Raw genomic sequence first — 67,047 nt, 5'->3', positions numbered from 1 at the left:
AAAGATAAGTTTGAAGCTATTTTTAGGTATAGAAATGAACGAAGTGAGCCCATACCAAATCCTAAACTTTAATTCGTATAATCTTAATACATGTTTTTATTTTGGTAAAGCTTTTAAATAATAAATAATCTTGAAACAATTTCAATTATTACGCTATAGCTACAAGCGTCACAGATAAAGTATGGATTGCCATTTAAAACGAGCAGCATTTCAGTATTCGGACATTACAGACCATAGGATCGATATTACGTACCTACACATTTATCATAATTCTTTTAAACAATGGCCACGATAAGACTGTGAGTCAAATAAAACTTGCCATATCATAGTCGCAAGTACGTAAAAATACATAAACAAAGATAAACCTAATAAACACTTTAATTTCCTAAGCAGAGGTGAGGACAGTCCAGTAAATTAAAAAAAGAGTAAACAAAAAGGACACTAATCATATTAACTTCAAATATACGCTTGTTGCATTTGGGGCTATCACCAACGTTGGGTCTATTTATAGAACAGAGATAAAAAATGTGAATGGCTGGTACTATTATTATTCTGGTGGTGAGAGTTCATTATTATATAGTCAACAGTTTATTTCCTTACCCTGAAGTCCTCTTCGGTGAGCTTCGTGATTTTGTTCCTGCAAAGGTCGAGGGTCTTGACGTGCGGCAGGTGCTGGAGTACATGCCTCGGCATTTCTGTTAACGAGTTGTCAGCCAGACTGAAGTAGTCCACCAAGTCCAACTTCGTGAAAACACTCTCTTTCAACTCACTGGAATTGAGAAACATAACTAATCATAATTTGTTTATCTTTTGCTTTTATGAAAAATACTTTTTTATTGTTTGAAATGTCTTAAAAATATGCAAAAATGTTGGGAAATGTAAAATGTATTATTATATAGGATGTTTCTGTAGCTTGTGTATATGCGTTACTGCGTATAACCTGACACGGTAACTGCACATGATACCAACGCCTCGACTACAATACTTTTATTATTGGTGAGTTGACTTGATAAGTTACCATATTCATTTGAAACAGTGTCAAGCTTTACGCGTAACATAGTATTCAATAAAAAAACACTGCTTACGTCACACATTATGGCCTTATTTTTCTTTCTATAAGTTATAACGCAATAGATATGAATGTAAGAATTTATAGACAGTTCTTATGAACCGATAGCATCTTGAGTGTCACTTGCGTTCAGTGTCATTCACCAGTAATTTCATCAGTCCTAGAAGCCAATCATTCGGAGGTGAAATTGTATTTATTTTACTAATATTATATATCATTTTAATATCGTCATTATTTAATATGTAATAACATATTAAAGCTAACCCTCAAGTTATTATATCGCCTCACCCACGAGCGCAGTCAACCGTAGGGTAAAAATAATTCTCGCGACAAATATAACTGTTTATCTGGCTCGATGAGCAGAGAATTTATTTATCAAATATTGTTTACAAATAAAATAGGTCTACATTTTGTTATACGGATATAATCCAATACGTTATTTGTTATTTTTTGCCTGTTGTGGATCCGATTTCGTAATGTAATAGTTATTAAAATTAGGGTGTAGAAATTGACCCTATTTTCCCACAAAAGTATATGTGTACCAATTCTGAGCGGATTGAATAACTATGTAATATACCTAATCATTATTAAAATAAGTGTATGGCGCATCCATCAGTTCTGCCTACTCAAAATTCCGATGTCGGGTACCCTATCACCTCTCGCGGGAATATCGGATATACCATTATTAGTGATAATGCCACCTACGCCGTTGTTGTCTATCACACAATGGAATGAAAAAGCTTACAGTATTTTGCTTTTCTAGCTAGATTGACATATTTTTCTTAGTTATTAGGTAGCCACTTAGGTGTGGGAGGCCTTTTCCAGAACCTTTGTGAAGAACCTTTTGTAAAACTTAAATGAACAAAGAGGAATGGCGCCGTGTTGTTTAGAGTTTTATGTCCACATGATAGGGTAATGTCAAATATAAAAAGAAATGTATAACTCATTTCTTCTATAATCCTATGAAGATTCCAATTTAGCGTATAGGTATAATATATAAATTATATAAAAATGAGGTGATCAATTGTTATTAGGTATTAATCATATTATTTAGACACCACTGACAAACGGTGAAGGAAAACATCGAGAGGAAACCTGGGAATATAATTTCAAATTATTATAAGTTTAAAATCGCCAGCCCGCATTGAGCAAGCGTGGTAATTGATGTTCAAACCTTCTAACCTTCTTCGTGTGAGACGAGGTATTTGGTCAGCAGTGGCCACTTATAGGCTGATGATGTGAGGTGATCAATTCAGTTGGTGAAAATTAGGTGATCAATAAGTCGAAGAAGGTCACGGTTTGCCTAGGCTTTTAAAATGATGTGTCATCTATCTATGCCTACATATAAAAAAGGAAAGGTGTTGTCTGTACAAAAAATGAATAGCATGGACTGTTATAATATCGATGCTGAACTCAAAAACGTAATTAACTTTTTTGTGTCTTTTGTGTTTTTGCACACTAATATCAGAATCCGCATATTAGATTTAGACTCGGTTTTTACGGATTATAAGGAAATAAATATAGATTTCCCTTATTTTTCCTTTAAATTGTTTACTAACTACAAATATTTGTAATTGGTACCTATACAGTCCAATAATTATTTATTTACAAAATACTGTTTGATAAAGTCTAGGAAAACGGGATTTTTTTAATATCACCATGTTAGTGATAGGTACTTCAGTTTTATTAAAAGTTTTAAATTAAAATTACAATAATTACAAACTTGATATAGAGATTGGATGTCTATATTGTTAAGAGATAGATGTGGTTTGTAATAGATTCTTCTTTCTTATTAAATCTTTATCAAAACTGCGCCAAGTTTGTTCCTAATTATGCTTAATAAACCAATATTGAGCAGATACACACACAAGGCATATGATAATAAATTATTAAATAAGTAACCGAAAGATAACGATAACCAAAAAAGTATTATCATTAATTGAATTTACGACCCTGCTTTAAGCAACTACGATAATATTATACAAAAAATATGGTATCTTTAAGATTCAAAATCGAGTGCATCTGACAACTAAAGACATGAGGGCGCTGAGGTTGCATAGTGGGCTTAGTGCATGCGAGTAACGCGAGTTTAGTAAACACTAATGTGAGGAGGTCAACGTTCCGGGGTTATCAATGCAGGGGCGGCGCGCGAGGCGGTCTGCCTAGTGCCTACATTGCTGTGGTATCTACGAACCCTCTGTGATTTCCCACTAAGAGTGACGTAACAAAGTTAGATTATATTCAGAGGTCCCTCTGTTGTTTGACCTATCGTTTTCCTAACACACTTAAGTAAAACTATCTCGAATGTTTGTTTCAAGAATGCTTACTAAACTGTCTATCATATTGTTATTGTATCTACATGTTCCTCTTCGCTATCGTCTGGGACTAATTGAATAAACTAAACAGTGTAACACGATTTGTATTATCACAAGTTTATAGGTCTTCGACTTTGTTACACCACTGATGGACGTTCCCTTATATTTGAAATGTAGGCCATCGTAAAGCGTCTATCACTTCTTAGTACTCAAGATGCCCATTTTTTTTGCAATAGTTAAATCTTTCTAACGAGACAGCAAAATTTTAAGTTTTGAAGAAGAAGGGTTCATAAAAAACTATATATTTCAGAATAAGAGTGATTAAAGAGGTTTCTGTCCATCCAAGGACAAGAAGATACTAAAAGGATAAATAACAAAAAAAAATTGTTGCTTTGATTTCACAAAGTGCGCGTACCTCCTAAATTGCTGCCCAGATTTTCATATAAGTGCCTTTTCGATGGCCAATTTTTTAAAGACGCTTTTAAATGTCATATTGTACACAGAGTCCGCAGACAGTTCTATATAATTTATTGCATAGGAGTTAAAAATAAATGTTTGTATAAAAAGAATAAAACAATCACAAAACAGTGTTAAACTTCCCCTTCAACCTTTGGCAACAACAGCAATACAAAGAAATAAATGCTACGAACAAAATACAATCGATGGCAAAACTCAACTATTTATCTATTCCCATAGTTAATCTATAGCCCTGCATATGCATACATACATATACATGTATTTAATACAATTATTTCAAAAGATTCACAAGTAATTCTACATTATAATAGCACCTCCATACCAAGATACAATAAAAATACATATTAATATTGATAGTGTATTTCTCAATCAAAATAAATATTAGACAACCTGCGTTAGTACAAAAGAGGATCAATACTCAATAAATACGAGAACACTGCCTGACAACTGTTTGTAGGTAAACATTATCCACTAAAAGGTTCTAATTTTCCGTAAACATCATTAAGACCAGCTTAAGTTGCCTTAAGCCGTAAATCTTTGAAGGATTTAATCAATTAAGGGAATAAGGAAGGAATAAACAAAATCGGAATGAGCTTCGAAAAATAACGTTTGTAAATAAGATTGTAATGAAACGTGCTTGCCTCTATTAGTATCTATTCCACTCGATCAATTGACTCTTATTCAATGTCACACTATTGATCCTGATGAAACACGTGCGATTTATTATTTGCCATGATTCAATGTGGAGTAAAGAATTGTACAAAGGATGTAAGTCAAATTCAAAACAATGATTCCATTTCATAACAAAAGGCAATTTTGAGAAGTCAAAATAGAATAATCCTTTCCATTTTATACCAACAAGTAATTTTGAAAAATCCAAATAGAATTATTAGACAGTCTGTCCATTAATGAACCAACGACTTGGTTCCAAAATGTAGATTCGTACGGTAAAGAACGATCAAGAAACTCCATCATTATTCTAGACAAAGCTTTAGATAAAATAGTTAATTTTTAAAAGAAAAGGTAACAGCATAAAATAATTGACATTTGCAAACTGACATCAGTCCCTGTATAAAAGCAATTAAGGTAAGGACAAACGACACGCCACTAAAGAAAATTAAAACGCACCCTATTCCTCATCACAGAAAAAGTGGAGAATAGTCAAGAATATCATTTTCAAAGGAAACTAGCCTGAAGCGAGTTTAGCTGTTGATATCAAAACATTCACGGAAAATGAAAGCAAACGTTCAAATTAAAGAAAATTCCTCAGACAGGTAAGCTTTGAGCTTTGTTCTGCGTTTGCACAAAGACAGTTTTATTAAAAAATAGTTTCGAGCTGAAGTCGAGATGAGATACCTAACTAACTAAGGAAATTAAAAGAAAAGCTTGAGCTTTGTGTAAATACTTTTTTTAAAGTAATATGATAGTTTAAAATTTTCTACGTTAATCGATATGGTCGTCATCGCACCGGTGAGCGACGTTAGCGCAGAATTTGTTTTCAACGGTTTTGTACTACATACATACATTCTACATACGACGAAAAAACAGCATCCGCGTAAAATTACAGCATCAATCTCTATTCTTCCTAATTAAATAGCATGGTGAAACTTTCTGTCAAAATCATCTAGAATCAAAAAACAGAATTTAGTAGAAAACAATCATTTTCCCAAATTCCAATCAAACCGAAAATTGACAAAGGCATTCAAAATCACAATTAGTATAATCACAACAAAACAATTACGTTCATGACCTTCGTGCTTTGAAAGTACATCATTTAAAAAGATAAAGGATTAAGTACTCGATGGACGGGACGCGTCCACGGGTTCGCTACTCGTTGAGTCGAACGATACATAATTGACGTTCTCGCTTAGGCCAAAGGGTAATTAAATTACAAAACGGGACCAGCACATATACAATTAAACGAAGCGCTAGGCTCGGCTGACGAACAAAGCGTGATTGCACATATCGGACTTATGTCCAGATATTGTTTCATTGATACTCTTCCTTATATTTTTGTGTGAATTTTGACTAACGCCTATATTACATAAGTAGCTTAATAATATTCAATGTATGTATAACGTTCCACACGCAAACACGAATAATCGTTGATTTATGGCGTTTTTTCAATGTTTTAGGCACACACCTGCTGACACCTTTTACGATTTTATCATTCTGTATCCTCAAAAAAAAACAATAAACACATCAGACTATTTTTCTTTTAGATGCATAATTTTGCTAGACAATGTCTTCGATATTTCACGTTCAATGTGTATTCGATCCCTGTTAAAACATAGTGGTTCTGGCTACTTTTTGACCTTACCTAATATTTAAACTTTCTACACTCACTCCTGCATTTTACCCTGAAGTTTAATTTCATCAAGCGACCCAAATTCAAGACACTCCACGAAATCATGAGTCATTTGGGCCCAAGACCATACCTTAGGTAGATGACTCATGGATTCTTAAAATATATCCATGCAATAAATGACAATTGAAATCATAAGTAGGTACTCGTACTTATATATCTAGTTGTGTACACTACCTGTGCTTCCTCCCTCCTCTTTAAAGTTAAAGAAACACAGGTAATATGAAATATCAAACGTAAAGCTTCTATATTTTTTTCTTTTTCTACAAAAATGACAAACAAGAATGCCAATAAAAATTTAAAACGTTTGTGAAATCATCACAATTTCGTTATTGCCCAATTTTGAATAGAGTTTGAATCTTTTATAAAATATCATACTCGACGATGAACAACACAATTATTGAGAATAGATAAAATCGACATAGATATTGCGCATCTTCGTGAACCTCTCAATGATCGCTACGATGGCCCGTCACGAGGTAGGAAACATCACACCATGCCAGTAGGAAGACTAAGAAAATTTTCCATGTGAAAACTTCATGCGATTTCGACATCTAGCTTTAACACAACAAGGTTTACCTTGTTTTGTAATGTATTTTTTGTTATTGTTACCTAAGTAGGGGTAGGTCCACGTGATATTGAATTGCAAATAAAGTCTCAGAAACTTAAAGTAAACACTGAAGGGCTTGCTTTGAAAAACTCTAAAGTTTCAAAGAAGTCGGACTAAGAAAAAACACCGCAACAACCAACGCTAAGTACAATAATTAAGAAAAACGTGATTTTCGTTTTTTTCCTAAGTGTTTCATAAGGAATGGAAAGGTCAATCCTTGTTTGTTTACGTGACTATCATTTTGCAACATAATTATTATTAAAATGATGGGTATATTGTACATCGATCATATCACAACAAAAGGTTTAACGTTCCATTATCTAATCCTTCAACCTGACCTTTTCTCAACTTAATGTGCTCGGCAGTTAGTCTAAATAGTGGATCCTTGAAGGTCTTTTGGAATTCACTCTAACTTATCAGATTTAACAGTTAGATACAAAAAATACATAACTATAACATATAATCACGCAGTTAAACGTCTAAAAAATAACGGTAAAAAACGGAAACGTCATTACACTAATTTGCCGATTTCAACGTGAATTAAAGGAATGGAAATGTTTTTGATGGGTTTGCACGTCTATCATCCAAACCGTTGTCTACTCCCACCATGAAAATTGGCAGACCGAAATTATATTAAGTAGTTATTGGGCATCCGAAACTGCGGATAACGTAACAGGTTACCGGGGCTCCGGCTCAAAGCAGGAGAAGGAACGGGATGGTTTTTAATCAGTAAGAGTCGAAGACTCCCTCTTGCCTCACCCAAGGTGAGAAGTCACTGGATGATTTTCCCAGGTTAAAAAAATATAAAAAATTTAGTTGTTGGGCATTCCAACTAAACAAATATCTAACACGCTCGACCACTATAACAAAAGTAACGATTACTGTTGTCCACATCACGTCATTGGACGACTGCATGTAACCTACAAATGTATGTATAATAGAAAATGACAATAAATTGCCACTTCGTGAATATTTTCCATTATCTTTAGCGCGATGCAAGCATTAGTAATTGGCCGACTGTTGTCATTGGTAGGTTGCATGCATTCGTCAAATGACCGCAGAGGACAGTAGGCCTAACTGTTGAGTCCTCCTTTCTGAACCGATAACAGGGATTATTTATTTTTATTTATTATTCGTCATATCACCAAATATTCAATAGATCTTTAAGCCCATGTGCATATAGCAAGACAACTACATGCATTTTAATCAGCCTGAAGGCTAGGCCGGCTTGAATAAAATGTATGTAACATGTATGTCTCGTCTAGTCTTGCCATCTGAACATGGGCTAAGACAATCGAGTAAAACCTAATTTAACGTAATGGATTTCTCTACTACAACCAAAACTGGCTTGAAGTTAGTATTTTACATGAAGGTACTAACTGCGATCAGCTCCTCATTACTGGTTAAAGATGATACATTATTATAAGGATTGATCCTTGTTATGCTGCACCTCCAATCCTATAGACCTATGTATAATTCTATACATAAATAAACATAGATCCAATGGATATTATAGTTTACGGTGTACATATACAATTGAATTGAGAACGAACTTTATCGATCAGTATCAATTTTAAGGAAATAAGTTTATTGTTTTCGGTAATTTTGCAATTGTTTAAGGGAAAATTCGTTAATAGGACTCCTGTACTGATCCACTTATTACTAAGTTTATATCGTCTCGTCTAGTCTTACCTCTATCTATTTTAGGGTCGATCGATCATGAAGTATTTTTCCATACCGTGTAAATAAGATATTGAGAGATATGTTTTTCATTTGCTACGTCCCTATTCTGTTTTTTTAAGTATTAACATTCATTCTGGACGTTATCGTACTGTTGGTTCAGATTCGTTTAATATAGTTTTACCCTCAAATTATACAACAAAATAATGTAATCTTCTTTTAATCGCGTTAATATAAGATACCCTGTTAATTATAAGGATCAAACTACATTCAGTATTACATTAATTCATCGCCATAATATATTGTAGAAACGACCAAAAAACTCCTAAATGATTTGGTATAACTCAAAGTATTTCTTTTCAAAAATATTGACATGATGTAAACGAACGAATGTGATTAACTGATAATAATTATAAATCTGACATTTCTGGGCAGTTGAGTACAGTTTTGTAAATAACATTTGTAATCAATGACATGAACCCTCGGACCGAATAATTAGCCAAATGCTCTAAACCACGTGAAAGCGTCTGCCACACAGATACGACATCGTGACTACAATAAACGTAGCCATTGATATTACGGGTGTCACTTTTGTTATGAATGATTTAATCGAATACCTACAACAGAAACAAAACGTGAAAATTGAGATTACTTCATTTGATGATTCGATTCGTTCCATTTCACTCTAGTACAGAAATGGCTATGAAAGCAAATGGAACATCGATGAAAATACGTAACCAACACAACAAGACATCGATTTTAATAACCAATGCAGCATTCTTACACACATTATTTGAAGTATCCGTGTAGAAATACATAAACAACGACTACAGTAATTTGTTAGTTCATCATTAATGAGTAAATACAGTGAATACGACACGACCAATATGATATCATTCAATTTTACTGCTTTAGAAGCGACCTTAGATAACCCCGGGCAACGTCTCCTAGATGCCATCCCCACACATCTGGAGTTCACTAACGAAAGGTTACTAATGGAATTAATGAATAATAATCCATTAGATAAAACTACTTTCCAATTATTAATAATAACGACTACGCATATCCAGGCCAAAATAACAAAACACTTGATAGAATCCATTCAGCGAGTGGAGATTTCAATAAAAGACAAGAAAAAATAAATAATTAGGATGACCCGAAAAATCTGTGAAGATCAATTGAGTGGTCAATAAGAGCCGAGCTCATGGGTCATGGGCGACTTAATTGTTGTTTTGTAAGGAATAAACCGCAGAACATATCACATTCTACCAAAACATACATAAAAAGCCCAAAGTAAACCAACTTATGGGAAAAATGAATGCATTGTTCCTCCAAGATTGTGACAAAAAAGTATAAAACGTGAGTTTTTATTTTGTCTGTCATTTTTTTGTCCATTGATTTTAACAAAGCAAGTATTAGGTGATATAACTGTCAAACTTTGCAGTGGGAAGATGTGATAACTTCAAAAACCATAGCTTGTTTCTGTCATGGATGAATTGAGGGATCTTCAGTGGTATTTTCCCTCTAAAAAGCTGAAACTTATGAAGGGTATAAGTTATTGGATAAATGACTCCCCCAGAGATGCAAAAAGATATAGTTGTCGTTACTTAATCTAGTAATACATACTATGATCGTCTTTTTCAATATAAAACGCTGATATTTAGAAGGAGATAGTACTAACCGATTTATATCGACAATCAAACAACCATTCGTGTTCTCCGATACATACTAAACCATTTGACGATCATGTCTCAGCTTTCCTAAAAGCAGGAGGATTCGCCAAAAGATAGGTGGATAAGCCTTGACTATGCAAAAAATATTGTTCAAGCGCACTTCGTGCTTCTCACACGCTAGTTACTCGCAGAATGCCCGTTACCTAACTCATGCCACACTTCTCATGTTTGCGTTTATATTAGTTGTAGTAATATGAAGCTGATAAGAAACATTACAATAATAAACCCACTTTGAGGGGAAATTTACCGAGTGGCGGTTAGATCCTATTTTCTCCAGGGCATAAGTAAACGATAAATAGAATATATGTTAGTTTTGATTCTTTTCACATTCGATGCGTACGCGTCGCATGATGTAGCAGCCGAGCGCTGCCAGCCCTGGCAAGGGTGCCGCCCACTCTCTCGATAACAGCCGATCCTCATCGGTGTGCGCTCTTCTTATCATAGACCTGTTGTTCTCTCATTCAACTTACACATTGTTTGTATCGTGATACACACAATTTTAATGCTATTTTACACAACAAAGAGCTTACACACAATATGTCGACATTACGTATATTCACAACCGCACACATTAGGAAAACTGCACAAGAAACCGAACTTAGATCCAATGATGGTGATAGAATACTTCGTAATCGACTTGCCTTAAATTGTCGAAGTTTAGTTTAAGTCTTGTGATAGAAAGTCCGAGTTCTTTGATGCTGTGTTCAGAAAAATCCGGAAGCTGGGAGTAGGAGATATCCAATCCGATTTTTGTTTCTGGGCTGAACTTGTTTGTTAAAGCCCGAGCAATTTCTTCGTAAGCACTGATACGTTGGCAAACAACAAGAATGGCACCGGTGCCGGCGTCTTCGCGGCGGCAGGTGCAGGGCGAGATCTCTCTCCGCATGGCACAGTGCAGGCTGGCTCCGGCTCCGAGCTGCCCGGCCAGTGCGCACAGCAGGGCGGCGGCGAGCGCGTGCTTGTGCGCGATCATCGTGTGTGCCGTTCGGGGCGGTTCGCGCTACTGGCACGACTCACCACAGGCGCTCGGAATCTGTGCGCCGACGCTGGCGCCCGGCCCACCCCGCGCAAACGCATCACCGTCTGCACTCTGCACCTTCCATTACATTTCCCACTCAGTACATCGTTGATATACCCGGCCTGCATATCATTTACTTTTATAAATTACTCAGACTTCAATAAATGAGATAAAAATATATTTAATTGGTATTCTTGAACGCATTGTTTTCGCACTCACCGTTTCAACATAATAATATAATATATTGTAGGTTAAGTTCCGTTTAAGTAAGTAGAAAAAAACATTGTTTTCGGATACATTCATTAGGTAATAATTTAAGATGATTTGAGCAGCAGCAATTACTTTTTATTTACTTAGTGATAACTACCATTAATGTTGTGTTACTTGTAATTTTTGATAACACATTTAATTATGACACTCATAATTCGGTCAATATGTTCCTCAGACAGGATCTAAGATCCCTGTGTACAAGAACTACTTGTACCTTATCAATAGGCCAAGTTTACAGAGATAAGATGAACTTACACGTACTTATCTCTGATATTTCAAATAACCAATAAGGTACAATACTTTCATCTTTTATTTACACTACAGTTTCTTATGAATAAAACCCGTACATTTATATACCCGAATACTTTATGACATTTCCTGTTAAATGTATGCTTAATGTTTTAATTTGCATTTATCTAAGAGTGATCATATGTTTGCTTACTTTATTTATGGCAGAAGTCTGATGCAAGACCGCAATTAGATACCTAAGCACACAGCTAGATCAGCCAACGCCAAGCTAGTTGAAACTGACTCTCTTAGATAAGAAGTAAGCACTGGGATGGCAAGTATTATCCCACTACCAACAACACAAACATTTATATAGAAGGACGACGGGCACAGAGTTAAGGATGAAAACTAAACTCGCAAGTTACAATCCAAATTATTTAGAGGTTGGCTCAGTATCGTCATCAAGCAGGAAAAATTACAATAATAATCATGGGTATAATTTTAGTAAAGTAAGTATTCCATACTATCAAGTCATCTCCTTAAAACTTGACCGCTTTTTCAAATTTTCCCTGGACGATTCGGAGAACTAAGTCTTCTTTCAACGGAGCAGTCATGCGTAGACGGAGTGCGTGAGAGAACGATCCTACAGACGGGGGAGAAAACGATCGTGATATTCTGGGTGTCGGTAACATCTCCGGCCGCCATAAGCGCGGGTTGGTGGACCCTGAACAATGGTGGCAATCAGAACCAGATACACCGCGTCGCGTTTTTGTTCTTTGCCACCAGATTACCACAGATACCAATTAGACCGGGGTTGCGGAGAACCGCAAAGGTTATGGCGGCTCCGGCTCTAAGTACAAGTTAAAAGAGGGTGGTTTCTAGTCAGTAAAGGTTCGACTCTCCCTCCTCTGTGGACGATTCTGAGTCTCTCTAATGGGCCAGAAGTTAGGAACAACGTCTTGGTACCGTACCTACGTCATCAGTGGCAACACTCACTGATTGTACATCCTGGTCTTCAGACAGTGCGGAATTTTTGATGACTTCACGTAACTTTCCGAACGCCGAGTGGAGTTCTTCGGTCATCTTTATAGAATTTGGACTTACGTGTCTGGATCATCTGCCTTAGGTATGTGTAGTTCTACAACTTCGAGGATATCATTCCCAACGATAACCTGAACAGATATAACATGGACATTTGGCATGATTTACATCTTGTCATTTTAAGACTGTTGAGAAACGATATTGAGGTGGCTGTGAATGGTATTCAGGTCTTCAAACAAATCAGCCATTATGTCATCGGCGAAACAGCCCCCTCCTCTCATAAAACTCTCTAATCTTCCAATCCTCAACCATCAAATCCTTTAAGATCCGCAACGCACTTGATCTGGTGATCCGGTGGCTAAGGTCATGGTGGCCCGAAGGTTTAAGACACCTCACATCAGACACTCATGCGTGAGAGTGCGGGTTCGAAACTTAAAAACAGCAGGTAACAATGTAGCTTTTTCCGAATTATACTTACATAGTTTCTAAGATTATGTCCACACCACTGACAAACGGTGAAGGAGAATATCGTGAAACCTGGGCTTATATTTCTAATTGTGAAGTCACTTACTAGCATTGAGCAAGCGTGGTGATTAATGCTGGTGATTTATGTTAAAACTTTATTCGTGCGGGAGGAAGCTGTGGCCACTTATATATAGGCTCTTAATGTAATGTGATGTGATCTGTGTTGATGTGATCCGTAAACATAGAAAAACGTGTGTGCTGTTTGCAGACGGCTCGGGAGTCCCGAGTGGCGCATTTGCCAAACTCAGTGGCCAGTAGGGGCACTATATAGGCGCCAGCTACAGCTCTAATACCACATTAAGAAATAAGATACCAAGGAGCAGGGAGGAGGATTTATTGGACGCCTAGGTAAAGAGAGAAAGAAAAGATGGAACTGAGGGGGACCTGCAGCTCTGTATAAGTGATATTAGGAGTGATTAATGACCGTAAGTGAGAGGATTATTATTGTATACCACAAGAAACTGAGAAACAATGATTTATCAGCGACCTACTACAGATGTTATTCCATAGTAGGTGAATGTAGACGCCTAATAATTTAAAAATAAAAAATTCAAGCCATTCAAAGGTTATCGTACCAAAAATCTCGGATCAAGTTCAAATTTTTTTAAACAAATATTAAGATTGCAGAAAATATTATGCAAAGTTTTTTTCTGTTTTTGGGTAGGGGTACGATTCTACGTCTAAGTTTGAATATAGACCATCTACTACTGTACTATTATGTCTATATTTTATTATGGGGAGGACCAGGGAGTTACTAGAGTTTCCAGGGGGTGCCAACAGAATTTACGTAACTTATAGACAAACTGCATTTCATACGAGGTGGCTGTTGTTCGATTCCTAGAGTAAAACTTTCAAGTGTGTTATTCTAATGTGGGAAAAAAAATAATAAACATGGTATATATCCCGTTTTAATTATAGTACAAGTGACCATGTCAGTTTAAAAACTTATGTATTTTTCTATAGTTAGTACAGCTCGGTACCCATTTTAATAACGATTGCTTTGTCATCATGTACCTACATTCTAGACTGCGTATCTAGTGGCTGACAGTGTTATTTTATATTGTTTAATTCCCGAAATTTTTAATCCCGAACCAAGTTTAGTTTTTTTAACTTTCGCCTCTCCAGTCTAGAATGAATGAGACAACCGCGATGACTGCCAGCCTTATTATTAAATTTCGATACTGCATAATATTTTTCCTATTGACAAACAGCAGGTCACATACAAATAATTTAATTTCATGTCATAAATCACACATTCAACTAAATAATAATAAAAGGGATAGAATAGGAGATACTATCGATGGACTAAGGTACTAGGATCCTTCCTGCCAATGGGAAACTTACTTAGATGAGATAACTGGCATCTGCTATACTTATGTCCGAATACTCAAACGCTACTCAAATTTAAGACACTCTCAAAACTAGTTCTGTCCCTATCAATTCTTTATAATATGACAGAGATAACACGATATTTATGTACAACTTAAAATTGAGTATCATTTCAGTATTCGGGCGTTAGACTAGAAAATAGTAGTGATAGTCATAGCGTTATCCTTGGAATACCTCAAGGCTACGTAATGGGACCAACGCAAACGAGCCTTCACAATTTTGGGAAGTTTAAACAGAAAAATATATTTTAAATTGAGTAAAAAGCAGTTCCTCGTTCTACGCGGAGGACTAAGAGGGGGGGGCGGGGGGGCTTTGTTCAACAGTGGACGTCTCTCGGCTGATGATGATGATGATGAACGAGCAGTTCCTAGATTTTTCTCGAGCTTAATCAGAACATTAAAGGTGGTTTTAAAACAGTAGACCTTGAAAAATATAATAGCTGCTAGTGAAGCGTCGGGTAGCAACCAGGGCCGTCCAATTAGCCTTCGTAATATAGTTTTATTAGTACTTGGATCGATACAGCGACGCCGCTTCGAGCGGCCCGGACTCACACCCTAGATTCTAGATATATCTATAAATCAAACACATGTCCCGACACCAACAAATTGCGACAGTAAAGGTGTGGGTAAAATGTGGATTCAGGGACGTAGGTTCGCACTTGGATCGGCTGTAAGAGTGAGACAAGTTTATAGATTTATAGTACACTGAAAAGAGAGAAATAGCAGCAATGTGTGCGTTAAGGGAGACTTTCCATGGACTCTCCATGCGTCGATAACCATTTCTTAATTAATATTGGTTTTGATGTGATCTATAGAGGGAGATAGCATGATTTAATAGCTAGACAAGGATCATAAATTGCAACATGGTTGCGTATCGTACTACAACATGGACTATAGAGGTTAGGAGTGCAATCTTTAATGGAAAACAAACCGCTGGAAAAATGTACATCGAACTGCAGTAATTAGATAAAACTATAGTACAAAGTACTACTATTCAGTTTTAACTCATTTCATTATAAGTACTTAATTTATGTATTCGCAAAACGAGAGCAAAATTTGTTCAAATTGAAAAATAGTCATTGCACTTTTTCACCGTATTTCTACAGTGCGCCACGTTTTTTCACAGATGAAATTGGTGCCTGTATACTCCATGGAAAATACTACATAATAACTAACTATTGACGGATTGCACTGTGCAAAACATATATTGCTACGTACAAATATATGTAGGGTAGGACGGTAGGGCTGACACCCCTCTCGGGACTCCACGGCCTTTGCATCCCGGTATCGATTTCCTAATTAACGTACTACGGACCAGTTAAATAAACAAAGCTTCCATTACCGTACCGATATATACAATTTAATTATATTAAAGTTTCATCTATGAAGATACAGGTAATCTACTTTTTGGAGGTTTTGTGGCCTCAAATTGTAGAAAGAAAGAAAAATATTTATTTTGCACTTTGTAAGACATTAAGTTAATTACATATGTTCTTTAGCAATGAAGAAGCAATTTGGAGTTGGATTCTCGACGTGCTCCACGTGGGGCGGCTTTGGTCGCGTACTACTACAATAACTACTCATGTCCAAGGACTCCTAGCGTAGCTCGACACCAGTCAAGTTACGTTGTCAGCAAGCTACGTGTTGTTAGTCAGTGTAATGTACAAAATCATCTGAATTCTTGCTACCGATGCAGCACCCTCCAACCGTGGTAACGTCATCAGCCAAGATGCAACTCATCTCCTTAAATTTCCAAACGTAGGTCGCACTTCTTTTATTAACCTTACCTAAAAATAATACATAGCTACGAGTATAATAAAATGTAATAAGTTTGCTATATACATATGTATTATATAATAAGTTGGCTATTATAATGTGTTCAGTAGCAATTCACATTAACATAATTCTGAATAAGTATTAAGCAAGCAAAGCGACAACAACAAGCTATAAATAAGTATGTTTTTTAGAATACTATAGATATTTTGCAATAATATTGTGAGATATATTTTATAAATAAACATATTCCACTCAACAACATCGAGTATTTTTATTGTTTTTTTATCAATTACAGTTTTTCAGTAAGACCTATGGATCTGGACTTATTTTCATAATGTAAACAAAAAAAAACAGTGAAATAACAACTTTCCAAGAAAACGGTTACTATGTGTAAGTACAATCAACAAATCCTTAAACATTACCAATTGAATGTGGATATTCAAAGACGACGGTAACTGCCTTTGGATTCAATGCAATATTAGGTAATTGTTTAAACTTTGTTACCTTCAGCACCAAATACATAATATAATAATAAAAAGCGACATTTTAGAAATAGTTTTTAAATAAATATGATAGATATAATGAAATAATTCACTGCAATATTAAACAAATGTAATAAATATGTACATGCCAACATACATCTAATGTTTACGAAGAGATAAATGCACCCGTTGCACAGCTTCATCAATGGGTGACTGGATCAGTTCTATCTACGGACTATTCTATATATAAACTGATACGTGACATTAGCCCAGACATAATAATATCTAATAACACGATTATTATAGACAAGCTATTCTAATCTACATCTGTACGACGTACGTGACACGCGTGACATCACACTGTATAAGATGTACTCACCATACGCTTCACAGGTCCCTTCAACTCGGACATGTGTTCTCATCTTGTGTCTTGTCTTGTGTGAATGTCTCGTCTCCAAATATCTGCTTGGAACTAGTATTCTGGAGTCCACGTTGGAAGCCACGCAGACGACTAACGGCCAAGCATTCTACTCATCGCGGATATCAAACCCGTTTTTAGGAAATACCAAGAATGTCCATCTTTTGCATAAATTATTAGCGAAACGTTCGTGATAACTATGGAAATGATAATATATTATGATAAGTGTGTTCATTATATATTTGTTTGTTACGCTAGCCAGGATCAATTAGTATAACAAAGGAGATATAGGTACGTAAGGGTACCTACATATTATCTAACAATATTGTATGTAATTAGATGTTTTCCTAAAAGTAATTTTCTCACACTCATCATAAAGTTGTAAATATAACAATAAAATGCAAATATTTATTGGCAAACCTAGACTGGTAATTGGTATTACCCTCATTCGAATTGATGACATACTGTGAACACCTGTGGCAAAATATTTGTTATAGATCGATAGATAAATACATACCCTTATTACCTTTGCTAAACGAATACAAGCTTGAACTTACTCTTGTTTACAGTACCCATAGTATGAATTTGCTTTACGTTTAAAGTAATCGAAGTAAAGTAATCTAATTGGCCGGCTCGAATAACCCACCCAATCAGAGCTCAGAACGCGCTGCCGTTTCGATTTACTTTAAACATAAGACAAACTCGTACTAAGGGTTATTGGATGTGTCTGTATTGCTAATTAAAAACCCAAAATTTTTATTACTTTACCTGTCGACTTTATGAAACAGTATACTAAGCATTACTTAATAAAATCAAAATGGAATGTCGGAATAAATAAAGATTTTAAAACTACTAATATTTTAAACTGAACGTGAACCCTGGTATATAGAAAAGTAATAAACTTGTAGCCGGCAACGATCCGGTTCAAGAGACGGATCAGTTTAAATTCGAAGTTTCAACGGATCTCTAAAGTTATGTTCTATTATTTATTGCTTTTACGTAATATTAAAAATTATATATTTTAAATTTTAAACAGATTTAGATATATGTAGTAAGTTATATACAGTAAGTAAGGCGTAGTTGTAATTGGGATGATAACTTTAATTTCTTTTACATATTATAAGTTTTTAAATTGATATGGTCACTAGTAATATCATTAGAACTTGGAACGGGATATTTAGCATGTTTAGTCGTTTTTATGCGTACAATAATTATTCCAACTTTTTCCAGTTATTGTTTTGTCAGAATCAGAAGCTTTGGTCGATATTTTGATTTTATATATTTTATACCCAACGATAGCGTAGACGGTTACTTTAGTTCATTTGATCTAGATGTACCTACATATAGGCAGATAGACACTCAAAGAAAACCTCAATATTTTATTTTCCCGTTGTTACTAAGCACCAAAATTACCATTTGGAATGCGGAAATACATAAATAGATTAAAAATGTTAACTACAGGTATGCGTGCGTGCGCTTAGGAAAAAAATATAAATAATGTGTTGTAGTCATAATAACGGAATACTTGAGGAAAATACCTTTCGGCTTACAATATTCGTATAGATTTTTGTAAATAAATTTAGATTTAACAAACTAGTATACAATCTTATTTGATTGCCTATTTATAAGTTCGGTGAGTTGTGTCCGATTAAAAAACTGGACACCAATTAATCATTGTAAGCATGCCTGCTGACATATTGTGAGTGATTGGAATGCCTATAACTTAATTTGTAGTATTTAATATTCATGTATGATATAACTTTGCATGGCTATAAATAGTAAGGTGTTGGGAAAAATAAACCTTAAGTATATCTATATACAGGTACAAATGATTTGCATGTGTGAATGATTTGAAGAAGAAGCCCAACCCTTAGGGATATTATCTTAGGATAAGGATAGAAATTAACAGAAAACAAACCTATTAACTTACCTACATATATTGTATAGTATAAAAATAAGTCGGGTTTTCCTTCCTGACCCTATAACTCCAGAACGCATGAACTGATTTCCACGATTTTAAATTCTTTGGGAAGGTTTCGGGCTCCGTGAGGTGTATAGCAAAGAAAATTCAGGAAAATTTCAAGAGATAAACAGGGAAAATCATTTTTCACATACAACGCCATCTCTGATCCAAAAATAAGCGAAGCTATCTGGTGGCGAAACGGAGTTCGCCGGGTTTGCTAGTTGTTTTTAAAATAATCATAAATTGAATCCGTATATAGTCAACCGTCAAGTGGTCGCCAACGTGACCACTGTGCAAATGTTACAAACTCGTAAAGTGTCTAGTATTACAGAGTTCTATTTAAGAATTCTGGGAAAATCACGTAGATTTATAAATCCACTGAGAAATAAAATACAATTTCTCCTATAGTTTAGAACCTTGAGGCTAAGATTAAGGATCTCCATGCTCCCTCTGTGATTGACAAAATTATTAACTGAGTACATTGAAATTTGGGTGCACTGGGATCCTCTCATCCACGCTCTGCATACTATTTGCAATGTTTTACCGCCTGACGACACGTCGTCTGCAAGATATGCGCTTTATCAATATTAAATTATTAAATATTTAACGATTACTCTTAGGTCATCTTTATTGTGTTTTGACATAAATAAACCACTGGTAGGTTAAAGTGCTTATATCTTTAGAATCGAAGCTGATTAAGAAACAATATCGACCCCAAACTTAGTAGGGAAACACCACCCCATCAGCTCTCTATTTGTTAGACAATGCAAATACTTAACATTAAGTAAAACCTGCATACAATTGGCAATGCATATAAATTAACAATTTTAATTATTTAATAGATTCATCAATAAAAATCTCAACAAATCGGATGCTATTTTGATCTCTAATTATGATGTATTTACGTAGAAATGTTTATTTAAATAAACTAAATGATAAGGTCATTGCTTTGACCTTTCACATTAGAAATAATATTGGCGTCACGAATAAAGGAAATAGCATCATACATGATTCTAAATATATTTTCTAGAAAAACTAGTATTTAAAAATAGTTTCCTATTTCCCATTACCTGTTTTATACAATGGTGATAGGATATCTAGATTATTTTCATATAATACTTACTTCATTAGTTTGCAACGCCTATGATATGTAAACATAGTCTGGCCAATTAAGTTTTAATAACCATGTAGTTATAAAATGATTGAGGTGAAGTATCAGCATTACGAGTTTAATTCTAAGATGTAATAATGTGATAGCGCCTGATTCAAAGTGAAGTGAGAAGCACATAATGAAGTTTAAACTTATGATGGATTTTGACAATTATGCAAAATATGATTGACTAAACACAAAACCTCCTGGGGGTCGGTTCAGGCCATGAAACTAAACAATTTTTATTATAGAACTTTTGGAAATGATAAAAAATTTGGTTTCATAGGTATTTAAGTTTTAAGGTTTTCACAGTCTGTCATTACATTAAAGAGGGTTTTTTTTAGCGGTGAAAATCGTCCAATGACTTCTCCCGCCTGGGGCGAGGCGGGAGAGTGTTAGACTCTTACTGACTAAAAACCGCCTCGTTCCTACTCCTGCTTTTCGAGCCGGAGCTCCGGTAAACCCGCTTGGTAGTCCGTAGCTCCGGACCAGGACATTAAAGAGGGTAATGAACAAATGTTATTAAGTGTACAAAAAACAAGGCACTCTGGATGAGCGTTCTATGCGTTTAGTAACTGCTTCATCATCATCATCATCATCAGCCGAGAGACGTTCACTGCTAAACTAAGGCCTACCCCTTACTATAGTACCTGCTTACAGCGTAAGTATAAAGTATTCAATGAATACGTTATATTGTATAAAGTTTTATTATAAAAGCCTAAAAAAACCAATCTGATCTAAGCAGGGATCGAAGAATCTGTAATTTAGAAATCAAATGTTGTTCGTTAGTCTCGCTAAAACTCGAGAATGACTGTACCGATTTGGAAATTTTTTGTCTTGAATTATTTGTAGTAGTCCAGGGAAGGTTTAAAATGTGAGAAAACGGTGTTTGAGGCGATACGAAGTTTGCCGGGTCAGCTAGTCGAAAATATTTGTTATTCAATGTAACTTATCAAAATACTCGACCGGCCATTAAGGACAGGGACTTATTTTTGTCCATTTCGTAAACAGATCATATCATCAAAACACGGCAGTCTTTCGTTATCTTACTTTCCTTATTATTGAAAGAATAATGAAACCTTTATTCCTTATCTACACTTTCCATCGTCCGAAGTGCGTACATTATGTACGGACATATATTTATGCTACATACAAATATTTAACTATAATGCTGTTATTCTCGGCTGCTGAGATCGCAAGGAGTAACCGGATCTTCAGCTCGAAGCAGGAGATGGAACGGGTTGATTTTCATAAGTAATAGTCTCACATTTCCTCTTGCCTCAACCAGGAACAGAAGAGTCGTTCAATAATTTTGCTTCACAAAAAAATACTGTTATTCTTCTTTATAGAAAAACAACTAGTGTGAAAAAAATGAAAATACCAGCAATTGTATAATGAAACAAATTAAACAGAGTTATTGTTAGACCAATTAAATACGTCATCTATTTGTAGCTGAAGAACTTGTAGCCACACACCGGTCGTTCCATAGATAATTAATAAAGTTTACAATAAGTCTCGTAGTTACCTATGATTTAGAAACTGAATGAAGAATGTATTATCCGAAATTGACTTGAATAGGTATGTATATCTCTCATGAGGGATACATTATCACGGAGGCAAAGACTATGGAACGGCTTTTGCTACAAATCTTACATACCTCTTTCGCTTCATCAACATTCATCAGCCGTTTCATGCATCCTCGTCGGTTAAGGGTACTTTTAATTTGACCCTCCTTTAGTTCCTCCCTGTGGTTCCTCCGTCTAGGGCGCCCTCTACGGACGGTCTCATTCATATCCACATCCCATTTATATATCGCAAAGTTACATAACATAAATAAGTAAATTATTATACATATATCCAACTTAGTTTGTTGAAAGTTACTTAACAGATCGCAGCAAAGCAGAAGTCGCAAGTAAAATCAATAGTAATAATCAACAGCGTGAAACCAAATAATAAAAATATTATAGAAATTAAACAAAATACCGTTAAAGGTCACTGGTATCAAACAAAAATATACAAAAAGGTAAATTCGCTAAATGAAAACAATTAAGCATTGTTCGAAAAACGTAGACACAAACATTCGGATCTTAGTACAATTTTCAAGGGTAGGGCGTAGTACAGCGTAGACGTGATGTATACTAGGTACAATTGCAAACCCCACATCACGTTCATAGGGTAACTTATTATTTAACCTCTTGTGTGCTGGTATATAAGACACAATAGAAAATACATTGTGTCTCGCGTGGATCCACGTTTCGGCACACGACGGGTTAATAAGGAACCAAAAGCTTCTACGTTGAAAAATCTCAGTATTTATAGCGATTACTTAAATTTTATAACTTTATTTAACTAAATGCCACTAGTATTACTACTGCGCTGAGCACTGCGTTGGTCGATGTCTCCGCAAACATTCCCAGACAAAAACAATGAACAGAATGCCAAAGGGCAGACTTTTTATTTCCGTTAATCGGAAGTGAGTCAACAGTTTCCTTGAGCTTAAAAGATTGATGATTGGCTCCCTCGCTCGTCATACATCATATCTCACCTTCAGCACAGATGACCATAATAATTAATATGCATTAATATCATTTGAAGATCAAAATATTTTACCCGATTTCCATATTGTTTTTTAAATACATATATAAAATATACGAAACGCAAATGCCTACTTTATATTCAAACAAAAACTGAGAATAAGGTCGAATACACACAAGAGTATTTACTTGTAACTCGACATCGAGAGCCTGTTGTTGTAACTCTGGATCTCTTTCGATTATTCTGTCTCGATTACGTCGAACGTCGAGTATTCAGAGGAATGTTAATGTTACGTTACTTATATTGCAATGTATCTGATCCGAATACTATCATACAAATACAATATTCCATGTCCAAGTCGAAGAATAATGACTGTTATCAAGGATCATTGAACGCACCTACTTGTTAATTGCGGAAGGCGTAGGCTGAGACGTGTAGTTAGTAACTTTTCGACCTTTAACCGCGATTTAATGTCAAAATCATAAATCGAAAAAAGTGCCACGTAATTGGGAAATTCCATAAACCCGACCCAAATCCTATTGCCTATCCGGGATATGATCTAGTGTCATCATTGTGGACAGTAGTGGATTTAATATTTACATTTACAATATGGACATTGTACATCCAAAAGAATCAACGTACAATGTCATTATGCAAATCCGAGTAATGGCCGTGAATTGGCGGATTTGTGTTACCTTATGAAATGGATTCTAAACAGTGATGAGAAAACTAGTTTTTAATCATATCGTATGAATGCGGATACTTTTAGAGATCAAGACCCGACGGCAGCGGGACAGACAGAATTATCAAATTATTTGTCTGACATTCGCATTTTGTTACAGGAAACGTAGCAAGAAGAATTTAAAAACAATAAAGCATATAATCATCTAAATATGTACATAAAACATCTTTTAAGTCAATCCAATGTCAAGGTGAATGTAGCGTACCATGATGCGAATCTTCTTCCACTTGTACGAAACACATAAAGTTATTTACGACAAATGACTAAAGTGGTGTATCTTTATCCACGTAGAGTTGTAGTGGTCTAACATTAATGATACTTATTAAGTTATACCAATAAACGAATATTACGCCTGAATTAAAACACACACACACACACACAACTTCACGCCTTTTTATCCCCGAAGGGGTAGGCAGAGGTGCACATTACGACACGTAATGCCGCTATACAATGTACACCCACTTTTCACCATTTTTGTTTTAAGTCCCATGTAATAGGGGGTGAGCCTATTGCCATATCCTGGACACAATTCCAGACTCCGTGCTACTACTGAGAAATTTTCGAAAATCCGAAAAAAGCCCAGCAGTACTTTGCCCGACCCGGGAATCGAACCCGAGACCCCTTGTTCGGCAGTCGCACTTGCAACCAATCGACCAACGAGGCAGTCACATGTTTCTGGGGGCACGGCAGTGCCCCCGCCAAGTCGAGCAAAAAAAAAGCGGCACGGCCGTACCATCCTTTTCTCGAAGCAATTCGGGCCTTTTTCGACCCCCTATAATTCGGTTGTGGATAAAGCAAGAAACCTGAATCTTCAGTAACTAATCCGGCATTGTATAAACACGGAATATTTAAAATTTCAGTCAATTTGAACCAGTAGTTTAAGAATGACAACTTGTTAAAGTTTCTAAATTTTGTCACTCACTGACTCACCGATCATCAAAAGTCCAAGGTACTTCTAGCAGACTTAGAAGCTTCATATTTGGAATACATATAGAGTTTAGTGTCTTAATCATGGGAAAACTTAAATATTTTGTAATTTCGGTCCAGTTTTCCAAATACACCAACTGCATCAATAACTTTGTAATCCCATATAAATCTATGGGATTACAAAGTTATTTATGCAGTTTATAAAAATAAGAAAATATCATAAGACCTTTAACAAAATTCGTTAGAAGTAGATGGTATCAAAAAGAAAGGCTCTACAAAAAGAAGTGAGATCCCATCAAAAACATCCTGTAAAAAACCCAAGTCTCGCAGCTCAGTCTTTCTACCGTCAAAAGTTGTGAGATCCATGTAATACCAAGTCGGTTAATCTATTTAGTGTCTACTTGAAGGACCTTCTGTCTTAAGTTATTACATAAGTTATTATCATGCCAATATTAAAAATATTTAACGTTTTAAACAAATAGATCGACTTGGACATCGCATGAAAACAAAATGAATATTACAATATTATATTAGATTCTTTAGTCTCTCGCGCCTCACGCGATTGAAACTCTCGTTCCTGTTGGTCGCTGGCCCGTCGTGCTGTGTAGTGTGATACATACTAATAATCAAATTAAGCGATGTCCAAGTCGATCTATTTGTTTAAAACGTTAAATATTTTTAATATTGGCATGATAATAACTTATGTAATAACTTAAGACAGAAGGTCCTTCAAGTAGACACTAAATAGATTAACCGACTTGGTATTACATGGATCTCACAACTTTTGACGGTAGAAAGACTGAGCTGCGAGACTTGGGTTTTTTACAGGATGTTTTTGATGGGATTATATATTCGAAAACTGTCTTATTTTCTAGCAGATACTCGTATGCAATTAGGTCGACATTGTCGTAAACTCGTAAACAACATGTTTTCCATAGTAACATGTTTGTTATCTGTCAGATAATAGGGATGATGACTGGGTCAAAAATAAATTATTAAAACTTTTCAATACAATAAAATATTCAAAAATAATCACACTCTCATTCATAAATTTAATGAACTACTTAATTTTCGATTTTTCTAGCAAAATTTCTAGAAATAAATCTGCTATTTGACGCCAAAAACTTATGACGTCATAATAGAGTATTTCATACAAAAGTTCATAGAAAATATCGTTTTTGACATTTCGAAAAAAGTATTGATTTTGACTAGTAGGAAACAAAACGGGTCATAATTCAAACTTGTCGACAGTACGTACGTAAGTAATTAAACTCGAAGCTTTTGATACGTCAGGTCCGGTTCAGCAATTTGAGCATACCATGCTCTCAATCAGGGCTACTAAATTTGAAATTTGAAGAAATTTTAGTTTGATATTTGTGCAGTAAATAAGTTCCAAGAAGGATAATGCGGATTTTCGAGTTTAACAATGACGTAATAATTATATCATTCGGCTGCAAAGTCGATTCTGGTATTAAATAAAAAACTTACTACAGATAAGTAATAAAAAAAATACTAGAACCTCTTTAGTAATTTAAAAATGAGATTAGATAGACATCATTTCTTTTCTAATATTCAGAGAACACAAAAATTATATAAACTAATTTATAAACGTCGAAAGAATTAGTTGACCACATCACAAGCTATGTAAATAACATTTCGCTTGACGAACCTACCTATCCAGTGAACCTTACCAATATAATAAGTCAACGACCTCGTATTTATAAATCTGTAGGCAGTAGGCTCTACCAGTAGGTACCATCTGCACGAAATCTGTTAAAGATCCACATATAAAACATAAACTATAATAATTATTATTAACCGACTTCTTGTTTTTATATATTTCTATTTTACGGTAAGAAATATACATCAATTTATTTCTATGTATGTGTACGGGTATCAATAAAACAATTCTGGAGGTAAATAAAATAGGATTACCTACATGGCGGTTGACATTTAACTCAATCTGCTTGAAACTCAGTATCGGCCCTAACCTAGTTAGAAATAGGTCACGGCGAAAGGACTGACTGCCCCTACTCCCTTTAATATGTCCTAGATTAGAGGCTACATAATAATATTAACTTTCCAATCACAGGTTCATGCTTATAAAATATATCAACCTCGGGCCTTCTCTAACATGAAAAAAAAACATTTTCGCATTAGTAAGGATAATTATGAAAAGTGGAATCCTTTACTATTTTATCAACGAAATTTAGTAAATACATACATAATTATCTTGTAAGATAGAGATTCAATAAATAGTATTTGATATTTGGGCCTTTCATTTTGTGATACATTTCTTTTACCATTATTAGGTATAAATAGTAGAATGTACAAAATTCTGGATAAACTTCAGTGATTACGACTATTTGTATATCGTGGAAAATTCTTTAAAAAAACTTAATAACTTAAATCGGTTTTCTTAAGTTTTTATTATGGAACACGAGAACAAACGAGTAGACATATCACCTGATGGTAAGCAATCGCCGCCGCCCATGGACACTTGAAACACCAGAGGTGTTAAGAGTGCGTTGCCGGCCTTTTGGGGGTTAGGAATTTACGGGTTGTTGGGGAATCGGGGAATATTGGGAAGGGAACTGGACCCCCATCCGTCCTCCGAAATGTCGGCAAAGCGCATGTAATGTCCCAATTCTTGCAAGCGTTCACAAGCCACGGTAACTACTTACCATCAGGTGGGAAGTGTGCTTCCTTGCCACCGTCGTGGTAAAAAAAAACTTACAGAAAAAAGTAAGTTTAAATCGATTGATCAATATAACAAAGCAGTCGGATATATACGTTAATTAAAATGTAGCATCCCATTAAGATCGCAGAGCTCAAAAATTTAATTTAATTGTGAACTGAAAATAGATCCTACTGTGGAACTGGTTTGACAAACTTGTGCTATAAATGCGAAAGTTTCGGATTTAAATATTTCTGGATGTTTGTTACCTAATCGAGTCATAAATATAAATACTTGATATATGTAATAGGCCTGGTTCTGGCTAAATAGAATGACGTACGAATAACGAAACTTTAGTTTAAGTTTTTCTTATGGTGGAAAAATAAATAAGTAATTATTATTATTTTAAAAGTCAAAGTTACTTAAGAACGAGAACTATTATAGTCAATACTAGCTTTTGCCCGCGACTTCGTTCGCGTGGAATAGTGACTTCCGGCAATTTTTTGGTTTTAACCACATAGTTCCCATAGCTATAGGCTGATGATGATGATGATGAGTTCCCGATCTCGCGGGATCTTTTCAAAAATGAGATGTGGAAGATATTCCAGGGAACTCTTCAAAAATCAACATAATGAGCTCTGCGTTTGATTTTAATAGATGTATACTCACTTAGGGCATTGAAAAAATAGTAAAAACGGACTTTAACTAAAGAAATATTATAATCTTTCCGAACTTAAGATGAAAACTAACTTAAAACTAAAGAAAGCTACGAATTACGAATTTATAACAATTAAAAAAGAAATTATATTAGAACCTATCCTTTATGCTATAATAACCAAGCTTAAACTAAATAATTTAAAAGAAACGACTTAAATCTAATCTAATTAATTTATAAATTAGACTTACAATTTTATTAAAAAAACTAACTACAGTAACTACTAATAATCGATATCAAACTAAACCTACGTTAAAAAGTTTAACCAGAAAACCAGGATAACCCAACAAATAAACTTATTAATTGACAAATACAACGAAACCAATTTAGAATATACGAAACAGCAGGACCACTACAGACAAATAATCATACGACTGATAATACACATTTTCTACAATAGTACCGAAGCGTTCGGCCGATACCCAACCAAATAATTGTAACAAAACCATAGCGCAATCTATTTCGATCCCAACGCCATCTATCGAGGATAAAGACAACTTGGATTATTTATTTATACTCCGTTCGGGCATTTTCTTTGTACTAAAAGTTTAATTATATTGATATTATTTTTTTCATACCTTTTTACTATTTGTTAACTTTTTTCGATGAATTAAAACAATAACATGAACCGAAGTCGTGTAACGATCGACATAGAATTATCTATACTCCGTTAGAGCATTTTCTTTGTACTAAATGTTTTATTATATTGATATTATTTTTTTCATACCTTTTTACTATTTATTTACTTCTTTTCGATAAATTAAAACAATAAAATGAACCGAAGTCGTGTAACGATCGACATAGAATTATTTATAAATAATTTATTTCTTATTTTTATTTTTTGATTTTTGAAATAAAAATATATCTATGTCCTTTCTAAGGTTCTAAACTATATCTGTACCAAATTTCAACCAAATCCGTCAAATAGTTGCGGAGATTAATGGTATAAGCATAGAATGTTCGACGTGATTCTTTAATTTGACATAACTTTTTTATTTATGAACCGATTGACATGAAACAAACACTAAATGTAAATTTAAGCATCCCACAATATATTCGTGAAAACCGCATCCAACTCGGATCAGCCGTTTCTGAGATTAGCGCGCACAGACGAACAGACAAACAGACAAACAGACAAACAGACAAACAGACAAACAGACAAACAGACAAACAGACAAACAGACAAAAAAAAAGTTAATTACATTTTTGGGTTCGACATCGACATAACAATAACCCCTGCTATTTTTTTTATTTTTATTTTCAATGTACAGACAGCACTTTTCTACGATTTTATTATATGTATAGATATACAGTATCTATGCTGTGTGATGAAGGTATCCCAAGGTAGGCCCAATCTTTCAACCCTACAAAAGACCGGCAACGCACTAGTAACCACTTGTAATACTTTATAGCTCATCATTATCATCAGCCTATTCTCGTCCGCTGGTGGACATAGGCCTTTCAAATGGCATGCCACTAAGCTCGATCTTCAGTTCCACGCATCCAACCACTACCAGCCACCTTGCAAAACTGTATACCAACTTTATAGCTCAAATGCTGTGAATTACATTAAATAAATACACTGGTAGCATTCAAAGGCAACGTATTTATTGATGACATCGTATAAGCTGTCGTTATATTAAAATTCTGCCAAGCAGAGTGCTACTTATACTTTATACTCCATATTCAAAGAAAATATCGGCGTATTTTTTCCATATTAAATAACTATTACAAATTATATTAATGAGCATTTTGAAATTCTTCGCATCACTGACGTGTTAAGGCACAAATAATTCAACACGTTAAACTTACTGGTAAAACCAAAGAACCTTGGATCACGTGAATCAATCGCCGACCTATTCATCTTGGGTCAACATTTCAACTTCTCCATAAAGTGCCCTGACGATATTATGCGACATTTTTAAAGTGGATATTAAAAATATTTGTACGAACACACAAACCGGTTCCACTTCGTGTGATTAGACATTTTATTGGAGCTATGGTAATCTCACCAATGGTAACGATTAATACATTATTTATCATCGCCTACGTAATCAATATCATATGCCATCCTCTCTTATAAATAACTTGATGAACACTTAATCTATTAAGTACATGGTAATGTCTAGGTGATTTTGGAGAATTAATACGATTTATGCCTCTATATTAACACAAGAAGATAGATACATTTTTTTTTGTTAGACAATGGTTATCAACTGAAATAATCTATTCAATATTTAATTCACATTTATACCTGACCTTTATTTCGATATAGTTACATTCTTATGTCCCAAATTCTCTTAAATTAAGATAATTTCACCAAAATTGTAAATAATACAGTTGATTAAACATGGCAATAGGCAAGAAAGTAAAGTTTCCATAAAAGACGGAATAGTCGTGCAGTAAATAATGATGTACTAGAAGTCCTTACCTCATCCCTCGTCCTAATCTTATAATAAAGAGAGATATAGCTAAATAAAACCGTTTAAAAACCACAAAGCTATTAAAATACATGCAATCAATAAAAAAAACAAATGCGTCTGAATAACCCATAACAAACGATGCTTAACAAAAATGCCACTATGGCATCTACGAGTATTCAAAGTATAGATCAATATGGCATCTATTTAAAGTATCAATCAATATACGAATGACATAATGTTATGCAAGATTATGCGTTCAGATGTACCGATGTAGCATTCGACCACGACCTCCTTCTTCCTGCATCGTCCACATCTCAAACATTTATTTTCTCAAGTTGTTTAGTCCATGTTTCATTTTACAGATTATATTATCTGATTATCGATCCAAACGGATCGTTTTTAGAGATAAAGGGCGTCTTTAGAACCATGATTTTAATAGCATTTTTAATTTATGTAATTTTATTATTTTTATTTTATTTTTTGTGTATCCATGTGTGTATTATCAATTATATAATTAGTATTTATACCTTATAGTAATAAGGGATATTGTATTATACGTATCTAAATGTTCTAAATACAACAAGAAAACGGCAACGGTACTAACATTATAACTAATTTTTTAAAATCAAGGTGATATATAAATCGAAATTTCTCATAAACAAAATCCCAGGAATAAATAAATTATAAATCATTAATTTATGTTTATAGCTTCACAAGGCTGCATCATCCACATATATTCCAATAGCGAGGTGAACTAGATACTGCTCATCTTGCACATTTGTTTAAGTTTTAAATAAATATTGGCAGGGACACACCTACGTTGCAACAACTATTATACAGATATATATGTATTTCCTTAAGTTTTTAAATGAAAATGGCCGCAGTATATGGTTTATTTTGTCTAATCTAAACAAACTCACGACTTTGTCCTGGTCCAGTTTAAGATTACTTACTTAGCTTAAGGTGATATGAGCACCTGGCCTAAACCTCCGTTATGATATCCCATAAAAATATAATGCTTATGATTGTCTGTGGATTTGAAGTTGGTGCTACGGTAACCATCATCAACAACCTACAACTTTACTTACATAAGAGGGGTTTACCTTAATCCCCATACTTGGCGGACGGGTTGTAGATCGTACGGATACGATTCGTAGCTTAGCCGGATTATATAGTAGGGTAAATATATTACCTCTTTAGCGTCACCACACGACAATGCTCTTCTGAAAAATAAGGGCATAGCGCTTTTTATTTCACACACGCCTTTTATGCCCAAAAGGGTAGACGGAGGTACACATTATGTAATGCCATTGTACAATGTACTCCCAATTTATGTACGCGTATATCAATGTACGCCTATTGCCATAAACCGGGCATATTTTTAGACTCCGTGCTACTACTGATGTATTGACTGTCAAAAAGTCGAAATAAGCTCAGCAATGCCCGACACGGCAATCGAATCCGAAAGCCTTGTCACTCGCAATTGCGACCACTGGACAAACGACGCAGTCTAGAACAAGCTTTAAATCATATAACATAAATGATTATATAATTGATCACACCTTCATAACAAATATTTGTGTTGTGCGACAACTGATCTGCGCTACGTGCTCCGTGATGCACAGACCGTTTTACATAGCCATCGATTCAGAAAACAAGCTCGTCAAATGCAGCTTAACGATAACACGGAGTAGATCCTCGCTCCTGCAAAATAGGCACGAGTTCATCTGGCCTACTTTCAACAACTACAACTTGATACATGGAAATATATTTAAAAGTTTTAATTAAGTAATGTAACAAAGTACAAAATATTTGCCTAGTTACTTTGTGTTTGTGTTTATCCAAAACCAAATCTACCTTTAGACAGTCAGTAAATTAAAAACACTCCTAATATCTATACTTTACAGTCTTGGCTTTATAAGAAAAGGTGTTCCTAATTCGTTCTGGAGAATTCAATTATCAAGATTAATTTTTCTTATAAAAAATGTAGGCCCATGGTACGCTGGCTTTTCTCCTGCGTGGGCACCCACGCCACCCACACAGGCCCCAAGCAATGTTTTTTATGAAAAAGAAAATATATTTTTTCTCAAAGGACTCTTAACTATTTCTGGAAATATTACCTATACATAAGGTTTCATCAAGGTTACCTTCGCAGAAAGGTGTATTATAAATCTTTCAATATAATTAATTAATAAAAGTTACTTAAGCGTCTTTAGTTGTTCTATAAATACGTTTAATTAGATCCTTTTGAATGCTTTTATCGACTAATACAAAGTTAATTTACGAGAGTCCTTATAAATGCTTTGAATAAGGTTTCTCATAAAATGAAAGCAATTAATTAATTACAGATTATGTCAATTATTTTTTAAACGATATTTTTATACATTGGCACAAACAAACTACGTAGAGGTGAAAATATTAAAGTGTATCAGAAAATTCCAGGATTGGTCTGGAATATTCTACTCAATTCCCGTATATTTTTAACTTAGTATTCGTGAAAATATAATATATTTTTCCAAACTTCAGGAGTATCTACATGGACACGGCTAAAGCAATATCATTAGAACTTAAAACGGGATATTTACCATGTTTATTAGTTTTTATGAGTTTCCGATATTTCGGCACTGTTGCAAGCGCCATGATCACGGATGAACTCAACAACGAAATATCGGAAACTCATAAAACATGGTAAATATCCCGTTTTAAATTGTAATGATATTACTAGTAACCATGTCAGTTTAAAAAACTTATACGGGTAAAGCACGCCAATAAATATAATGCCATTATGTATGACTTGACGACAATCGCATCGATTCGTCGTCAAAGATTTAACACGTGAACGGACAATTATGAAACCATTATATCTTAGGTAATACAAATACCCATTAACACCGAACTGCGGATATTATTTCGTAAACTACGCAATCGTAAATAAATCAATGACTATAATTTTTGGCGTTTTATACTACGGAAGAAACAACTCGTAAAGTTCAAAAATTGAAGGATGATTTATTATATTTTTTTCTTGTATTTAAGATAAATATCTGTATAAAAACTACTACAGCCGTTTTGCGTATCGCAAATACGTTAATACAATAGTACCGAACAGGGTAATCAGTGTAAGTACATACTTACACGGTTTACTTATTTATTGCAGACGTATCAACCACACAGATACTAATGTAACAATAAATTCTTCAATTATTTTAAAATCACAGATGTTTTCATCTACACATATAAATTAGTACTTATGCCCACATTTCTGTTACAAAGTTTTTATGTTGTTAATTTAAAAATAAGTACTAATAATAAACCTACGCTTCATAATAAGGTCTAGATATTAAATGAGTTGACAGTCGTAGAATCAGAGACTTAAAAAAGTCACTATAACTTCCAAATTATTCTATTACATAAAGTACCAACCCACTGCTGAGAAAAAACCTCTTTTTACAAGAGGAATGAGTATAACGTAGATATAATTAGAAATTATAAGTCCAGATTTCCTCACGAGGATCACATCACACTTTAATACAATTTCATACTTCGTGTTGTTTTTTCAGATAAACAAAATAACCAACATGCATTTGATGCATTACTCGAACCGTAGACCTAAAGTTTTTACCTCAACAGTCAACACCCGTTCTAGTGACCACTAGGTTGGTAGTTGGCCTGCCGACATCAGTACATCGTACATACCTTAACATTGTTATTGTTACATTAAGTATGTACATTTTTTGTGACAGCAAAAACGATGTTTCTGGTTATCCATCGCAAAGGCGAAGGTTCCATACTACAATTGTCTGTCGGTCAGTCGAGCCAATGTAAATAATACTCGTATACAAAACATCAGTGTTATTATAAACGCATGTGCGACGCACTTGACCTCTGACTTGCTTGAATTTTAAGACAAAAGTATATCTTACTCATAGTTTTATTGTGAAGTAGTTTTTTAATATTGATTGGATTTTTATGATAAAGATTACAATCAGTTGGTTTAGATGTCGGGAGTTTGGTGGTGTTTTACCCTTTTAAGTCTCTCGGGATAGATATTGAGGGACCCAAAAGTGCATCTATGCCTAGACACGCGTGTAAGCAATTACCTCCTGCATAGCAAGCTAGTCTAGTTAGGTAGTCTAGCCGTTCGTCGTGATTGTAATGGGATAGGTGGGCAAATGAGCACACGGATCACCAAACAAGCAATAAGAGCAGTCAATTGACTGGACACCTACAATGCCAAAGGAGTTACAAGTGCGCAGCTGGCTTCTCCACTAACCTCACTCTTCCGACAAAACATAACGCAGATGCAATTAATAATGTAGGTATCTATAAATAAATCAAATCTTAGCTTGAATCTCGAAGCTAGTTTAGGATTTAGTCATATGTCATACATAATTACTAATACTGCATCCTGAGGCCTTCCGATAAGGTCATTATTAACACCTCAATGTCAACTTCAATTTGACAATTTTTGAACTTTTTTTCCAAACACCAGACCAAGCCTTATATGTAGTTCCTGAAGGCGAAACAGGAAACTGCTTCGTATATAGCTACGTATAATAGTTATGTTATATAATATAATATACCCTATAGTATATCTAGGGAATTGGTTGAACTTATAATATGAAAGCACCTACAACATTATTTCCGGAGCTGCAGACTACCTAGCGGGCTTACCGGACTCGACAAACAGGAGTAGGAACGGGGTGGTTTTTAATCAGTAAGAGTCTGACACTCCCTCTCGCCTACCCCAGGGTGAGAGAAGCCCCACTTAAAAAAGAACCTACGACATTACTGTCAAAAACTTACGTTGATTGTATTCCTTTGCCAATGGTTTCCAGAAATAAGAGGCGTAGCGAGTCTATGACTGTGACCTTTAATCTTTATGCTAAACCTCGAAAATAACAGCAGACTTACCGGACATTTGCATTTAGGGAATATGACCTAATGCCTCGTCTGAACAATTAAAAGTACACAAAATAACTTAAAGCATAGACAGACAGACACATGAGGTACATTTGGCATAGGGAAATCCGCATTCATGTTTTTTTTAGAATTGAGTTGGTACTGTACAAATATACTGAGCTGTCCATCACAGATATCCAATGCAAATATGACTGCACGGTTGGTGCGGTGGTTGGGCAACTGACTGCCGCGCAACGGGTAGCGGGTTCGATTCCCGCACGGAGCAACTCTTTGTGTGATCCACAAATTGTTGTTTCGGGTCTGGGTGTCATTTGCATTTGCATGTGAACTTGTATGTTTGTAAACGCACCCACGACACTGGAGAAAATCCTAGTGTGGGGCAACGATTCTTAAAAAAAAAAAAAATACAATGATTAAATTGTGTAGAACTTCGAACTCCGTACTGTAATACCACCCAAAGCCAGTCCGAGAACAAATGCCTACCATTATACAACACTAAAACCCACGTAAGTATATACCCACTGTGTGGATAAAGCTAGCTTAATATTTATCTTATGTCTTTACTTACTTTCGGTATATGTATAAAGTAACGAAAAAGCACCTCGATACATACATTAGGTACGTACGGATTGTACGTCCTAATGAGTTTGTTATCGATAAGGATTATTGAAGCCCTTTTACACCGCACACAATGAACCAGACAAGATGTGGGCGTAATGTGCTCTTCAGCCAACCCGTTCAAGATCGCGTCTGACGTGTTAATGGAGAAAATGTTCACATTATTTTCAGTTTTATTGACAACTTACGCAAAAGCTTTCTTAATGACGTTATTATCTAGTCGTTAGGATCAAATTCGAATGCCTATGGTGGCTAATATGTCTATTGTCCATACAACAATACTTGTACACTAGATTTAAGTGTAATACAATATTTTGTCTACAAAAGCTTTTGGCGAAAATGTCTGATCGGAAAACATGTCATAGTTCATTGTTTTGCATGAACTCGCTGATATAACCTTGTAGGTTCAACATAGGCGGCTTGGACGGAGCAGGCTATTCGGGCAGGTATTTAAGACTCGGCCCACTGAATGAAGCGACACTTACCGCATCACCTGTTGTGGAAGAGCCGGTGAGACAAGCGATCGCACGATCAACATGAAGGCTACATGGGTACGTACCGAAATATGTTCTATTTTTTATTATACCATTTAATTCGAATTCATTTATGAATTACATCATATTCTATTAGTAAAATTGGCTACTATTATAGTGTTATACTTTTATAACAAGTAATTGAAACTTTTTTTATTATTTCTTAGTTCGAAAACTTAAACTTTTGATTTTGAATCTGATATGTTTTAATTATAGTGAATAATTATTATAGTGATCAATATTATAATTATCTTTTTATAAAATTCCGCGACTGATACTTTATAAGCTTGGCGAAGTGTGAACTCTACAACTAATCATTTACAACTTAATACTGTGTTATTTGACGTTATTTGACAGAGATATTAATTACTCTCATTTGTTTTGAAAGTGAAGTCGATAAGGGATTTATAAAAAATAAAACGAACCATAAAAAAATATTAATCCGCATTTAAAAAAGTGTAAAAAAGTTTTCAATTACAAGTAAAACATTGATTCTTATTTATAGACAGAAATTAATAAACGTATAAATTTACTTAAAAAATCTTAAGTTTCGTGGATTACGCACACATTGTTTCCACGATAGTGTGAATAACACTAACCTTGTAACGGCGAAAAATTTAAATTTGAAGTCTAGTATCACAAATCAATAAGGCAATATAATACGAAATAACAACCACATGTCAAGGTGTATGTCGTTGCAAATTATACAAAACATTAGTCAAAATAATCGAAAAGGCTTAAATCAGTTCCCCGTAGATAATCCTTAAATAGCAAAAATTACATAACACGCACTATGGTTAACTCTCTGTAGGTATATAGTATTTACATTTCTAACTTTCAACTCTTAGATAACTTCTTCAATGACAAAAGATTCAATTAAAAAAAACAGTGATTGCTAACATTATTTTTTCTGTGTGTGTTTGCGAGTAAAATCTCGGTGTTAACAAGAAATCTAGGGTCGCTTGACGCCTAGGCTTTATGTGACCAAATCACAAAACTGTACTAAAAGTGATGTGAGCAATTAGGTTTATGTAGCATCATATCGTTTGTTTTTCTTTAAGTTAATGGATTATTAAAATTCAATTGCTTAATTGTAGATAATTTAGTAGGAATTTCAATGCCTGTTTTCGGAGAAAGACTTTCTAACTTCACAAAAAATGTGTATCCTTAAATTAAAACTCCTTACTTGCTTTGATTTTTACTCGCACAGAATCTGAATGATCATAACTTTCCTGAATAAAACCAGTTTTAAATAAACAAATGGGTATAGAAACCTCGCGTAACAAAATGTTTAAAAAATATTTCCTAACTTGGAAGTATTAATTTCTAAGCCGCTTACTAACAGTAAATCTTTATACATAACACCATCAATCAGTTCCAATAACCTCCATAACAATATTAAAATTAATTTATAAACTCATAACTCCATTAGTTAGACCCTGAAAGTGTAAATGATCACAATTTGAGAAACAATCTGTTACATCAAACATGTTAATTATGGAAATATTATGGAATGATACTATGATGGGTGTCGTCGGCCCATAATATCGATCGAATTATAAATGCATAATATCGCTTGCCTGTCGCGCTGTCCACTCATGTACGAGCTGTGCGTCAATATAGGGTCAATGTAGAAGTAATCAATAATATAAATTGGTAAGTTGTAAATGAGCCATAGGTACCTCGGCAGTGCTCCGGGGTTGGTCTACTAAGAGGGCCCGGTGCCTCCTTTAGGTGCAGATGGTGGCCACCGGGGAGGTTTTAGTGCGGTAAAAATCCCACACTCCCTAGTTTTTTCCCCAAAAAGCTAGGCGCCTTTTGAAGGTTTCCCCCCGTCAACAAAAAAAAAAAAAAAGGTACCTCGGCAGTGAGTCTGCGGATGGCACGTCAAACCAGATAATTCCGACAGGTTCAATCGGAATGTTCTCTTTCTTCCACTGCACCAGACGAGCCATAAAACAAAGTTCCGGTTGGTCAACACATTTTAGTGACTTTGACCCGTTTCTATTGCACAATCCTCCATCGTATATCGCTTCACAAATAACACCTATCCATCTATTTTTCAATAGTACATACCTATTTTCTTTTTTTGTACGTCTATCTAATTAATAAGCCCCAATCTTATCTTAAGACATTTTTGTTTGTCAGTGTAAAACTCGTTGAATTTACGACATTTTATGAATAAATTAAACAAATTACCAATTCCTACTATAAAAGTATATTAAATTCCTATTAAAAAAGTTCACTGGTCTAAACAGAATCGTATAGGTATATGGATATTTTTAATAAATTAATTTATTCATTGTGATGATTTCATACGTTTCATCCAAAATTAAATACGGCTGACGTGTTATCGACGATGTCGTTGTAAATCAATTATTATTCAATATTTATTTTTTACCACAAAAAAGATATACATCTATAGGCAAGCATTTATATGATAAAAAACAGGACACAACTAGATGAATTATATCAGCAGGCAGACTAGCTAAAAATATTACAAAATTTGAATACCATTTATATAAAATCGATGTGGCATTTGAATCTTATTTTGATTTAATAACAGGATATTATAAGCATAAAGTTAATAAATTGCAAAGAGTAACTTAGTTTATTATTTGTCCCCACTTTTTATTGCTAAGCAAACATAACACTAGTTAGAAAGAACAACGTTTCATTCTATAGAAACAAAGTTATCTAAAGCCTCGCAAACTTAAACAACTTTTCAGAAAAAAATGGCATTCATTGTTCACTTGTTTACATAAGCAGTCTCACTGTTGGCTGTGAAGTACCGAGTAAGAAAACGTAGGAAAGTCCTCCATTGCACTAAATAAAAGGCGATTGAAACTGAGTTACTTGAAAACACTTTTCAAGGATCAAAGAAAGCCATAAAAATACAGTTTTCTTTTTGCAATTTCTTAGCATGTTTACAAAGATTCTTATTTTCTTTGAAATCGTTATAAATTCTCATATTTCAGTCAGACTAACAGCTCATTTGTCTAAAGTAGAATCTTATGGTGCATCGTTAAGGGCTACATTATTGCAACTTTATACTGAAATCCCGTATTTTGTCTTATACTTATTTTGGTGGGTAACATTTTAGACAACAGATGCTAGAATCTTAATAACAACATTTCTTATTTATATCAATAAAACACTGAATAGTATAGTATAGTATATAATAATAGCATTGAATAGTATTTCCACTGTGCTTTAATCTGTATAAAATTAATTCATTACATCTATTAAGGCCGCTCTTCTACTGCTTTAAATAGTGTGTAGCAAGTTAGGCGCGTAGCACCGTAGCCTCGTAGCGCTCTCTGAAAGGATACACACTCCTGCATTAACATAATCCTTACAAACTGACGAAGTAATTTTCCTGCTATGATTACGTACTCGAACAGTAATAAAAACAAACCAAAAGATAACGTAGCGGTACCCAAAACATCCGAAGAAGAAAATTACAGTAATTTGTGTGTAGTTAATTGAACGACTTTAATATACTGCGATGTTGTAACATTATTGGCTGTGCACCTAACATGTGGCTGCGAGTAGCGTGGTCAGTTCAAGTTCAACGCACCCGCATCGTTGACCCACAGCCTGGGCGCGGTGCACCGCCGCAGGTTGCGCAACCATCGCGACCACGCCAACCATTGTACCGTCGCGCATCGCACGACTCGTGACCTTGCCCATACTTTCTATTCTTCCATATTTCTTATCTAATACACAGCTGTAATCATCGGAAGCTATGCAATACATTCCTCGGACTTTAATTGTTGGAGCGCAGTAACCTATGTGTATACTTTTGACAATTCACACTTTATTTTATAACTTGAAATGAATTACTTGGTTTTATTTTATTACAAAGTTCCACATGTGTTTATAAAGGAAAATAAACGTCTTTGCTATTCACAATAACAATTAAAGCAACTCCCACGAGCCTTGAAGCATGTTTATTTTATTAAAGAAATAACGAGGTTATCAACAAGAAGTTTAAAAAGCATGACTCTCTTGAGCTTCTTTCAGGTTAAGGTTAACTGGAAAGTTTCAACAATGCAATTCTTGGCGACTTACTACCATAAAAAAAGTCAATCGGTAGAACTCGGTTTTTTTATCGCATTCCACAATGATCCCATCAGTTGTACCTATAACTAGATCTAATTCGACAGGAACGCGTTCTGTATTGCAACATTTGATGGTATTGGGAAGTCACGAAGCGACCGGTCTCACGTCCGCCCTCACGCCGCCGCTCCAGCCTCTCTATGCACACAATTTACCTGTAGCCCAACTACCAAACGTGTTGCGTTGATTAGTCTCGTCTAGTAATTAATCAGTACATCCCAAAGATAGAAGCTTTTATTTACTGTGAATACACACACTCACCTAATATACAAGTATACAATAAATTAGCGATGGCATTTCAGTAGAATTAATTGAGAATTTCTTTGTTCCAGGTATTTTTGTTGGCTGTCGGAGTGGTTTCAGCCGATGTCGGACTCGGCTACCACTACAAGGTGCCACAGACCTCATATGGAGTTCCCTCCTACCAGTTCGGTAGCAGTAACTCTGGCCAGTACAGCACCGCATTCGCGGGATCTCAAGGAGGTTACCAGGGTCTCCAAAACTCCGGATACCAAACTGGAAACGCTCACTCAGGCAGCGGCTCTGGATACAATTACCAAAGCTCCAGCTCCAGCAGTGGTGTCAACTACGTAAAGCCTAGCTACCAAACCGGATACAACACGCAATACGACGCATCTAGCCAATACCAGGCTTCAGCCGTTAACAAGTACCAGCAGTACTACCAAGTGCAACACCAGCCTGCTCAAGTTTTCAAACACTTCTACGTGCACGCCGCTCCCGAAGAACATGAAGAAGTTAAGGTTCGCAAACCCATCTTACTGCCTCCCCCCCAGAAGCACTACAAAATCATCTTCGTGAAGGCACCCAGCGAAGCCAGCGCCCCACAGGTCATTGCTCCCGTACAGCCCCAGAACGAAGAAAAGACTATTGTCTACGTACTTGTTAAGAAACCCGACGAACAGCCCGAGGTTGTCCTTCCTAAGATCGAACAGAAGCCCCCATCCAAGCCCGAGGTATACTTCATCAAGTACAAGAACAAGGAAGACTCCCAGGCCGTGATCAACAACATCGTCAAGGACTACAACCAGGGCCAATCTGTCTCCCTTAACTCTGCGTCCGCTGAGAGCTCCTACCAGTCCCCCGTCTCTCAGTACCAACACCACAGCAACTCTGGTGGATCATTCAGCTCTCTGGGCTCCAACAGCCAGGCTTTTGGTCTGAGCACCGCTTCGTCTAGCTCCGGCAGCGGTCTGGAAGAGTCCAACATCTCCAGCAGCATTTCTTCCCCGGTAACGGTGAGCAGCACGGTCTCCAGCGCAGGCTACGATGGTGCTATCTCTACTAGTCAGGGAGTCCCCCACGAAACATACGGACCTCCCAAATTCAGGGTAAACTAAATAATTACAACGACTTTATTTAACTTACGCGTACTAGATGTTATGTAATGGATATTAATAAATGTATTAATTCCTACATTGTACCACTTTCTTTTACCCCTTTTTTTGTTGGCCCTGGGAAAATCACCTGTATATCGTCCTCCCATCGGGGGACGGGAGGGATGTGGGGCTCTCCAGCAGAGGCCCTTGGCATACAAATAAAAACCCAGAAGCACACCTGCGTCGCCATGATTTGGGTCTGGAAAACGAGTTGAACCTTTACAACCAGCACCCTCTTTTACCCTACTCTAACTTTCTTACACAGGATATCAGATTCAATTCCCAGTTTGAGCTAAATATTGTTGTACTTTTCTCAGTATTATTCTTAATAGAGGTACCACACCCCTAGGTCCCATGTGATAAACTTTATTAAGGGCGTGATATTAAGTTAAACAATCGATACAGGCATTCTAAGTCTAACTCTATACACTTCCTCCGTAAAAGTACCAGACCCACTAGTATCCAACCTTTCAATGTGTTACATCAACATACCTAAAACAGCATAAAATATAAAGCACAAAATCCTCCTTTCACGGATTCCAACAAGAGGCTTACAGACAAGGGCAGTACATCACAACTGAAGTAGGAAATATTTTTAGAATCGAACTGGAACGTGTCAGGTATTATACCGTTTCTATACGTTTGTAATCCGATTCAAGTGCATCTTAGAAACCAGAGTGCGGAAAAATCGTCTTTGAAAGGTTGTAATCACCTTAGGTATACCATTCTATTCAGAGAGAATAACGACTAACGAGTTCACATTTCATACTTATAAAACGCAGTTATACTTCTTTTCTTCAGTTCTTAGAAACAGTTATAACATATAAAGTAAGTTAGGTGTAAATAAGTGTTATATTAATTAAAAGAATTATCCAATGGCCTATAATATGGCAATGTAATAGGGCTATTACATTTGAGTTCATAATTTCTTAGTGGAAAATGGATTTCATTGGTACCGTTTGAGTACGCACATCTGTACATATCCCTTCGAAGACTTAAAGGGTGTGATGTAAGCAGTCTGTGTAGATTGTGGGTATATCGCTGTTTTCGATTGCATTGGATAGACTTATAAAAGTGTACAATGACGCCACCTGTAATTACAATAGAATAGCTTCACATAGTTTTGGATTTTTGTTATGAATAGGAACTCAATACGAAATATGGATACTGGACAACTACTTGACAAAAATAATATACATATATACATCCTACACGTGGCCGTGCAGTAAGCAATGTGTGTAAATGATACCTAAATCCTAAATCGCTCCAACGTCTTCAGTGTTTGTTTAGTACACGGCGGCACCGTCACTCCCATGTTTATGTATTTAGGTATTTGTTCAGAGCATTCGATTTTATCGCAGCTAATATAGTTACTAAGATATTGTTGGAATTCCTACGCACAAGAAACGCCAGCTGATTATTATTTATAATATTTAGTATCGGAACTAGCTCATTGCAATTGAAGTTGGCACATTATTGGCATTTTAATAGCGGGCTCATCCGCATAACTCCATCACATTATCTTGATTTATGGCAATACGTACTTTCATTTGTGCGAACCAGAGTCCAGAGCACGGCGTATATAGAGTGGTTAATTTAGTTAGTAATGCGTTATGTGCCGATAGTATTTCATTCATGATGTGCATTGTTTATGAATGGAATGGTTCTATTTCGGGGCAGCGGCGCGTGATAGCTTAATATTGAGCATTACGAGAGTTGGTTGATAGAGTGGTTATTCACGGATGCACTTTCTTGGAGCTCGCGTGGAATGCCGCGCAGCACCCGGCGCCGGCGCCACATTAATTCCAGCGCGCGTTCATACGGAACGAAGCTTTACACTCAACACTTCAGGCGCCGGACCAGCGCGTCTCATTCTATCTATAAGCGTTACCAAATGAAATATAATAGCTCCTGCCACTCTCCGATCTATCGTCATATAAAAACACGTATAAAATGTATAGTACTATTAAATCTCAAATCATTACCATGAAAACGTCTTCCAGTTTCAAAAAAAACAATGTAATATTTACCTATGACGTACCTACACGAGTTTAGTTTAAAAATAGCCTATACAATGTAGAGGAGGTGTGAAACCTGACCAATTTCAAAGGCAAAATAGACATCGACAGAAACGCTAAAGTGTTTGCCCGATGGCAGATACTTGGTAAGTCTGTGTGATCATAGTTATGATTGAACATGGTCGCCTGCCAGCAACGTGCCTGCTGTGCAACGTGTCACGGTTTTAACTGGCACACGGAATAACTCTTTGTGTTTCACGTTCCACAAATCTGTCATGAAAACGAATTTCCACGACAAAGGCGGGGTAGCGCCGCGTTAAAAAAAATGTGAAAATGGTGTCCGAAACTTTGACACTTTATATCTCACTGTAAGCTTACGAGTATTATCGATAGTTTTTATTATTATATAGGCGAGATTGTTAACCACCGCAACACACTTGTTTACGTACCTATTAGGTTAGGCTATACCTAACATTGGCCATTAACAAGCTCTACATAAATTAATAAATTAACAATATTACTTCATACAGTTCACAATTTTCAACGGTTTTCAATGTTTCGATTATAACACTTTTATGGACAGTAACGACCACAGGCTAGATAACTAAAGATGATACGACAATACGCCTATCGACGTATCAGACTTTACTTGCATAAAATCAGTACGCCATACGACGACCGATTTTTCATACTATCACAAAGAACGGCATGTTGTACTGTCACCACAGGTATAATTACGCCTTAAGTATACTACATTATTGGCGTAGTGTCACATAATGTAACGTTTCATACATTGCCACGTATGAAAAGTATATGCTATGGGCATGGGCAATGTACGAAAAATAGTAGTGTAGCTGCAACCTGTCTGTCGATATACTATCCACGGTGATACTACTGTCTAAGAAAGTGGTAAACTAGCGATATTTATGATCTTACGATCATATCACATAGGTTTGTAAACCAATAGCAGAACATAGTCATGTAGGTATTCTGTATACAAAAAGTGCTTGTTACCAAAAATACATATAGGTACCTAATCTATTATATAAAAATAAGTCGGGTTTTCCTTCCTGACGCTATAACACCAGAACGCACGAACCGATTTCCACGGTTTTGCATTCGTTGGAAAGGACTTGCGCGCCGTGAGGTTTATAGCAAAAAAATCTGAAGAAAATCAATAAAATAGCCCGTCTGGTGACGAAACGGAGTTCGTTGGGTTTTGCTAGTTATCTATATGACAATTAGTACCACCAGTGTTATTCATGTACTAAAACTAAACAAAGCAAGTGTGCGTCCAATCTGTTCTTAAAAGGAAAATGATGACGTCAACAAAATAATTGTGGCTTTCATTAAAACAGCTTCGAAAACACATTGTTGGATATCAGCCAGACTAGGGTGAAATAAACAATTCCGTACCACGTACACTACAGGGCATCTTCCAGGTTTTACCATCTGGTTTCAACTAAAATCTTTTATGTTTGATAATATGCAACAGGAGTTCCATTTAAAAAAATAGCTATCTTACTTCTGCGAAGTATTGAAAGTTACTCAGGAAATACGCAAGTGCTGTGCACACTGCAAATCTCCAATTCTATAAAGGCAACACTGAATGTCGTCATGTCGTGTTACAATAAACATTCGATACCGGTACGTTACTATAAAAACAAATAAGAAGCAGGTTAAATGTATCCATAAAAATACAACAATAAACGATGAAGTTGATAATAGTTTTATAGTTTAAATAATATAATGTTGAAGGAAACTCTTCAATTTTATACAATATTTTCGTTTTGTGTTGTGCGCATGCGAAGCATTTCTATAACAAGTATAGTACATCTCCAGTGCAGCAATGAAATCTACAAACCTATCCAGGACTGTGTAGGAACATTCATTTTACCTAACGTTGTCCTGACTACATCAAACTGTGCGGAAAATTGTCAATATATTGATAACTCACCTATAATTCGATCTTATATTCACCCGCATTATAAAAATTATGTTCGTGGCAATAATTTCTTTACACGGAATGATATTGGTCTAGTTGTCGTAAAAAAAACTGGAAAAAAAAGGAAACTTGTCAAATTAAGTGCTCTAGACAGTCTATCCACGATAGGACAAAAGGCGCTTATTCCTGTACTGAATACAAACAAGCCGAGACTACAAGTAACCATCGTACAAAGATGCTATAAAGAACAACCATTTGGATATTATGTTTGTGCTGTCAACAGACTGACAAAAAGATCAATACAAATTTGTCGACAACGACAAGAACAAGGCCTGCCGTTATTTTTAGAAGGCAAAATATATGGCATTACAGGGATCACCAACATGGACCGTTGTGCAAGTCCTCAGCTCAGTTTTACTGCTATAAGTCCTGCGCTATTTTGGATTAGTGAAACTGTCAGAACATTGGGCTATGATAATGCAGTGATAACCACGCTTCACGATATGACGACGTCTGACTGGCACCTTTCTCCTGTCTATCCATCTGGAACATCTCCTGAAAGTTTATATCCTGCTTCCGATTACCAATCAGATAAATATCTATCTACATATTATCCTCCTACAACTACAGAACCTTCATATGCTGACTATATTGATACCGGCTCAAGGCTTCCTTATAGCTCACCTGTTTATCCTACTGGAACCTCTCCAGCAAAGCACAACGTGCGTCTTTTCGATGTATCCCATGTTACTGAAACTACTACTACTACTTCTACTAGTATTGATTGTACTAATTTTACTAGTCAGTCGTCAACAGAACCTTATCCTTCTTCAGTCTATCCTACTGGAACCCCTTCTAAACCTGTTTACTCTTACGATACCGATACCGAAGAAACAAATCCAAGCTGGCCATCGACTACTTGTCCTGATTTTACTGGTCGGTATTCAACGCCACCTTATCCTTCTACAGTCTATCCTACTGGAACACCTCCTAAACCTACTTACTCATACGATACCGATACCGAAGAAACAAATCCAAGCTGGCCATCGACTACTCGTCCTGATTTTACTGATCGGTATTCAACGCCACCTTATCCTTCTCCAGTCTATCCTACTGGAACACCTCCTAAACCTACTTACTCATACGATATCGATACCGAAGAAACAAATCCAAGCTGGCCATCGACTACTCGTCCTGATTTTACTGATCGGTATTCAACGCCACCTTATCCTTCTCCAGTCTATCCTACTGGAACCCCTCCTAAACCTACTTACTCATACGATACCGATACTGAAGAAACAAATCCAAGCTGGCCATCGACTACTCGTCCTGATTTTACTGGTCGGTATTCAACGCCACCTTATCCTTCTCCAGTCTATCCTACTGGAACCCCTCCTAAACCTACTTACTCATACGATACCGATACTGAAGAAACAAATCCAAGCTGGCCATCGACTACTCGTCCTGATTTTACTGATCGGTATTCAACGCCACCTTATCCTTCTCCAGTCTATCCTACTGGAACTCCTCCTAAACCTACTTACTCATACGATACCGATACCGAAGAAACAAATCCAAGCTGGACATCGACTACTCGTCCTGATTTTACTGATCGGTATTCAACGCCACCTTATCCTTCTCCAGTCTATCCTACTGGAACCCCTCCTAAACCTACTTACTCATACGATACCGATACCGAAGAAACAAATCCAAGCTGGACATCGACTACTCGTCCTGATTTTACTGATCGGTATTCAACGCCACCTTATCCTTCTCCAGTCTATCCTACTGGAACTCCTCCAAAGGACCCGGAGTATCATTACCCCATTGAAGAAGCAATTACTACGACACTATATTCAACTTCTAAGCAAGATAACCCACAAGACAATACACAGCCTCATTCAACTTATCCCTATCCGTCAGAGGTTTACCCAACTGGAACACCGCCAACGAGAACTGTGAGCGATCCTGATGATTATATTACAGAAAATACTATAACTACTACTTCTTACTCTACTACTTACAAGCCAGAATATTCAGAAACTAAGAAAACCCTTCCTTATCCATCTGATATTTACCCGACAGGAACTCCTTCAAAGCAACCAAATCCTACTTATCCACAAAATCCTTCAATTGGTACTTCATCTGATGTTAGTGTTAATTATTATGTAAATCCAAATTATCCAGCCCTTTCACACCCGTATCCCACTCAAACTGCTCCATCACATTCTCCCAGTCTTCGATATCCTCGCCGTCCTTCTCAATCGTCAGTATCTTTTTCTCATCCTTATCCTATTAAAAATGTTATACCTCCAAAAACATTTGGAATACAAAAAACTTCAATTTCATCTTCCTTGGTTTACCCGACAGGAACTATGTCAATACGTATTACTACAACTACACGAAAGCCATATACTCGTCGTCCTAGTTCTACTTTGTATCCTCCGACGCCGTGTTATCAAAGTAGAATACCGTATAATTATACTACTCTTCCTTATCCCACTGGAACTCCTTCACTGAAACCATTCTCTACTTATCGAGTTGTAATACCAAAGAGAACTACTACCAGAAGGACTACTACCACTACCCACCTAGTTTACCCTACCGGAGTTCAGCCTGAGACTACACCTTGTCCTACTACTAAAGTTTCTTATGGTTCAAGACCTCAAACTGCGCCCTCTGCCGTGTATCCTTCTGCGTTTAATAAAGGTAAAAACATAAAAGTACTGAATTTTTTACGTGAATCACTTAAATATAATGCATTGGTTCCAAAAAGAACGATAAACAATACAAATAATATTAAACTGAAGGACTTAGTTGCCGCGAGACTGCGACCCTCGCCAAGCCTTAAAGCTTCCGTAACTACTAAAAGATTTAGACCTGATGTAATACCAAAACGGACAAATCCTTTTGTTCAACTTGGTAAAAGTAAGACAACTAATATTATGGACTGGTTCAGTGTAGTTGTTAAAAATAAATTAAAAAATAGTACATCAGTATTCTACATTGTTAGTTCATCAAAGGCTACTCAGAAGGGCATACAGAAGTCCTTTAACTTCTTAGATCTTACATAAATTTAATATGTAACACAGTGTTTTATAGATTCGTGAACATACAGAGTGTAAACGGAACGCTGCCGGAAATCGGTACAAACATTTATTGTTTTTATAATTTTAATCATTTTTGTTTTCGTGTTATTCATGTACCTATCATCAGCATTCATGTATCAGCAGTTGATTACATAAAATAAATATCAAATTCCTTAATTTTTTTTAAATATAAATCTCTTTTTTTACCGTCGCGTGTTTACGGCGTTTAGGAGCGTTCCGTTTACACCCTGTATACTTGTGTAAATTATAGGTACTACTTCCTATAATTCGTATAAGTCGTAAAATTTATATTACTCGTGTTTCAGATTAAGCAATAACATAAATATAAATATAAAATTGCCAAATTGGTTGGCACTCTTATACGATATTATTTATGTAGGTACTTGATATTTACTATTGCTGATTAGAGAGATCGCTGACAATGTGACAATAATGTAGTTCTGCTTTGTTCTTTAAAATTGTTTAATTCTATCCAATCGGCGCCAGCGTAGTTATTCGAAAAAATATTTATGTTTATAAATAAAATCTGAGTTTTGGTACGAAATTGTCTATACGTCTATACCTAGTAAACATTTAAATTAATTGTTAAATTAAAATAAAATTATAAGTAGCATTACTACTAATACATAGTAGTACTAATACATAGTACATAATTATTGAATTTCATATAATAGTTACAAAAGTAGCAGCCCAATGATGAGATCTGAAATACATTTTCTAAGCATAGGCTAGGTCCTGTAACATTTATTTATATTTTGACATTATTTTCTTTTATATCAAAATGATTTTTCTTAAATTCTCTCAATATTCTCCAAATAATCTGATCATCTCGTAGTATAATTTAAGTTGAGTGTCCATCCAAACGTTTTCTCCATATCATTTATTTTCCCACAACTTTCTTGTGTTTAGTTAATATTATCGTTAATACTATCTCACTTTGACTGTATAATATTGTTATATATCATTTATTTTCCTATTTAAGTAGAAATTTGTGAATTCATCCAATTACAGTATTTTTCAGTCAGTAAATAAGCTACTAAGGTAGCTAGCTACACATCATGTTAAATGTTGAAAAATACTGTAGTTCTCGAATATAAATCGAACAATTAATTTTACCTATTATTTCTAAGACTATTTTTAACAAATTACACGAGAAAAATTAGGTACTTATCGGGATAAAATAATAATCGTACACTACAAAAAAACAAATAGGCTAATATAGGTAACAAAAAAGTTTATTATAATTCAATTAATTCACAGTCTCGACACCGGATGCATTTTGTAGCTTGCTCTGACTAAGGACGTCTCTCGTCTGCAAGTAGGTACCTGGAGACAAAAATTTAAACAAATTGTGAAAAAACTTTACTGGGTACTTGTGGATATACAATACTTCCCTCATTTATAAATCGAATACTTAACTCTCAAAAACGACTCAGAGTAATACCTACTCAACTGCAACTGCAGTCGAGTATGTGAAACAGTTATCTGAAGACAGCTAAACAAAAGTTCTTCGGCTGTCCAAGGGGCATACTCATAAGAACTAAGTAGGTACATAGGTACCTTTTAACCTATCAAATTATAATAAGTAATAAATTTATAATAAGTAATTATTTAAGTACTTTTACTGAATTCACACAGACCGTCGCTGCACACAATATCATCTTCAAAAGAGATTAAAATTTAATGTCTACCTACTCATTATTTAAAATTCATGAAGATTAACCCAAAATCATAAATATTATGCGTATATTCCAACTCGTGCAAGTAACAAAATATAAAATGTGTCTGTTCTGTAACAAATGATAATCGGTTTTCGATATGTACAACTACATCTAATTTATAAGGAAAGTTTGTATTCTACCTACTTTACTAAGATAAAAATCTTATAAAGAAATAGAAATAAAGTTTCAAAACAAGTATCTTCTACTTATTTTTTTCATTACCTTGTAGAAATTAGAATGATTAGGTACCTATTTGAAAATTTCACTTCATCCGAAAAACGCTAGTAAATCTATAGGTACCTAGGCACCTAATTATAAAACAAAATGTCCTTTCCTGACTCCTGACTGAATGATTCATCATCGCCCTGAGCCCACATTATCAGGGCTATGTACTTTACTTAGTCATGTAAAGTCATGTAAAATGCCACCGCTTTACGGATTAGGAAAATTACAATTACAAAGTTACCATCAGGCAAAATAGCGGCCAAACGTCGACCTACCAAACTATAAAAAAAAAATGGGCAAGATAGTTTGTAAATCGTATACTAGTTATGTAAGTACTTGTAACCAGTCTCAATAACCTATTTATCAGTATTTAAAGGATTGATCATTGCTTTATTATTTATTTACTCGTCATAATTGTTGTCATTAACGTTTATAGCTGCATCGGCAGTCGGCTCATAGGACAACCAACACAACTAAATTAAGAGTACCTTCGCCGCCTACGCCGCGCTCTCGCGGCGTCTTCGCAGTGCATACGTTTATCGAACGTCTACGTTGGATAAACGCTAGTGTGAAAGGCGCTCTAGGCCTCTATACCAACCCTAAAACTTCCTTCTACTATGTAGGCGTAATGTAAAACGTAATCAGGCATTTTTCAAAGTTTCCGACTAATAAAGTCAAATACTTTTAATCAAATCTACCTAGGTACTAAATTAATGTAATAATATTCTTTATTGATATATATGGAATCATTAACCCGTGGTATGCCGGAAGCGCGGATCCACACGAGACACAATGTATTTTCTATTGTTGTCTTTTATACAAACGGTTAATATTCTTTATATTTTTGCGTCACATATTACATTTCCTTCTCTTAAAATACGTATGAAAATACTGAGACTAATTACTTCGTGAGATCATGAGATGATTATAAAAATATTTATCTTCAGGAACAACCCATGCAATCCAAAAGGCTCGAGCTTTCCTTTGAATGTAGTTTTGTCTATGGTTCTATTTTTCATCTGTAATATTGTGTAACATTCTGTCGTAAGTGTCGTACTTTGACGTACTTTGTCAAATTGTCAATTTCTTGACATCAGAGGGCTTGTTGAAAAATAATTGCGATTTGTATTCAATAAACTGGAAAGTTCTTCGATTTTTACAATTAGTTAACAAGTGGTACATACCAATACTTTGTTAAATGTCAATAGCAAATGCTTTTGTGGTTGTTCGTGATGTAAAATAGCCAATCTGCTCTTTGTATGTAGCGATTACGTATTTCTTAACTGCTACAAATTTAATTTGCTTCAGCTTAAGTTTGAAGGTTCCAAGAATCTATAAGTATAATGGCTACCGCGCCGAGCGGTACTCACAACTTCAAAGTTGTTTTGCTGGGTGAGGGATGTGTTGGAAAAACTTCTCTGCTGTTGCGTTATATAGAAGACAAATTCAACGACAAACACCTAACTACACTGCAGGTAGGTACTTGGGGAATTATTCATTTTGTTGTACATTTCACAATCATTAAAAAATCCAACATAATATGTCAAAGCCAAGTGGATTTTGTTACTTTAAATTCCATTACTTGTCTACATAGGCTTTTTTATTAACTTTGTATTTTTAGGAAGTTATACATCAGCTTATGATAAATATGATGTAACCTAATAAACATCACATGTTCCTCTTAGTTAACAAACATTCTTAATTACAGGCCACATTTTTAAACAAGAGACTAAACATTAATGGTAAACGGGTAAACCTTTCCATTTGGGACACAGCTGGCCAAGAGAAGTTCCATGCATTGGGCCCCATTTACTACAGGAACTCCAATGGGGCTATCTTGGTGTATGATATCACAGATGAAGACTCATTTGGAAAGGTATGTTATTATGTTAATATACTGTTATACACTTTAACTCGTATCACAACAAACATTACATATTTGCATGTGCTCTCTGGTATCAATGCACATTTGCAACTTTTCTTTAACCTATGAAACATCCTGTGGATAGTATTAATGTGACTAACATTGGGGTTCTGCTAATATTGCATGACTAAACCAAATTTTTGTATAGGAACTTTAACCATGATAGGAAAAAGATCATTAGATTACAAAAGCACATGCATATCAAACCCATCCTAAACATATTTCTCCAGAAGTAAAATCAACATGGTGCTTATTTTGCCACTTTGTATATTCCGGTCTCTATCATACATTGTGATTCATTAGAAATATCATTTATGTATTAGTAATTTTAATATGACTATGACCTAAGAACAAGGGAGAATTCTGTGTGAAAACATTGATTTCTAACCATGGTAACCATTAAATTTAATTAAGTAATAACTAAATAAAAGACCTAATGCTTATAGTGCAATATAACCATAGATATAATAAAAATATCTATGTGGTTATGACTCACTAAACAGTACCTAATTCTAATAGTACACTAGTATACTGTAATTGGAACTAATTAGAATTTTATTGATCTATATATTTTTAGTAAAGATACACAAAATATTTTTGCAGGTAAAAAACTGGGTTAAGGAACTGAAAAAGATGTTGGGATCTGATATAGTTCTCACAATAGCTGGGAATAAAATTGACCTAGAACATGAGAGAACAGTGCCACTGGAGGAAGCTGAAAGGTAACTCTTCACATTACATATACAAGTGACTATGAACATACTTATATGTATAACATGATAATTAGATTAAATTTTTTCCTTGCATTGCAGCTATGCCAATATGGTTGGTGCTCAACATTTCTACACTTCGGCCAAATTGAACCAAGGTGTAGAGGAACTTTTCCTTGATCTTACCAGAACCATGATTGAGAGGTATGAGCAAAATGCTCAAACAGATGTAAACAGAACCTCACAAGTGGTGGTGGTTGACGATGAGGCTCCCCAGACCCAGTCTTCTTGTTGCTCAGGTAATCGGAGCAACTAAGATCATCTACACTCATGCAACACTAAACGACACACAGACATAGTAACATCATGTCTCTAGTAGTCAGTCGCATATATATTTTGCTGAATACTTGTAAAAATGTAATATATTATTTGCATACTATAATAGATTTGATTTATACAACTTAAGTTTTAAAATATTCTTTATATATGGTAGCTACAATTTTTTGTATTTATCTCAATATGAAATGTTATTATTAAAAAATATTAATTGTAAGAATGGTGCATATACCAAAAAGATTGGTAAATGATATTCAAATGTTTCTTATTACATATTTGTCTAAGTTTTAACATAAATGAATTTTTAAGCTAGCGAAATGCACCTTATAGCTGAACCGACTGTTGCTTGGTCGAGGAAACAGTGACATGGCTACTTTTAATGTTAATGTAAGTCTTATTAATCTATTCATTGATGTACTTTTATTCCATTTTGAGATGTATTTATAGTCTAAATGTTGTTGAACTAAGTTTATGGCAAATTCTTAATGTCGTCTGTTTTTATATTTTATTAATGGTATCAGATGGATTAGAACAAAGACTTTCACCAAAATGTTTTATATATATTATTAACTCACCTATTGGAAGGTATGCAAAGATAGTTAATCAAAACATGATTTCAAAAGATATCAAATATTTTGTCATTAAAATACTTTTTTGGTTGCTTGGTTGGTGACTCTCCAAGTATAAGTTATCCTGTACAACTTAGGAATTGCAATTGATGTAAGTTATATTGAACAAACAACTATGCTTTAATAATAATTTAATCTTGGTCTATGCAAATGAATTTAATTTATATATTTGTGGATACTAATGTTGTGTCTAGGATTTTAATGTATAATAAGGTATGTCTTTCTTATGATGAGGGCGTGGTGACGTTCTAATGTGCCAGGTTAATAAAATTGTTCCACTGTTGAATATACCTAGTCTGACATGTCTTTTCTAATATTGATTTCATGTTCTATGCGATCAATATAAGTATCTTTGCCTCATTCATGTTATCTTAAAACTACATCTTAAGAGATTTATAAACTGTTATTCGTTGTTATATTCATGTTTCACATAAAATAATTTTGTCAATATAATTGAAAATATTGTTCGTAATTTTTATTATGTTATTGTTGGTTGGTTATTACACCAGCAAAGTAAATCTTGAACTTGTAATTGCATAGACCTGCCATACTTGGTATATTGTGACATTCGTGCATTCGTGAGGCAGGGTAATTCACTGATGTAAGATTATATTGCACACGTGTAGTAAAAACATTCACAATTTAGTCATATTCAGTGCACCCACACAAATAAAGGAAGGATTGATGAAATGAAACAAACGTCTCGTTAACAATAATCTAATATGCACTACTTGTGTAACCGTGACTAAAATGATATCAACAAACTATCTAAATAGCATAAGCTAAGCAGTTACATCAATATTCAAAGTTTCTTTTCAGAAATAAAACATTTTTATTATTAAAAGAAGGGACACATAAAATTAATATTGTCTGTAAAATTCATGCAATAAAGGTTATGGATTTGCCGATTAAAATGTCTTATTTACCACCAACAAAAATATCCCACTGTGAACTCCACAAACTATTTAATACAGATAAAACCAATAAAATACTCCCAATAGATAAAACTCCTAAATAAATGCTTATTTAATTTATTTAATTTGTAGCATCTATTTAGCATCTACATATTCGCAGGCAAATTGCACTCGCACATATTGAATCATGCATCTTGATGTTTAAAATCCAATAAAATTATGAATCACTTGGATTGATGACATATTATAAAATGCATATTTTACAGCTGACTTACAACATACGCCTTTTGGATAGGAAGCTTAAATACCTATTTACTCTACTTTTGTACCAATATATTTTGTTCCGCTTTGCACAAAGTACAATTATTACATGTACTTAGGCACAATTATTGATGAAAACAAGATAAGACATTAGGTACCAAAAACATGAAATAGTACAACTACAATTTTGGTATATAATGATGAGTTCGCATTTATTTGTGAAACATTAGTTTCTTACTTTGAATGCATCCCTACACCTCTTAAAAAAGGTATTTGTTTATAAAGTTATTTATCCCATTCGTTAATCCTTATTCAATCATAATAACACACTTTGTTATTAAAACCATACATTAATAACTATTATTTTTAAGACTCCTGTCTTATGCCACCTTTTTTTTATGAGATAATTTCCGCAAAACTTCCATATCGTGATCATTCAGTACAATGAATTTTTTGAAGTCAGACCTTTTACAATTGTATTTATACTTTTGATTTGTATCACAGCTAGCAATATTTTGTGTGGGACTGGAACATATTAAGTTGTTTACAGCTACATCTGCCATGTTAGTAGATTTAACACTGTGTCACTTTTCTAATTCAACTTCTTTCTTCTTTTGTGCATTGACGGATTCATTTATCTCCTCCACCACTGTATCTTTCTTGCTAGCAACTTGAGCTACTTCATTGTGTTCTACATCCAAAGGAGGCAAGTCTAGAAGATATGGCATCATGCTTCGCGATTTCTCTTCAGATGACAGCCATTCCATCTATAAATAAAATATGTAAGCATTAAAATAATACATAAAAATTATTTACAAGTCTTTACATTTTAAAATCAAATTAAAGTTACAAACTTTTAGTAACTTGTACAGTTAGTAACCCACCTTTTGACGGTGATCTCGAACAGCATCATCACAAATATCAATACACATTTGCTCAGTGAGGCGTCCATCCTCAGAGGCGTAAGCTGCTGCCTGCCATGCAACACCCAGCTTGGAGAGTGCTCGGCCCGACATACCAGCTGTACGAGCGGCTAGTGTTGAACATAATGCACTGTAGTCAAACTGGTCCACACTCAAACGCCTGTGAAATATTTATGATTTAGTATTTTAGGAACCATTATACTTTGTCCAAGGAAATCATAGCCATGCTTTGATTATACACATACCTCTTTCCTTCTGATGCAGGCTGAAGAACAAAAGTATCAAAATAAAGACGAATCAAACGTTCGCGCTCCTCTAGGCCAGGCAGACCAAATTCAATCATCTTGTCGAGACGATCGTTAATCGCAGAATCGAATTGTTGAGGTGTGTTTGAAGCAAGCACCAACATAATCCGATTGCTTTGGTCAGATGTCCTGTACAGGAATGCATTGAGCGCTGCTCTCAAGTCTTCACTAATTCTTTCGGAGGAACGCTTTCTCAAAAATGCGTCAGCTTCGTCAATGAAGAGGAGTACACCTAAAATTTTGTGTAATATATATAAATCAATATCATTTTAAGCAGTTGGGCAGCAATGCTTTCATTTATACCACATTAAGTCATGTGCTTATTTTCCAATTTACCTTTTTTGCTTGTATTGGCCCAATCAAATACTTTATGAATAGCTGCAACAGCATCCTTGCCCATGGGCGCCACATCACCACCAGTGAGAATAGCATACTCCATGCCAGAATGTTTTGCCAGTTTCTGGAAAAATAATTTTATAGTTAGCACAAGAATAATTAACACCAAGACTTACTTTTTATTAATTTAAATAAAATAATACTAACCTTTGAGAACAAAGTTTTACCAGTTCCAGGAGGTCCATACATGAGCAGATTTCTATAGAATCCCTTGTTCAAACGCGTATTTTTAGTTGCAATAGCAATGTCTCGAAGTCGTCGCTCAAGAGTTGGCGCTAGGACAACACCTGCTAATGCATCTGATGGCTTTTTGAAACTCTGAATTGCTTTGGAAATGGTGAGTATGGGATGTTTAACAGCTTCCAGTAATGAGAATCTAGATGTTTCATTCACAAGGGTGGGTTTGCCTGTTCAACAGAAACAACAAATTGTATAATATATCTAAGTAATAAAAATTATTTATTAAAGAAATATGATTCAAAGAATATTTACCAATGCGAGCCTCAATAAATCTTGCAGCTACTGATGTAGCCCCTTTAGCGGAGTATACACCAAGAGCCAAAAGTGACAACCCTCCAGCTGCAGCTAGTGTCTTGTCCCAATCAGTCACAAGGGCGTTAAGGCCAGTGCCCACAACACTGCCTGCTGTCCTGTTATCCAATAAAAGTGGTACTCATCAACATGTTTATTTAAAGACATAACTTATTTGACCTTGAATGATTATACTTACTTGATACCTTCTAGAATAGTGGTCCTGTTTTCAGCTGCCTTTAATCTTATTTGTTCCAATGTGATATCACGGTTTTCACGATCAGCTTTAGCTTTGGCCCGAGCTTCAGCCTCAATGGCTTTGAGTTTGTTCTTCTCTCTTAGCTCCATTTCATGTTCAATAGTAGCACGCCGTAATGCCTCCTGCTTTGCTACACTTTCTTCTTGTCTAAAATTAAATCATATAAGCAATTAGAGTTTTAATGAAACAGAAGTACTTAATGCAAAATATAGAACTGGTACATACTTTCGAAGGATTTCATCTTGTGATTTTTGCTGTTGAACAAGCTGCTCTTCATATCTCTTTTTAGCCAACTGGTCTTGATACTGAGCTCTCATTTGGTGCTGTTTGGTTTCCTCCTAAAACATACCAAGATACAATTATTGTCAAAGCCAAAAATCTAAGCTAATCATATTTTTTCTTATGATGAAAGTAATTGTATGCAAACCTGTAATGTTTTCCTGCGCTCTTCATAATCAATTCTCTTCTGTTCGACTTTGGCTTGTTCTATGGCAGCTTCATATTCTTTTATTTTAGCCATTTGTTCAGTCTGTTTGGTACTTTCTTGGAGCTTACTTAACTCCAAGGCTTCTTTTGAATGTTCTGTGTAAATAAGCATTGCATATATTATAATTACAGTTTCTCATTTATACACATGTACAAGCAAAAATAGTAAGATACTTTTCAGTTGACTATTGATGTAAAATGTATGTAAAGATTTATTACAGAATTTATGAGGTACCTAGATCATAGGCAAAGCATTTACATCATTTTCTTCATCTGAGATTTAAACAGTATCTATGTGCTGTAGTGCAAACTATCTGTGTGTGTACCTTAGTTTTGGGTGTAATTAAAGAGATAACTTGTTTCTGCATCTTATAAGAATAAATAAATCTTACAAGCATCCTGATGCTTGTAAGAAAAATAGTAAGATTGTGTAAACATTTACTACTATTACAACAGACTAAACTGTTTCCGTGGCATATAACTGAACTTCATAGTTGCATTCTTTGTATCAATGCAATCAAACTTTTTAATAAGGTTGATAACACATGAATTTTATCTACAGATCTTTACTACTCTAACCTATGTAGCCATTGACTTCATAGCAGTAGTAGGTGACCATAGCTAGTACAAGGACACAAGTACATAGTGTACTGTTTTTTAAGTGTGACATTCCAAAACGTGATAAGACCCATTAAATATAAGTTTTAATTAAAAGTAGGCCTCGCTCGCGGTCTGTAAGGTTATGCGGTCGCATTATGCAATAGCGCGCAATGTGATTGATAATAACATACTTTATACACTTACTTGAGCGCTCTAGTTCTCTAGCTGCTTGTGCAGCTCTTTCTAAAGCACTAGAGTCAAAACGATAGGCTTCCATGGCTTTCTTTTCAGATTTGGTTAGGTTAGTTGGGGGTGCGGCAGACCCTCCTGAATCTGCAGGTGGAACATCAGAGGGCGGCGGAGGCGTGGAACTGTACCCAAATAACCACGACATGTTGACCTAAGGTAACTTTTTTAATTCAGTAAAGAATAATCAAAAATCTAATTTTCTTTTTATAAAATTATCCTATCTTCAACCACGGGCAAGCGACCGACCACGGTGCGATGTCCGTCTGTCACTCATTTACAGACGCTTTTGACAGTTCCACAGCGAAATAAGAAGAAAGATCTTGTCTATGGACCGCTGAAAATTTTAGATTATAGTAAATATGTAAATTCCAGCGCAGCGTGAGCGTTAATACAAGATTTATCCTTTACTGTTACATACATAATTATCTACAAAATCACTAGGTATAGATGATTTTATTCTTCGAAGGCCAACTACTTGACCTTGTTGGTAAAACCGTAAAACCAGTCGTTCGTGTCTTATGTCGCTTGACTACCACACGTTTACCGTGCCCCTGCCGCTGGTATATACATACAAATATGAATAAATATATTAATGTTTAACCCAGTGGGCGCTGGTTATATTGCAGCGGCACTACAAGTACCTACAACCGACAACGCTTCTCTTAACGTGTGGCCGTTGCACAACATTAAAGAGTTCTAAAATAGGGTTTGACTGGGGTTGGGGTTCCAATTTTTTTGCTAAACACTGTCTTAGTGAGCACAGAGAATTTTTAGGATATCGAAAATCATTAATACTTTTGTTCCTCCCGTTCTTATGAGGGGCCAAGCTTCGGCATGAGTGGCCCCCAGCGACCTAAACGATACCACAGCTGTATGGATAACAGACGAGAAACTAAGCTTGCGTTCTCACCATACGCGTGAGAGTAACAGAAGTCAGCAACGCACTTGTAACTTCTTTGGTGTATTGCAAGTAGCAGGTATCAATCGGCGGTATCAATAATTGATTGCTTATCATCATGTGATCCGTCTGCTTGCCTCGTAGCTCGCAACAACCGACGAGGGAACCAAATTTTTGTGAACATATTAAGACCTGACTATGCGCCGGCGGCCGTATTAATGCGTTGCTGGGAGGATTGGGCCTTTTGTAACATCAGTTACATGATTACACATCAGTGAATGAAGTTTGTGCACATTGAACGCCGTGGTGGTCACCGGTGACCGACGTTAGCGGAGGATTTGTTTTCAACAGTTTTTTATTGGGAGTCAAAGACTTAAAGACACATAATTACCTACATAATTTCAATCACCTATAATTTTCATAACCCAATAACAACAAATTATTTCTCTCGATTTGTATATAAAATAAATATGGGTTTCTTCCTTTCTGTTCTGCCTAGTGAGAGAAATAGGTACCTGTGCGATATTTAGTTTTATTCGTTGTTTACTCTGTCTGATTGCAAATATCCAGACAACGAGATAGTATCTCATCGTTATCTTCTTGCCTTCATTCCAAGTACGTAGATACTGTTGGACTTTAGAGATGATAGTTAAACTGTTTGTAGATAAAAATTCAATAACATGAAATAGGTAAAATATAGTCGAGTCTGGAGTTGTGCTGTGCTAAGTTCTAAAGTCTTAATAAAAGTCTTCATTTACGACATTAATAAACCTTTATTTTTGTTAAGACAGTCCATAAATCTATTTCTTTTCTAATAATGTAAAATATAAATAGAAAAAAATAATAGGTACATTATAGATTTTTTTTGTGGTCAGTAGTACGAAAATAGTTTTAAAGCAGTAAGTTTTAAATACATGTAATGTATACATATAAATTTATATAAAAATGTAAAATGCCTGTAGTAGGTATAAAGAAATTATTTTATTAAAATATTTATATATTTTGTAGAAGTAGATATCTCATTTTGTAAACGAATTTTCCGAATTTTAATAGATACCAATAAGGGTCTTTACTTCATTTTTTTATTATATACTAATCTAAAACAGATCAAGAAGAATGTAAATAAAATGGAAATCAATAATGATTCATTTCATTAAATTACATGACACCATTATATGGCTAAATGCTGCCGGCAGTAAGGTACCATCAGGTGGGTCGTGTGCTTGCTTACCACCGTCGTGGTATATAAAAAAGGTACTTTCATAATGTAACTGGGTATTTTGATTGGTTAATATCAAGCTTAAAAGCAATTTAATTGTACTTGTATGTATTTTTTACCGAAAAATGTTAGGCCAAAAGTGTTGAGTTATTATGAAACCATAAATAAAACATTGACAACCCGTGTCCGTTAATATTTCCTATTATGCAGTAAATAATATTAAATTAATAAAATTAGCTTAACTCACTAAATTAAAACTAAATTAATTAAAAGGCTGGTAACAATGGTTTCCTTAACCAAATACGTAAGACACACACAGTTACTCAATATATCAATAACATGAATCTACAGTGCCTGGCCACATTGTTACACGCGCCACTTCATTCGTAGGTAATTATTTAGATGATTACATGTTTCTATTGAGCGTAGCGCGATGTTTTATATCTCATAACCATTCTTGACAAATGGACAATCCTCGACGAAAATATTTTTCAACTGAAACCAGTCTTTCGGGAATAAGCGCGTTGAAACCAAGTTTTCGATTTTTTAAGATGTATAGAGGTATAATTTTATACAAATACAATATTTATCCTATATGTGTATGAATAAATATGTATAACACTCATTGTTTAAATGTAAAAGTACAAATTGAACAAAATACAAGAGTGCGTCTAATAATGTGGCCAGGGACTGTATGTAAAAGGATGTACACCTAATATGCTGTGAAATTCTATCATAGATATCAACGTAACATTAGAGTATTAACTGGAAAGTAGATTATAACGATCATACATAAACCTTTTTTTATAAAACTAAGCTGTTAGTTAGACTAACACAAGTGAGAAATATAATATGTGTGGAGGGAAACAAAACACATGTTTAATACTGTGAAATAACATCCAACACATTTAAGTAGCTTCCATACAACATTTAGTTTATATTCTATTACATATTTAGAAATATCTATAGGGGCTACTATGGATTTATACGACATAAACACATAAAGCCTGATTTTTTGGGTTTCAAATTGTGATGCTATGCAGTGACGTCAATAGAAATATATAAGGCCTGTTGCACAATGTCTTATTAAATTTTTGTAAGCTTGACTGATATGTTGAAAAATAGGTCAAATTATCTGTCAGACTAACATAATCAGACATTATGAAACAAACCATTCCTGTAGTTACTATCCTACACATACCATACCATACATACAATAATACGTATCATGTGGTATTCTAAACACTAAATATTTTGAATATTTATCAAAATCGTGTAACATGTGATACAAACGAAAAGGTGTCAGGCCATGAGGAAGACATTTTGGCACTGAATAAAACTCTGCTTAATACATAAACGCGGGCTATGGCTTACTCTTACATATTAAAAACACGTAAAAACAAATCAACTCATAAATTATCTCATTAAATAAGTCAACAAGTTACTTGCATTTGTAATAAATTGTACTGTGTATGTATATGAAAACAATTATACAATAACAATAAAGACATGTTAAGCAATCAAAATAATAATAAAAGTAATCTTCCTCCAAGTTAGCTGATTTGTCTCTAGACTGCCATCTGAACAATCTTTTTGTAACATTAGGTTACTACCATTCTAACAAAGTAGAAGGCAGTAACATAACCTTACCTCAATATGACGGACATTTAGATTTTAACCACTCGTCACAATCGCTAGTTGCGCTCGCGTGACTTGGCTCTCGAGCCAAGAAGGGCTGTACGAAGAGTTCGGTAGAACTACTGGACACCCCAACTAATATTAATTGACACCTACTATGGCTGCCATGCAAACCCTTTGACTAGGGACAATAATAAATTACTGTTACTTAAAATAAGTAATGCAACTATCTAACACAAAAGGGATTTTATGAGATTTCTTTCATTCGAGACAATAATCCATATGAGATTATTTTAGATCGTAAATTATTGTTTTTTGTAAAAGCTAAATCAAGATAGGCAGGGTGTAAGTCAATGGAGATTTCCCATGCAGATCTTCAAATGTTTCGTTTTCCAATTACGTAGTTATTTTCGTCGATCAAGTTGTGATGTTTATCGTCGGTAGCGGCCAAGGTAAGCTCCACAGTTGGGGCATTTGTGATGAACATCCATGCAGCTGTCAATGCAGCATGGGATAAGGCAGCATCCGAAGAAGCAACTGTAACAAATTACATAATTTAGAGTGTAATTGTATAATACTATGGTTACATACTGTGTTATATTTAATCAATTCAAGACTAACAGATTTACTTTCTATTTTTTTATTAACTTTCTTAATAGTCTTTCATGATACAATATTCTACTGACTTACCCGACAAGACAAATGATGGCGCCAGAAATGTAAGCAATTAGGCCTGGTTTAGTCTGCGTGGCTGTATCTATCTCAGCATGGCAGCTGGGGCAGATCATGTGGGTGGGATGAGGACCGACTGGCACCACCGTCGTCACTATCGAAGGCCCAGAGGCTGTAATAAAAAATAATTCATTAAATGAAATGAGATACCTTGTCCTGCAAGAATATAATTGACATTTACAACTATTTTAAAGGTCATACATTTTTATGTCACTGTTTCACATCTTAATATATGTTGATATAATGTAACAACAATGTCCAGAATTAGCCCTAGCATACAAGAACTTAAACTTTGATTCATAAAAAGAAACATTACAAGCCCTAGTTTCTATCTCGGCAGATATTACAATTTCAGTAACTTATTTACAACAAGTAGCACTAATACATAAAAAATAAAATCATTGAAATCCCAACCGTTAGTCGCTTAATAACAAGGACAACAACAATTACTCAGAATACTGATGATACATCATTGAAACAAAGGAATTTAGGATAATCCTGTACAACACAATAGATTCTAATAATGCTGGCTGTTGAATGATCTCATTCGCTGATTTACCACAAAATATCACATCCTTATGTAGGAGCAAGCTGCCTTCAGCTTGCTCCAACTTAATACCTTTAATAATTATTAAGTTGGCATTGTTACCTAAATGAAGACAAATTGCATGGCCTTCACAAAATCATATAGCTTATTTTAAGTGTTACTTAACCTTCACTTATACTTAGTTAAGCAGAATTAGGGGCATTACTTAGAAGAGGCATATAGGTAATTGTTAGCTTTTAAAAAATTGTTGCACATTTAATTTTGTAAGTACTTTGCAAAATACCTTACTGATACACCAAATATTTCTTTAAATAGTCCAAAACAAATATAACTCAAAGTGTGAGTCATAGTGTATGAGGTGGGTGATGTTTAGCCTGATTCTGTGGCATTGAGTATTGGGTCAAGGCAAAGTGATCATTTGAAGACAAAATGTAGTATGTAGTCAAGTCATACTTTTAGTTAATGTTAGAGGTTACTTGATAAAAGCTAGCTTACAACCAGTTTGTTTAATTTATTGTTGAGGTTGAGATCATATTATGACATTTGTAGCTTCACTTTTAAGTGGATGTCACCTTCAGCACATTCTATTTAAATGAATTATGAAATTGTTTGGTTGCAAGCAAATTGATGTGAATGTACTTAACATGGAATAGATTCTTTAAGAATGATAACCAGTATTAACTAGACTACCAATTTACGCCCAGCCATTGAAAATGTTATCGCAGAATAAGATGCTTTAGCAATGCAACATTAGAACATTAGCAAATGCAATACCAAAAAGTTAATAGTAATGTGCAAATTGCTGTAATCCATAGTCCTACTCTTCAACAGAAATGCACTGAAAATTATTAAATAGAAGTCCATGTTAAATGCTAGTTTTTGCAGCTATACACATTTTCAGTCAAGGTGAACAAAATAAGTGCTAATTGTATTAAACACCATCATCAACCAACTAATGGTCACAAAATGTTATGAGGAAGTGACCTTTATGTATTAAACTACAAGGTTGTCTTTATAAAAACATAATTAGCATTAGTTTATTGCAGTACAGAATAATAGGTACCATTATCAATGTCAACTATCAACATAATGCCTTCACAACTTAAACAGATTTCCATATTTCAAGTTAGTAATCAAAATCTTGCTCAACTTGATAATTTTAAATGTCAATTCACAAGTCGATGTAACTAATATATTATTTTATAAGTGTTCAAAATAAAAAAAGAATACAATGGTAGGATGACCTTGGTTTCAGTAACACACATTCATTAATAGTATAAACAAAGCCTAATTGCTTGAAAAAATTACCTAAATTAATACTGTTTTTAGAATACTATAATAAATGTGCTCTGGACACCGTTGTTATTTTCAAACTCTAACTAAACATGCAATTTAACTGTAATAAATACAAAAAAATATATATTTACGTTAATTACATTTTCTGTTAAATGTTACTTACATGGAGGATACTGAGGAGTGTAAGGGCTCGAAGGACCCACACCGCCTACAGCTTGTGAGTAGCTGGGAGGAGCAGCTGGTGGTGGCTGCGTCGTATGCGCGTTACCCCAGCCATACGGAGGAGGATTCCAGCCTTTTTCCATCGTGTCTTCTGCGAATTTTTCAGTAAACACTTAGGTAAACTATAAGAACTGCCCCTCACAATCGGTCACTGTGATGCAATATAATCTTGAAGCTATTTTTAGATATGACTCCACCAACCTATATAACACAAGAAGCGTGAGCTTTTCTCGAATCAGGCCGTTTTATAATAGATAGATAAATAAACCACGTCGTCACACCTAGACGAAAAATCAATACTTGCACTGGTGAATAAAGGAGGGAGGAGATTTTTTTAAATTTCTTAGTATTAGTTACTAGTTACACAAAGTTATCAACAAGTTGTGTATGTATTCACTATTCTCCAATGCTCTTTGGTATTCACTCGACACAAAGTGACACATTGATAATGTGTTTGTGTACCATAGACTATTCGCTATTCTGCAATAATTTGTAATTTTTTGTGTGTATGTAAAATTGAAAATAGAAAAATAAATTTTATTCATTTCACTGCAACTTTTTGATCATCGTCGTATTTCTATCGACTGATGGTAATAGCTTAGCTCAATTTTCGCATTCAACCATTTTAAGCAAAGCAAGCTATTTTATATACATCATTGTCAATGTCGAGTTAGTTTGTTTATTTAATTTTCTATAAAAAAATAATAGTGCAGTATGACTAAATAGTTGGCTTTTGATGAAACGCTCATTGTGGTCTTTGAAAAGTCTCTCAACTTCCATTTGACGAAAATCGTTGAGGTGTTATCTGTTGTCATACAAACTCTTGAGGTAGA

At 35.0% G+C, this 67,047-nt stretch overlaps 6 protein-coding genes and 1 long non-coding RNA gene across 7 annotated transcripts in view; 3 read left to right on the top strand and 4 right to left on the bottom strand.

The window, feature by feature from the left end:
* The window catches only part of LOC118262474 (leucine-rich repeat protein SHOC-2), a 15,643-nt gene extending 4,308 nt beyond the window's left edge, over positions 1–11,335 (bottom strand). The window contains exons 1-2 of the mRNA XM_050704417.1: positions 10,887–11,335; positions 601–765 (exon numbers count right to left, since the gene is read on the bottom strand). Of these exons, the coding sequence (XP_050560374.1) occupies positions 601–765; positions 10,887–11,222 (501 nt within the window). The 5' untranslated portion in view covers positions 11,223–11,335. The remainder of the gene's footprint in view (positions 1–600; positions 766–10,886) is intronic.
* A 25,117-nt stretch (positions 11,336–36,452) lies between these two features.
* LOC118265966 (uncharacterized) lies at positions 36,453–42,157 on the top strand. Its single transcript, XM_035579282.2, has 2 exons — positions 36,453–36,619; positions 41,056–42,157. The coding sequence occupies exons 1-2, from the start codon at positions 36,605–36,607 to the stop codon at positions 42,079–42,081; spliced, it is 1,041 nt and encodes a 346-aa protein (XP_035435175.1). The 5' UTR covers positions 36,453–36,604; the 3' UTR covers positions 42,082–42,157.
* On the bottom strand, positions 37,522–39,353 carry LOC126912423 (uncharacterized). The gene is made up of 2 exons (XR_007707132.1): positions 38,462–39,353; positions 37,522–38,283 (listed from the first exon to the last, which is right to left on the bottom strand). It is a non-coding gene; the product is annotated as an uncharacterized LOC126912423 (long non-coding RNA).
* Positions 42,158–46,466: 4,309 nt separating the features above from the next.
* LOC126912451 (uncharacterized) lies at positions 46,467–49,157 on the top strand. Its single transcript, XM_050704573.1, has one exon. It carries the CDS (start codon positions 46,467–46,469, stop codon positions 49,155–49,157), a length of 2,691 nt encoding a protein of 896 aa, XP_050560530.1.
* A 3,010-nt stretch (positions 49,158–52,167) lies between these two features.
* LOC118262580 (ras-related protein Rab-21) lies at positions 52,168–55,652 on the top strand. Its single transcript, XM_035574084.2, has 5 exons — positions 52,168–52,315; positions 52,448–52,614; positions 52,848–53,015; positions 53,667–53,785; positions 53,876–55,652. Exons 2-5 carry the CDS (start codon positions 52,483–52,485, stop codon positions 54,087–54,089), a joined length of 633 nt encoding a protein of 210 aa, XP_035429977.1. The 5' UTR covers positions 52,168–52,315; positions 52,448–52,482; the 3' UTR covers positions 54,090–55,652.
* LOC118262575 (ATPase family AAA domain-containing protein 3A homolog) lies at positions 55,442–59,951 on the bottom strand. Its single transcript, XM_035574070.2, has 10 exons — positions 59,618–59,951; positions 58,755–58,909; positions 58,553–58,665; positions 58,268–58,474; positions 58,030–58,187; positions 57,685–57,944; positions 57,478–57,601; positions 57,082–57,373; positions 56,798–56,996; positions 55,442–56,680 (listed from the first exon to the last, which is right to left on the bottom strand). Exons 1-10 carry the CDS (start codon positions 59,805–59,807, stop codon positions 56,498–56,500), a joined length of 1,881 nt encoding a protein of 626 aa, XP_035429963.1. The 5' UTR covers positions 59,808–59,951; the 3' UTR covers positions 55,442–56,497.
* Positions 59,952–61,313: 1,362 nt separating this feature from the next.
* LOC118262587 (LITAF domain-containing protein) lies at positions 61,314–66,660 on the bottom strand. The gene is made up of 4 exons (XM_035574098.2): positions 66,416–66,660; positions 66,156–66,305; positions 64,108–64,261; positions 61,314–63,954 (listed from the first exon to the last, which is right to left on the bottom strand). Exons 2-4 carry the CDS (start codon positions 66,295–66,297, stop codon positions 63,849–63,851), a joined length of 402 nt encoding a protein of 133 aa, XP_035429991.1. The 5' UTR covers positions 66,298–66,305; positions 66,416–66,660; the 3' UTR covers positions 61,314–63,848.
* Positions 66,661–67,047: the final 387 nt, after the last annotated feature.

Source organism: Spodoptera frugiperda, chromosome 25, assembly GCF_023101765.2.
Source record: "Spodoptera frugiperda isolate SF20-4 chromosome 25, AGI-APGP_CSIRO_Sfru_2.0, whole genome shotgun sequence".
Taxonomy (NCBI): Eukaryota; Metazoa; Arthropoda; class Insecta; order Lepidoptera; family Noctuidae; genus Spodoptera; species Spodoptera frugiperda.
Note: the sequence above shows the minus strand (reverse complement) of the source record. Positions and strands in the feature narration are given on the sequence as shown.

Coding starts and splice junctions, on each gene's coding strand:
- LOC118262587 (XM_035574098.2), bottom strand. CDS start 66,297: ATGGAAAAAGGCTGGAATCCTCCTCCGTATGGCTGGGGTAACGCGCAT. Junction 64,262..66,155: donor CACTCCTCAGTATCCTCCAT/GTAAGTAACATT, acceptor TTTTTATTACAG/CCTCTGGGCCTTCGATAGTG. Junction 63,955..64,107: donor GCCATCATTTGTCTTGTCGG/GTAAGTCAGTAG, acceptor AATTTGTTACAG/TTGCTTCTTCGGATGCTGCC.
- LOC118262580 (XM_035574084.2), top strand. CDS start 52,483: ATGGCTACCGCGCCGAGCGGTACTCACAACTTCAAAGTTGTTTTGCTG. Junction 52,615..52,847: donor AACACCTAACTACACTGCAG/GTAGGTACTTGG, acceptor TCTTAATTACAG/GCCACATTTTTAAACAAGAG. Junction 53,786..53,875: donor CCACTGGAGGAAGCTGAAAG/GTAACTCTTCAC, acceptor CTTGCATTGCAG/CTATGCCAATATGGTTGGTG.
- LOC126912451 (XM_050704573.1), top strand. CDS start 46,467: ATGGACCGTTGTGCAAGTCCTCAGCTCAGTTTTACTGCTATAAGTCCT.
- LOC118262575 (XM_035574070.2), bottom strand. CDS start 59,807: ATGTCGTGGTTATTTGGGTACAGTTCCACGCCTCCGCCGCCCTCTGAT. Junction 58,666..58,754: donor AGCGCAGGAAAACATTACAG/GTTTGCATACAA, acceptor GGTATGTTTTAG/GAGGAAACCAAACAGCACCA. Junction 56,997..57,081: donor CCTGCATCAGAAGGAAAGAG/GTATGTGTATAA, acceptor AATATTTCACAG/GCGTTTGAGTGTGGACCAGT.